The 72,089-nt window shown below is 41.0% G+C and overlaps 1 protein-coding gene across 1 annotated transcript; it reads right to left on the bottom strand.

Annotated features, from left to right (window-relative positions):
• Positions 1-24,005: 24,005 nt before the first annotated feature.
• Tmem38b (transmembrane protein 38B) lies at positions 24,006-69,555 on the bottom strand. The gene is made up of 6 exons (XM_059254366.1): positions 69,352-69,555; positions 47,201-47,357; positions 40,065-40,249; positions 38,823-38,910; positions 35,269-35,386; positions 24,006-25,872 (listed from the first exon to the last, which is right to left on the bottom strand). The coding sequence occupies exons 1-6, from the start codon at positions 69,461-69,463 to the stop codon at positions 25,660-25,662; spliced, it is 873 nt and encodes a 290-aa protein (XP_059110349.1). The 5' UTR covers positions 69,464-69,555; the 3' UTR covers positions 24,006-25,659.
• Positions 69,556-72,089: the final 2,534 nt, after the last annotated feature.

Below are 72,089 nucleotides of genomic sequence, written 5' to 3'. Positions count from 1 at the left end.
CCCTAGACCTTGCCCCTGATTGGTGGTCACGTGGAACAGTCCTATCTAACTAACACTCTTTGTACTTCTCAGTGGATTCTATGAGAAGAAGGTGCTGGCATCTCCCCTCCTGGGACCATTTAGAATTTCAGGGCAACTGGCCTTATGGCTATTAAGTATTTGCTTTTCATTTCAGATAGCAGTTACCACAAGAACTCAATAAATTTCTTTAGCCATTTATTAAATGATTATTAAATTAATTGATCAGTAAATGTGTACGTGAGGCCCTCTGGACACTCCTCACTCTATCCATTGCCATCCTCTTTGTCTTTCACCTAGATATATGTAATGGTGACTTGTCTCCTCACCTTGTCCTTCCCTTCCATCCATCACTCTTTTAACACATAAGTCCTATTTCCCTCCTCTGTCCCGAGCTCTTCAGAGGAATAGCAAAGGCCCCCAAGTGGGTTCGATCTTTCTTCTACATAGTCAGGTCTTTTTCCCTCCTTGAACACACATCTCTGCCTGCACCCTCCACTCACTCCATTTCAGCCACGCTAGCCACACTGACCACTTCACAAACACACCCCAGCTCTAAGTGGGATTCCAAGGCTTTGCCTCAGATCTCTGTGCAGCTTAGCCCCTCAGGGCCTCAGTTCCTCCTCTGTGTCAGCTACTCTCAGAGCTCTCCCCTGGTCACTTATCTGAAACTCACAGTGCTCCCCACCCAGAAAACCTTTAGACCTTTCCTGCTTTTTTTTTTAAGGAAATTTTTTTTATTGATTTTACACACCAACCACAGATCCCCCTCTCATCCCTCCTCCCGCTCCCCCCAGCCTTCCCTCTTCCCTCGACCCACCCCCCCATCCCCTCCTCCAAGAAGGTAAGGCCTCCCATGGGGAGTCAGGAAAGTTTAGTTGAGGCAGGACCAAGCCCCTCTCCCTGCATCAAGGCTGAACAAGGCATCCCACCACAGGTAATGGGCTCCAGAAAGCCAGCCCATGCACTAGGGATGGATCCTGATCCCGTTGCTAGGGGCCCCTCAAACAGACCAAGCTACACAACTGTCTCAGTTATTCCTGCTTAATTTTTTAATAGTGCTTATGACTTCACAATACATGACAATTTACTATTTTACTTCATTTCTTTCCCTTCTAATGTAACCCCAAGGAAGGCTTTGGGTCTACTTTGTTCAGAACTGTACCACCAGTATTCAGTGCTTGCTATTTGTTGAATGAAATCCCTGGCTCCCAAGTAGTTCAAGTCTACATGGTGTCTCAATCAAATAAACCAGCCCAGCAGCCAAAAATTATTTGAACTTTGTACTTTGCTCTTAGAAAAAATACTTTAAAAAAAAAAGGGAGATCACAGACATAACTCAAGTAGTAACTCTTAAATGTTGCTTACCTCTCTAGTCTTCTCAAAGTCCAGTAACTCCTACTTAAAACCAGCTCTCCCAGCTGGAACTCCCCCAGGCTCAGTAGATTCTTTCCTGTCCCTTTCTCAGGGGCTTGTCCTTTCTCTACCTGCCTTAATAGAGTGGCTGGGAGGCACCTGGTTCCCCACGGAGGGAGAGGGAAGAGTCCCCTAAGAATTCAGTTTCTGTCACTCTGTGATTTAAAAATATATATATATTGGCAGAGTACGGAGAGAAATGGGGGATTGTTCATGTGCTACAAATGTAACTACAGTCAGCAAGCATGCCAGGGCCTGACGCCTTCTCCAAGGAGCCTGTCTGTGCACTACCTAGGTAAAGACCGTCAACTGTTGAGTATTGTTAACTCATTTGTGACCAGGTGTGTCGAGATCAGAAACTTCTTTCTTCCAAACTCTAGTTTGAGAACCTTGATTTTTCAGGGGAATTTGGTGGCAGGGGGTGTAGAGTGTTCTGAGTCACTGAAGAGAAAAACTCAGACAAACTCTGGCATATATAATATAAGGGAAGAAATTTTATTAACAGTGTGTGTGTGTGTGTGTGTGTGTGTGTGTGTGTGTGTGTGTGTGTGTGTGTTTGTGTGTGTGTGTGTGTGTGTAGACCAAAGGCCAACAATAAGTATCTTCTCTACTCATTCTCCAACTTATTTTTTAAACAAATTCTCTCTCTCTCTCTCTCTCTCTCTCTCTCTCTCTCTCTCTCTCTCTCGTTCACTTGCTCATTTGCTCAGTTATTGGCCTTGAAGCTCACTGTAGGCATTCATCTGGAGGAAAGCCCATAGGTGGAGAACCTCAGAACTCCTACCCCTTGAACTGGGGAGGTTAGGGGCCATCACTAAGAGGGATAGAGCAGAATTAAAACCAAGGGTAAGGGATCCAGTTGTCACACATCAGAGAAGACTCACAGCATGACAGGGTCAGCTAATGGGTCACAAAGACGTCATTTGTCCATTTAGGCCCAAAGGTTCTGATGTTAATCATATGAGTTATACACAGCTACTGATAAGGGGCTAGGAAGATGGCTCAGTCAGTAAAGTGTTTGTCATGCAAGCCTGAGGACCCGGGTTCAGATCCCCAGTACCCACGTAAAAAGCTGAGAGCACTGTGGCACATGCGTGCAATCCTAGTACTGGAGACAAGAGACAAAGAGATAGGTGGATCCCTGGGACTCACTGGCCAACTCTGGCTTAGCCAAATCAATGAGCTTCAAGTTGAGAGAGAGAGAGAGAGAGAGAGAGAGAGAGAGAGAGAGAGAGAGAGAGAGAGAGAGAGAAAGACTGTCTCAAAAATAAGGTGAAGAATTACTAGAGAAAACATCCACTGTTAGCTTCTGGCCTACACACACACACACAGAGTTGATAAAATTCCTCCCTTGGGGCTAGGGTTGTAACCAAGCATGTTGGATGTCCTAAGTTTGATCCCCAACACCAGAAAGGAAAAACAAAAATCCTTCCTTGGTGAAGATCAGTGTAAGATTTGGAGGAAAATTAAACCTTCAGGTAATTCAATTATTCATTCATTCAGTCTGTCTCTAGCCATAGTCCCTTCCGGGCCATGGTCCAGTGCCTGCTCTCTTCCAGCTCCTCCAAACCTACTCATTCCACACCTGTCTGTGGCCCACTTTGAAGAGAAACTTCAGGGAGTGTGGTCTCCTTGCAGGAGGCATGGGTTTTTAACCCCAGAGAAAGTTAAACAACCAAACCAAAAATCATAGTGTCTTGAAAAATGACGGTGTGTATCTGTGGCCAGTTTTATTATTATTTCCTAGAACTCTTAGCAGCCTACTCAGGATTCCAGGATTCCACAGAGCACAATTTAAAATCCTTTGTCCTCTGACAAGCTGACCTTCCAAAAGAAGAGGTGGGCACACTGTCTATCCTCCAGGCAGTAGTAGCAGTGAGGTACATCAAAGTGAAGTGAACCAGGCTTCATTATAGGTGCTCTGAGCCCGAACCGTGTTTCCCAGAGGATCCATGCAGACTTATAAATAGTTGCAGTAAAGGAGTAAATAATGAATTTGTGCAATTGGAGGGAAAGCAGCAAAGCATTTCTGGTGATGGGGTGACAAGCATTTTAAAGACGGCCTGCGCCTGCGCCTGCGCCTCACCCTGCAGATGTAACGGCTTCATATACATTCATGAGCTCTGGCCTCCCAGCCCTCCATCCTCTTTTTCATCACAATCATAAAAGACAAAAGGAAAGTGAAGAGCAGCAAGAAAGATAAACTTTAAGGGTCCGGATCGCAAACACAACCTGCAGTTTGTAAATTGCTTGGAGACCTTTGCAGGGCGCATCAAGAAAATGAAAAGTAGAACATACAGGAATATTGCCGTTTGGGGAGAAGTCTGTGCTCTGGGCATAAAGCCTTGTGTGGAGAATGGTTGCAAGGCACATCACTGACGAGATGTGAGATTGCTTTGAAGAAAGGACATGGCTGATTCTCCACTCGGCATTCTTTCCGCCTGTCTCCTGTGGCCACCTCCAAGGTCATTTACTCGTGGAAGCTCGGAGATTCTATGGCTTTAGTTATATTAAAAACCAGGGGCCTCAGGAGTCCCAACCATGTTTGCTGGCCTCTGCTGCCCCTAAACCTTCCCACGTAGATCTTCCAGGAGTCCAACCGCAGTAAAGTCAGGGGTCTCTAAGCTCACCCTGGAGTCACACTTCTTTTTAAGTCCCAGCTCAGCCATTTTTTTATATAACCTACATTTTCTTCCAAAAAGGATTTATGATCAGCTGGGAAAAAAAAAAAGGCTTTTGGATTCTCTGCATGTGTGCATGAATTGCTTTGTAATTTAGGTAGAGAGATTTATTGGTTTTAGACACAAACGTAAACACACACATACAGAAAGAGAGAGAGGAAACCGGCTGCCAGTGACATGATGTCAAGTGATCCTTACACGCTGGGGTCCTTGTTCTGAAAGGCAAACGCGTGTTGCTAACTTCAGCCGGAAGGAATGCAGCGGTGCAGCTGCAAAAAGAGACTGAAAGATCACAGGCTGCCTCTCCAGCACCCGGCTGTATGTTTAAACCAAAGGGGATGGAGGGTCAACTAGCCAGCTCAGCCAGGTCAGCAGGCCTTGCTGCCTCTTTCCTGTGAGTGACCCCCGGCCCTAGCAAGCTGTTAGGGAGCTCTGCACTGCCAGAGAAGCCAGCCTTCAGAAGAGATATGAGATGAAGACCGTACCCATTCATGGTTAGCCCTGGCCTTGAGGTGGTCCTGCAAATCCTTGGCTCAGGGCCAGCGTGGATAATTACATTTCACCTGCCCAAACCCTCCTGTGGTTTCCCTCCGAGACCTGTTCCTCTTCCACAGCTGCTGTGATCCAAAACATAAATACTCTCTCACAGGCAGTACTCTATGCCCCAGCAGCTGAGGTTTTGTTCCTTGCAAGGAAAGCCCGTTTGCACACTCGTATTCCTTCGACAAATGTTTATTAAGCACCTACTTAACACGCGCTAAGCACTGTGCTGGACATGCAAAGAAAAATAAGCGAGACAGTCTATTTGGGGCCCTTGAGAAGCTCAGACTAGTAGGAAAGCCATCAGTAAGAGCAGTAAATGCCTTTTAAAATAAGGTACCGGGAGGGTGTGAGGTGATGGCTTAGTTGGTAAAGTACTTGCCAAGCATAGGACATAAGTTCCGTCCTCTGGAACTAACATTAAAATAATAATAATAATAGGAGGCCAGAAACAATGGCACACACTTGTCATCCCAGCACAGGGGAAACAGAGACATGCAGATCCCTGGAGCACCCAGGCGAGACAGCCTAGCCTACTTGGTGAACCCCAGGCCCACGAGAGGCTCTGCCTCAGAAAACAAAAGTGTACGGCACCTGAGGAACAGCAGCTGAGGTTCTCTTCTGGCTTTCCAATACACACACACACACACACACACACACACACACACACACACACACGCCTAGGAAACAATGAGAAATTCTAAGTCTTCCTCATAACAAGCAAGTTTCCCAGGGCTCATGATGTTGCAGCTGAGGTGTAAACAGAACCCCAAGAAACAGAGATGGGGAAGACCATCAAAGCAGAGGGTAGCTACAGAGCAAGGAGACATGAGAGTGGGAGGAAGGAGTGGGGGGCTCGAGGCATGCTCCCTGGAGAGGTTGGAGCTCACCTGGAACACCTTGGGCAGGGATGTGTCTATAGCAGAGCACGGTTTCAGAGATGTTAGTGGAACAACTGCCCCCCCACACACACACACACCGCTTGTCCATCCAATGTTGCTGTGTGGAGAGATCAGACAAATGGGAGAAACAGAGTGCCAACAGATGTAAGCACTGGGGAATGGAACTAGCAAGTTCTCGGTGAGAAAGGAGAAGAATCCAGATGATGAGACTAAAACTAAGATGGCCCAGGAGGAGGCAGAGTGGAGGGAAGGAGGGTGCACATGGAGACTGCAGACAGTCACTGAAGATGCAGGACTGGATCATGAACTTCCATGCATGTTCTGCAGTGATCTCGGACCACAGCGTGTGGCTTTGGGCCACTGGAGGGCCTGTTTCTGGGCCTTCCTGATCCACACCGGCTGTCTATTCAGTGAGTCTAGGTATTTCTAACAAGTTCCCCGATGACAGGATGGAGCTGGAGTCCAATGCCAATGCATCGGCTTCCATTTTCTCCACGTGAGCTGTGAGTTTCCTCATAGCAAATGACTAAAGGGCCAACGCTGGGGGAGATCATCAAAAGCACTCCTCTCCCAACAGATTCCAAGGATTCTGTTCTAATCATTAAGAACAAGTATTTGGCTGGGCAGTGGTAGTGCACGCCTTTAATCCCAGCACCTGGGAGGCAGAGACAGGAGGATCTCTGAATTCAAGGCCAGCCTGGGCTACAGAGTGAGTTCTAGGACAGCCAAGGCTACACAGAGAAACCCTGTCTTGAAAACGCAGATATAATATACATGTGTATCTCATATATATATATATATATATATATATATATATATATATATATATATGTAGGTGCCAGGCATTTTTGCTAAGTACCTTGCCCTTCTTACTTAGTTCCATCACTAATCCTATGGAAGTGGACAATACTATCATCTCCATATTTCATATAAGGAGACTGAAGCACTAAATGGTTAAAATAAGTCAAGGTACAAGCATGGGTGCACATCTCTAATCCCAGCACACAGGAGGCAGAGGCAGGAAGATCTCTGAGTTCCAGGACAGCCTGTTCTACAGAGCGATTTCCAGGGCTACACAGAGAAAAAAAAACCCAACCAGTCAAACAAACAACAACAACAAAACCCAAGTGTCTTAGCCAGGTATGGTGGCAAACTCCTTCAATCACAGCACTTGGGAGGCAGAGGCAGGTGGACCTCTGTGAGTTTGTTGAAGATAGCCTGTTCTACATAGAGTTCTAGGATAGCCAGGGCTATTAGAGAGACTCTGTCTCAAGAAGAAAAAAAAAGTCAATGTCAAGTTGCCTATGAATGGAAGCTTTCCACATAGGCTATACTCAAGTTCTGCAGTAGACTGTTCCTTTAATCATCCCAGGTTTCTCTCTACAAAATAGCCTAGTGTATTCAAAGACTAAAATCTCCCTCATCCTATTATATCGTTAACCTACAATAATTTCCTGAATCTGTTTGCAAAAATCTGCCAGCACATAGCTGGCATCCACAATGGAGCATAATAATCATCTTTCAGCTTCTTAATAACCCTTGTGCATTGAACAATCAGGAGAACGAAAGGGTCAAGTGGAAGGCAACGCCCTGTAGTGCTATGAATGTGTTCGAGGATTTTCTGCGATAATGCCAGGGGGATACATGGGCATTCTTGGCATATGAGCATGTAAGAGCCTCACAACATCTGTTCCAACAGCATCTCCAGATAGTACATGCAGTATCATCCTTAAAAGACAATTTTCAGAAAGCCCTAAACAATTGTTAAGGTTTTTTTTTTTTGCTACCTCCAAAGAGAAAGAAAACAAAGCCTGTAACTTATGATCCAACTCTCTCTACACAACCTACTGGTAGTTACTTAGCCCCTAGTTACATGCCTGAAATGGACTGTATCTTATGAGAGAACACAAGACATTGAAAGTTATGACCTGTGTCCTAATCCCATTTCATGTAAAATCCTATAAGCCGGGAAATGTGGCTAAAGTTGCCTGAGGAAGACCTGGGTACCAAAAGCCCACCTGCCCACTCACCAACCCCACTTCTGCAATTGTAAGCTCTATGAGAGATAGAATGGCATGTCCTCTATGAAAGTTGGAGATTAAAAAAAATTATCAAGAGAAACATCCCCAAACTATCTCTGAGCCATCCTTGGCCCAAATAGCTCTATGCCCAGCAGCAGAAGGGACCTGAAATTAAGTATGACTGTCAAGACACATTCTCACCTATTATACTAATGGCCTTGCTTTTCTAGATTTTTTTTAATTGACTCTTGTGAACAGATGTAGAAGTTGCGTTTTAGCAATTAGAAATGCCAGAAACTAGACAGAACCTCTGTTAGCCCAGTTTTAAAGTATTATATAGGGTGTCCTAAGTCCCATCTGATGAGTGCTCTTTCTCCGAGATTTGTGAGAGGCTTAAGACGGAGGCCCATGAACCAGCTGAAGGCAGTAGAGAAGACAAAAGAGAGTAACACGGAACACACATTCCATGACCATGGCTTATTGCTATGCTGGATGCTTTGTGATGTGAGTTCCTTGATCAGAAATAGTGCTGGAGGGAATACCATGATAGCATAAGGCATTTGGTAAGCCTGAGGAATGCCAGTTGTTAGAAGTACTATGGGCAAGGATGTCAAATCTGTACCCAGAGTAAATGTCTATTCTATTAAGAGCACAATGCTGCCCCTTCTGTAATAGAAGTGGCCTAGTATGAATAACCTAGTGTAACTGGCTGATAACCCTGAGAAATGGAGCAGTATTGTGGACTTAGTACCGGCAGGTCGAGTAGCTGTTAGTGGTGAAAGCAGATCAGGCTCAGTGAGGTATTCATGCGGCTGAACTCATGTATAACCTCCATGGAATTTAAGACTGGTTTTACTATTACAGCAAAAATGAGTTATTGATATTTTGATTAGGATTGCTTGAATCTCTAGATTGCTTTGGGAAGTATGACCATCTTAGCAATATGAGGCCTGCTAATACATGGACAAGGGACATCCTTCTATGCCTTTAAATCTCCCTTTATGTGTGTTAGCACTGTTTTGTTCACAAGTCTTTTACATTCTTGATTAAATTTATTCCTCACAATTCTAGTCTCTTGGATCAGTGAGGGTGGGCAGATCAAAGATGGAAACATACATATGCACAGAGAGATGTTTAAGGAATTGCCTCATACCTTTATGGAGTTGGCATGTCCAAAACATGCAGGGAAGGCTGGAAATGCAGGTAGTGGTTGATATGAAGTCTTGAGGAAAAAGCTTTTCTTCCCTGGATGAACTACTTCAGTTCTTGACCCTTCAAACTGATTAGATAAGGTCTAACCTCCTTGTGACGGGTAATCTCTTTTGTTAAAGCCAACTAGTTGGGCCTAGACTCTGATGGCTGTAGTGAGAGGAGAGCCCAGAAGGCAGTAACATCTTCTATGAGTATCAGTCCCAACACGAAATGTGTGTGTTAATCTCCAGTTCTAAGTTACTATGTACAGAGACTTGTTCTGGATTTACAGTTAAGTAGAACAATGTTCAACATAGAGGAATTTAGATGAGTACTTGGTTCACAATAAGTACATTTAAGAGTTAATTTCTACTTCAAGGTAAGCTGGACCAGGAACTCCCTTCATATGACCCAGGCAAGGAGAAAAGTCAGTAAGAAAAAAATACAGTGTTGCAAGCATGGAAAAAAAGGAAGTTCTTCAGAAATTTACAAAGGTAGTACAATGGTTAGTGTTCATTGTCAACTCAACAAACTCTAGAATCTCCAGTAGATGAGCCTCTAGGCCTATCTGAGGGACATTACCTTGATTATATTAATCAAGGTGGGAAGGCTCACTCACTGTGGGTGACACCAGTCCCTATGCAGGAAAGGGAACCTGAACTAGAAGAATGGAAGCAGTGAGCTGCAGACTCATCTCTCTCTTCCTCTGACTGCAGACATAATGTGACAAGCTGCTTCAAGCTCTCGGTGTTTTGACTTTCCCACCCTGATATGGTCACCTTGGACCATGAGCTAAAATAAACCCTTCCTTTCTTAAGTTGCTTTTTCCCCCAAGGTATTTTATCACAGCAACAAGAAAAGAAACAAAGGAAGGCAATGATAAGATACCTTACCGCTATGGAGACAAAGATGGGCAATGCATGGGAAGGAAACCAAGTTGAAGACAGCTTCAGTTGCACAACTCACCAGAGCAGAGAGAGGAAGCAGAAGACTCTTCCAAATGTGGTACTGTGGACTGAACCTTCCAGAGTAGCTCAATGAGAAGATCCCACTGAAACTGGGAGAGACAGGCAAGCTGATAGATGTGCAAAGCACATCATAGAAAGATGATATGGCAAAGTAACAGGATTCCTCCAAGAAGTCAAACTCTTCACCTACAGGATTCAAAGACTGGAATAGGTAAAATATTGCAAAAAGACCACAAGGTTTACTAAGGAAAATTATCAGTGATCTCACTGAAAACACAAATAAGCAGATGAAATCAATCAAGGACCCAGAGAAGAAAGTCAGCAACACAGAAGAAAATGGCAGCAAAGCAGACAAGAACAGTAGCAATGTGAGTAGGAAAGCAAATAACATAAGGGAAAAATTCAAGACAGTAGTTGAGATTTCTTAAAATTCCAGTTCTTATATCTTAAATTAACCCATTTCTATCAATCTATAAGTTGCCATGTGGCTTGTGGCTTACTGGTACTTTACATCTTACTTCTCATGGTGGCAGTGGCTGGCAGCATCTCCTGACTCAGCCTTCCACCTCCCAACATTCTCCTCTCTCTTTGTCCCACCTATATATCCTGCCTGGTTACTGGCCAATCAGCACTTTATTAACCAATCAGAGCAACCCATTCACTGTATACAGATATCCACAGCAATTATCTCTCTAGCTTCTGAATCTGGTATCATTCTGTTTACTGCTGAAGACAGCCTTTGTAAGAAAACTGTGAAGGATTCTGTTGGGCACTGTATAACTTTTGTGAATGATTCAATTTTCTTTCCTGCTTCCTCAATTCTGTCCCATGCATTCATGGCTGCCATGCAGCATAGAATTAAGGTTTGGTTATCATATAAACATTGTCTTTGTATTTCAGCATGTTAGCCTTCTCCAAGAAGCTGATCCTGGGAAATTTCCACACCTCTAGTTCTAAATTGATTTTCTATTGTCTTAGCCTCATCTCTATACCAAGTGTGCCACTGTAATTGTGCTCCGGGTTCCAGGACAGTGGTTACTAATTCTTTCCAGTCCTGAGGAATAATCCTATTACAAGTTGACCATGAGTTTAACTTCTGCTTCACAAATGGAGAATGCATGCCATAGGATACTATAGCTTCCTTAAATCTCCTCAAATCTAACATTTCGACTGGAGTTCAATTAGCTTGTACACACCCTTGAGCAGGTAGTTCCTGTATGGTTACTGGATAAATTAAGTTTAATTGTTTGAAAACAGGCTGTCTCTCTGTAATTGTATAATTCAATCCTGAAATAATTTCCCCTTTAAATTCTTCTGTCTGGGTCTGAATGTCTCTATAATTCATTTTAACAGGTTTTTCTAAAGCTTTTACCTTAGCATTTAAATTGATAAACTTTTTTAATAGTAAAATAAGGATAATTAAACAAATATGTATAATTGATGCTACATACATCCCATCAACATTAATTATCCTCTCATGTAATTGTTCCATTTTTCAGACTGACTAATGTTTTATCAAACAAAGACCAAGTTCCTTTCATTGTAAAGATATTTCCCATTTTTTAATGTGGGAAAAAAATTTTGTCTTTTAACTAGTTTTTCTCTTTAAGATATCTGATATCTTAATTGACTTACCAAGTCTTCATAGAACAGCAGAAGTCTGCGGGAATTTCAAAGCAGCTACCTAGCATGGTTGCAGTCTGAGATGGGAATCCAGAAGAGAGAGAGAGAGAGAGAGAGAGAGAGAGAGAGAGAGAGAGAGAGAGAGAACTACCTATCAGGAGAAAAAAAAAAGCTAAAAGCTAAAGTCTAGCCATGTGCTCTGGCCTGAGCCATTTCGGGCCTGAGCGAGGGGTCTGTAAACCCACAAGCAGTCTTGCCACTTGTAGCTCCGGCCCCTTTAAGCTCCAGCCATGTGAGTTGGAGATCTGGCCACAAGTAGCTCCAGGTGCGTGTAGCTGGACTGCTTGTAGCTATGGTGGTCGAGTACAGTTCTGGCTGCATGTAGTCCAGATCTCTTGTAGCTCCATCTGGGCCTGGGGGCCTGTAAGCTCTGGCCGAGCTGGGGCCTATAACCCCTGGCCTGAAAGGCCACCAACGGTTTTTAATGAATTCTTGCCATGTGGGTGCCAATTGTAGATGAATTTCTAAACAGTCTTATTAAATAAGAAACACAGCCAAATACAGGGGTGAAAGCCATAGAGATCAGAGCAATAGCCACCAACTAACCTTAGCTCACCACATCGCTGTAGCTTCCCAAAAAATTCTCTTCCTGTCTAACCTGTGCCTTTATTGCCCTGTTGTTCTGCCTTCTCATTGGCTCTAAGCCCAGCCACATCACTTCTTTGTCACTGCCTGTCTGTACAGACCTCCAGGTCTCTACAGTTTGTACTGGGATTAAAGGCGTGTGTCACCACACTTGGCTGTGTCCTTGAACGCACAGAAACTCTGCCTGCCATGTGATCAGATTAAGGGCATGGGCTACCACCACTTGACTTCTATTTATGGCTGGCTATGACCCCTGATCTCCAGGAAAACTTTATTTATTAACAAATAAACAAATAAAATATCACATTTCAGCACAAATAAAATATTACCACAAGAATCCAATCAACCAGAACAACCACTGACAAAGTTTTTAAAAGTAGTAAAGATCTCTCAATAATAACCAAAAGTGTAAATGGCCTCAACTTCACCAATGGAGACATAATTACTAAACTGGATTTAAAAGCTAGATACAACCACCTATGTTCTGAAACACACCTCACTGGTAAACTCGACTCACTGTACGTATTACCTATATCTACAAAATAGCTGCACAGCAACATGTATATTAACATTTGATTAAATAAGTGAATAGTCTAACCAAGTTAACACATAAGATAGGTCATTGTCACAGCTGAGTTGTGTGAATCCTGAGCTTGAGGATCACTGAACATGTAGTTACTATTACTTAATATAGAACTGAAAGTTTTGGGGTTTTCTCCCCCTGGAATGGTAAAACAAAAATCCATAAGAAAACAAGGCACACCCCAAGGCCTAGAACATCTCCCACATGATCTAGATTGTATCAGGTTGGCAATTAACACTAACCATCCACTAACCATCTCAATCCAATTCATGTATATAAGGTTTTAAAATTGACAGCTAAGAAAAGGGCTCATGTTTGAACCTGGAACATAGGAGGAAAGTCTGTGAAATGGCTATTACCTCTCATTGTTAGGGAATTACAAATTAAAACAAGTTATCAATACACACCTGTTGGAATGGCCTTCATCCAAAACCACACGATACCAATTGCTACTGAGGATGAAGAGCATCAAGAACCTTCATGTACTGCTGATGTGTTATTCGAATCTATGAGAGTCTGTCAAAGGATCTCAAGAATTTATTAAGATATAAAATAGGGATAATACATTCACAATACAGAATGAAATAAACACCGCCACTTACCCAGCTGTCGTGGTCCTCTGTTCCGCCCAAGGGCGATGGGGACCAACCGCAAGCTGCTCCACACCGCCTGACCCTGTCCTCACTACCCGAGAGAGAGCGAGGGTGACCCCTCCTCAGTTTTAACCAGTCATGTACCTAGAAAGGGCCATGCCCATTGGGCCAGATAGCCCAAAGGTCATTGGTTGAACAGAATGAATTCCCACAACATTGATGGTTTATAAAAATAGTTAAGGGCACTTTAGAAGACTGCTTGGCAGTTTCCCACAAAGTGAAGCTTAATCTTGCCATATATTACAGCAGTTAGCAGGACTATGTGGAAATGTGCACCCAATATAAAAACCTGCACATAAACATCTATAGCAGTTGTATTTATGATCAACCAAAATGTCTTTCAAAAGGTGAATGGGTATACAAGCTGTGGTAGATCTAAACAGTACAATAGTATTGAGAGATGAAATAAGACATTACAACCACAAAAAGGCACAGATTAATGTGAAACAAGTATTGCCTACATAAAAGAAGCCAGCCAAGAAAAGCTACGTATGACAGTTCCAACCACAGGAAAAGCCAAAATCCTAGCAAGGATATAAGAAGGGCCTAGAGGACGTCAGGAATTCAGGGTCAAAGGGAGTTGAATAAGTGAAGCTCAGAAGTTTGGGAAGGAGGTACGATAGAAAAACTATTTTGTAGGATATTGTAATGGCAGACATACAACATTATGCATTTGTTAAATCTATGCAACCTCACAGCACAGAGAGTGAAAATGTAAGCAAATTGTATAAAGCATAATTGAGGTCAGCAGATCCTGGAGACACTATCATAAAGATAAAACATTTCGGTAGGAGAGATAAGTGAACCTGGAATTACCGTGATTCCTAAAGTTACCCAATGAAAAATGTCACCCAGGAAGTTTATGAAAATACACAGCTCTTCGCTCCTCTAAACACACTGATTTCCTAAAACCGGCAAGTATGGAGAAACAACGCCATAAAACAGTGAGTTCTGCAGTCTCTGATGATGGAGACATCATCACAGTGAATTTTCTGAAGTTTTGCAGAAAATGCGCACACAGGAGAGAGTGCTTCCAGGAGAGACTGGCTGGCCTAGTTCCCAGTGGGCCTCACAGGTGGTGTTAGGATGATTAATTTATCATGGTCCTAAGGATGCCTCTCAGCCTTACAGGCCTATAAATCTGACTGAATCCATTCACAGTCAGCCTCACACAAACCGAGATGCTTGATAAAACCAGTCAGCAAGTTTACCAATTAAAAATTTAAATTATGATGATTACAACTGACGCTATGCAAATGGGCGCGACTAGTTCCCTTTCTTCCTTTAGGCATCTGTATAGAAGGAATAAATTGCTATCCAAAGTTTACTTGGCAAACAATAAATTAAAGAAGATAGCAAGCAAGAAATTAAAGAAGAGTTAACTGGATCACATTTACAAGTTCATTTTGTATAATATTCCTCGGGGCATTCTTACCCGCCATGGATGGTCACTGCCCAGCCAAAAGACATCATTCAAATTAAGGTGAAACAGCTATCATTCACAGCTTACACTCAGATTTTCACTGGAGGTTCTGATCTACTATGCTTCAATGAGTCAAGACAAATATATGAAGCATCTAAAAAGGAAGAGATGAAGCTTTACTTGTAAACAACGTAATTATAAATCAGAACATTCTAAAAGTACATTCCTAACCTTCATCGTGCAGTAAGTCGTAACTCCGTGTATTGAATGCTGAAATATAGGAGCTAGAACTGTGACACTCTTCTTTAGAAAGAGGGATAAGTGAAAGAGCTCATGATTTTGGATTAAAGAAAGTTGTTCAACAAAATACACACAATCTAAGGAAAAATAAACTGAGCCTCACCACAATTTCAAAAACTCTGTTCTACAAGTGATACAAAGGAGAGAGATAATGGGAAGGAAGGGCATTTACATGGGGAGAGGAATGGGAGGGTGAGGCAAGGAAGGGGCTGTGGGGGAGTTAATCAACCCTAGAGGTGTTTGAGACTCATACACATATAGGTGAGTTTAATTGGAATTACACTACACAAGAATTATGCTCATCCCAGAAGATATAAATTGACAATAAAACACCCAGCATGGGATACCTCCCCACCTAGCAGTTGTCCAGAGTTGTGCCAGAGACTCCCCAAAACAATACAGGCTAGTGCCATTGCTCTTGCTTTCCCACCAGACTTTGATGGCAAGACCCTCTTGCTGAAGTCACAACACACTTTGGTCCTGGGACATGAAGAAATCAAGTTGGTAGTGACCAGGGAGCTTCCTTCCTGCTGGCTAGCTTTCATACTACTGCAGTTAAGCCATCCAAGATGACCACCAAGCCATCTCCCTATCCTGGAAAGACTTCTTAAATAAGACCAAAAAATTTTAATCATAAAAGGAATACTGCTACATTAACTACTGTAGGCTGCTGGAGGGAAAAGTTCAACAGTTTAACCAGCTCAGAAGCCTGTGGACTACAGAAACAACCAGTGTGTCTTTGGCAAGATGTGCCCACTGGTACAGTCAGGACTTGATACAAATGTTCTGGGAGTAAAACCAACCACATTCTGATTCCAGCACCTACGTAAAAGGCCAGGAATGGCTACACATGCCTGTCACAGCAGTGCTGTAAGGGGTTGGGGGTGGTGACAGAATGTCACTGGGGCTTGCTGCTTCCTGCCTAGCTTCAGATGCAATGAGTGACTCGTTCTCAAGCTGGAGGGATACGGCAGCCAGGCATCCTCCTTCGGCCTCCATGAATGCTCGCATCATGTATACCTCCCAGCATGAACATAGAAGCGCTCGTACACACACACACACACACACACACACACACACACACACACACACACCTTATCCTTATCTGAAGGCTATGATGATATTTGCAAGAGCTCGTATTCACCAAGCCATCTCCCTATCCTGGAAAGACTTCTTAAATAAGACCAAAAATTTTTAATCATAAAAGGAATACTACTACATTAACTACCTTAAAATGAAGTGTACAAGTTCATAAACACTTGTGCATGGAAACACAAGCCAGTAGACTAGATTATATCTGTGTAACCAAAGTTGCTGACAAATCTACTGAAGCATTCCAGTTCCACTAGTTACCAGGAAAATATAGACAGTATTTTTGTGTGTGTGTGTGTGTGTGTGTGTGTGTGTGTGTGTGTGTGTGTGTGTGCCCCCAGAGGTTTTTATGAGTCCTTGGCATTACAGACATTTTCCAGCCATCTAATGTATGTGCTGAGATCTGAACTTGGGGAGTTATAGGTGTTCTTAATCACTGCGCCATCTCTCCAACCCTAGAAATATAAATTTTAAAACAAGCATTAGTATTTATGTCCTCACAGGAGTTATCAAAAGACACATAGCACCTAGCATTGCTGCTATGTGTGTGGGAACTGGAATTCACACACACAGTCAATGCACACACATACAAGTCCATGCAAACTCTTGCAGAAAAGCTTTTGGAACTGTCTACAAAAGTTAAATATGCTCATACTGCAGGACCCAGCACTCTCATACTCCAAAATACCCTGGGAGAAAAAGTATATGCACATGTGCACCAAAGGATATGAGCAATATTGTTCATAACACTGATATCTGCAATAGCCCCACACTTAATATCAGTTTCTACCAACAAGTGAAACAGATGCACAAAATAAAGCACAGACTCAAGTCACCTTTACAGAGTAACCATTACTTCTCTATCATTCTAGCATCCCATGGATTTGGTCAGAAGGGACACTTGAAGTTGTTTTGATCAAAAGACTCTGGCATTTATCCTTCACTGTGAGTAACACAGTAAGGTCCTTGCATCAGGACAAGGAGACTGAACCAAACCTAAAGATCTTTGAATATTCAAACCATGCATATCAGAAGGGGAGAGAAGGAGGTTTCAAGGTTCTAATAGATTTAATTACCATAAAATTCATGGCAATATATATTGGACAATTACAGGGAAGGATAATGTGAGCTTTTGAGACTTGTAGTCAACTGAGAACATGAAAGATCAAACATGGAATGTGAATGTGATAGTAACACATGTGAGTAAAATGATAGAATTATTGGATGCATGAGTCAGAATACTACTCTACTGATAACCTCTAGTATCAAACCATCACCACAGCATAGAATAATCATAATAAATCATGGAATAGTATAACAAAGAGCACAAACTTCTGAAGTCCCCACCTCACTTGTGAGATTCAAGAGTCTGATGCAAAGGGCACATTATCTGAACTTACATACAACTTGATTTCAACCACTGGCTAGCTTAACCTTTCACTATAAAATTGCGTTTTTAAAATCATACACGTTATTTTCAAAGCATACGATTAAGTACAAAGTGACCTCTCACAACTCAATTCTGTATAACTCCAGGTCCTAAGATGACAGACATTCAACTGTCACCAAAGGTCACCTGAGGCAGTAGCTCCAAGTTCACTGTCTCAGATTAACGAGAATTAAGGGTGTGGATTCTCATTGGGGTATGAAAACTAGAAGCAAGCCTTTTGAGATTTCTAGAAAAAATGAGATCTGGAGGAGAAACGAGGGATTAAGGAAAAGTGGGAGAAACTCCCACAAGTGGGAGGGATTTCTAAGACAGAGCCCTTGAACTCCGGTCTTGTGATCCACAGCACAAACAGGAAAAGCGGCAACTCCCAAGAGGTGCACAGAGGCAACAGTGAGAACCAGGGACTTCCTGAGGAACAGAATCCCTGCCACACATAGCAACATAGAGTGCTTATCGTTACTGTTTCTCTAGAACAGTGATTCTCAATCTTCCCAACGCCGCGAACTTGAATACAGTTCCTTACATTGTGGTGACCCCCAGTCATAAAATTATTTCATTGCTACCTCATAACTGTAATTTTGTTACTGTTATGAATTGTAATGTAAACATCTGATGTGCAGAATAATATGAACCCCACAGGGGTCATGACCCACAGGTTGAGAACCACTGCTCTAGAGACTGTTATTTGGGGTTCCTCAGATTGGCATGTGGCTTCATGAAATGAGTCAGAAAGAGCAATAACAATAAAAAGAAAATGCTAAGAAATTAGTTGTCTTTAAAAATATAAAATCTGGAGCTGGGCACACACCTATAATCCCAGCACACAGGAGGCAGAGGCAGGTGGATCTCTGAGTTTGAGGCCAGCCCGCTCTACAGAGTGAGTTCCAGGACATCCAGAGCTACACAAAGAAACCCTATCAGAAAGAGAGAGGGGAGGGAGGGAGGGAGGGAGAAAGGGAGGGAGGGAGGGAGGGAGAGTGTGGTGATATTTTACTTGTGCTTTAATAAAGCTTGCCTGGAGATCAGAGAAAATAGCCATTTTAAGTAAACAAGAAGTCAGACGGCACAGGCCCTTAATCCTATCACTTAGCAGGCAGGGTCTCTGTGTGTTCAAGGCCACAACAGAGCCAAACATGGTGACACAGGCCTTTAATCCTAGTACCAACCATAGAGACCTGGAGGTCCGTACAGATAGACAGAAAGTGACAGAGCTGTGTAGGAAGAGGAAGTGAGGTAGCTGGGCTAAGATCACCAATGAGAGGGCAGAACAGCAAGGCAGTAAAGGTGTGGGTAGACAGGAAATAATGCGCATTTGGAAACTGCAGAGTTGGTGAGATAAGGTTGGCCAGTGGCTTTCCCTATTTCCCTCATCTAAGGCTTTCACCCCTATATTTGGCTCTGTGTTTTTTATTTAATAAGACCATTTAGAAATTCATCTACAGGAGAGGGAGGGAGGGAGGGAGGGAGGGAGGGAGGGAGGGAGGGAGGGAGAGAGGGAGGGAGAGAAGGAGGGAGGAAGAAAGAGAGGAGAGAGTGAAAGACAGAAAGAAACAAACAAACAAACAAACAAAGATCTGTTCATGAAAATATGTAAATATAAATAGGTTAGGTCACAGACCAAAAAGACAGTATATACAGGATTAACCTGAGATATAGAATGAATTTGTACAAGTTAATAGGAAGAAAGTTCTGATTTATATGGGCAGTAATCTGAGCAGATAACTGGAAGGAAGGCAGTCAGGGGTCAACACACACTAAGTGTCCCACAACATTCATCATCGGGGCAAGGAAAGCCCCAAATCCCAACAAGCATCCACCGGAAATGGATAACATTAAGATGTTGACAACACTGATCCTTGCTAAGGACACAGATCAACTAGAACACCCAGACACTGTTGTGGAGCATTAAATGGTGCAAACACTTTGGAAAAACACACAGCAAGTTGTTTTAATAAAGCCAAACATGACCCACCAAACCTCCTCCTAATTATCTACTCATAGGAAAATAATATTTAACAAGAGTTATGCAAAAATGCTCATAATTATTTAAAACATCCCAAGTTAGAAACAGCCCCAATGTACATCAGTAGGATGACTGTACCACCATACAGTAGAACACTATGAAACAACTAAAAATGAATGAACTACTGAAAGACACAAGGTACAAGTATCTAAAAAACATGTTGTTTCTAAGAAATCTACATGAAAGGGAACCTAGCACATTTTATTCATATTATGTCCAATGGAGGGTGGCATTAACCAGATATTAATTCCCTGAGGCTCTTGTAATATTCATTTTCTGGTTAGGAGTACATAGCCATTGGCATTTGTCTAAACTCAGTTTATGGGGCTAGGGAGATGGCTCAACTGGTACAGTGTTTGCTGTGAGAACACAAGTTTGGATCCCCAACACCTATGTAAAGAGCTGCAATGTCTGTATAGGGATCACTGAAGCCCTGGAGCTTACTGGACAGTGTAGTCCCATCATGAGGCCAGGTTAAGTGAGAGACTCTATCACTAGGGTAGTGGGTCAGCTCGGGGGTAAAGGCACTTACTGCCAAGGCTGAACCTGAGTTAACTCCTGGTCACAGACATGGTAGGAGAGAACAGAGTCCTGGAAGTTGTGCTCTAAGCTCTCTACATATGCCATGGCACTCATACTGAATAAAATGTAGCTTAAAATTAGTAAGGTAGAACACAACTGAGGAAGACACCCAACACTGACCTACCCTCCACATGAACACATGCACAACTCAGGGAGAAACCCTGCCATGTATGAGCACTTACATGATATGGAAATATAGGATATAGATATGATAGGATAAAAAGGTGGATTGTTGAACTTACTTTTAAAGAGCAACTTGTTTAAAATGTTTTAAATTGCTATAGATTTTAATTTATTGATACAAATTTAAAGTTAATTTTGTTATACTGTATGTATACTTCTACTCTTGTTTAAAGTATTTTGTTTGTGCAACTCATTTAAGATTGTAGTGTATAGTTGAGAAATACAGATTAATAGTTAATCATCTATGATAATCAAACTTGTAGTCATGTTAAGTTTTCTAGGTATACATAGATATAATTCAGCTAGGTAGGTAATCTTCAAACACTTCAAAGACCTACAGAATATGACATTTAAAATGTTTTAAAAACTTAGACTTTCTGGACAATGAGACACATCTGCTCCTGGAAGCACTGATTTACTTCCGAAAGATGGGTGTTGAAGACACTCCATATGGAGTTTATCTTTTTCTTGGCAAAAATAGCCATTTGAACAAGAAACTGTTCTTGCTTGGACTACTTGACAAAATGTTATATCAAATGGACATGCAAGACCCATAGGAAGGTGACCACTGAACTTTGAAAGGAGAGATGGTCCTTCAGGTTCCTGCTTCACAGAAGAAACTGCCAGATACTCTACAAGACACAGAGAGAAATGACTGAGAGACTTTAGACTTTTAGGGCTGAATATGGATGCCCCAACATTGCAGAGGAACTTTAGATGACTGTCCAGGCAGACAGCTGTCTCTGTCATTCTAGGTTTTTGGAAGTTGCTTACAATGTTCTTCCTGTTTACTTAGGTAATATATCCTTCTGAGGTCTTCGATGTAGTTGGAGACTAGATAGTTATAATCTTTCTTGGTTATGATAAAAGATAAATTAGATATGAATAGACTCACAAATATAGGATAGATAATAAAATATTTTAATTTTGCCAAATACAAATAAATCGGCTAGATAATGTAACTATAATTCTTGCTTGATAACTGTTTGGTTCTATGTAATTTTACTATGTTAAAGTTAAAACCTTCCTTTTTGATTAGACTGAAAAGGGGAAATGCTGTGGGATAATGCCCTTGTACACTGGTTTAATAAAACGCTGATTGACCAGTAGCCAGGCAGGAAGTATAGGCAGGGTGAGCAGATGAGGAGAATTCTGGGAAGAGGAAGGCTGAGTCAGGAGTCACCAGCAAGACACAGAGGAAGCAAAATGTGAAGGCAAAACTGAAAAAAAGGAACCAAGCCACATGGCTAAACATAAGTAAGAATTATGGGTTAATTTAAGTGAAAGAGCTAGTTGGTAATAAGCTTGATCTAATGGCCATACAGTTCATAAATAATATAAGCCTCTGTGTGTTTATTTGGGTCCAAGTAGCTGTAGGGGCTGGCAGGTGAGAGAGATTCTGCAGGACCGGACAAAACTTATGGCTACACTTACAAATTGTTCATTTTATTGTGTGCAAACTTTGTTTTAAAAATGGACAGTAAGAATAAAGTGTGTTAGCTGAGCACAGTTGCACATGCCTGCAATTGCAGTGTACTAGAGACAAGGATGGGAAGATCTGGAGTTACGGACAGGCTGCACTACATCCCAATTTCCGGGCCAGCCTGGACTAGTAAATACTTACTTAAAAAAAAAAAAGCATCAGTTATTTTAAATGGCACAGTGGAATTGTCTTATTAAGAAAAATAAATTCAGTAAATCAAATTAATGAAGAAACAGTATGACTGCTTGCCTTGCTCTGTGGTACCCTCAGATCTGTTATGAAGCAGTTCTAACAATTTTATTTTTAACAGACACTCTGTCGCTTTCTAAATCCTGCTTAATATCCATTCATTATCTTTTCCACACAGGAACACACGTTTCCTTTCTCTAGGTGTTTTCCTTGTGCTCTGTATCTTCAGAATCTAGGAGTCTTAACCTAAACTGGCAATTCTTATTTGCTGAATAAGCAAACAAACATGCCCAAAATGTGACTTATACCTGGGGCAAACATTATACAGGGCTTTGTGTCGGGGGAAGGAGGGCATTTTTATTTTTTATTGAAAGTAAGTTTTCTCACATAATAAATTCTCATCAGTTTCCCCTCCCTTCCTATATCACCATTCTTCCAACCTGTCTTCTGTCTCTAGAAAACAAATAGGCATAAAACAGGGAAAAAAGAAAAAGCATAAGAAACACACACACACACACACACCCCTTAAAAACACAAAATCAGAAACCATAATAAACAAGCAAAAGACCAGTACGGTAAGAAAATGACCAAACAAGGCAATATGAGACCAATCTCCCCAAATACCATTGAGTTTGTTTGTGTGGGCCATCTTCCCTTGGCCCAGGGCCTGTTCTTAATGTGGTTTCTATATCCAGTGAGACTCCATGGGCAAACACTAAGTTTTCTTTTGTAAGTGGTTGCCAAACGGAGATAGCCTGAGGTAGTGATGGAGTCTTGTGTCCACGTGGCTAGGACTCTGCGTGGCTAGGACTGGGCGTGGCTTATACCCGTGCAGGCCCTCTGCATGCATGCTGCCAGTCTCTGGATTTCTATGTGCTTCTGTCCTGTTCTGTCTGGAAGACACTGTTTCCTTGGTGTCGTCCAACACCTCTGGCTCTTACAATTCTCCCTCCTCTTCCCCAAACATTTTTAAACACATGATTTAGTTTCCAACATTCCTCTCAATTGCAATCAACTCGTGACTTGAAGTGGATTTTTTTCCCTTTATTTTTTCATAAAGTATAATTTAATTTAAAACGTGGCTGTGCTGAAACAGACAAAAACTACACACACAAGTGTCCCTCCGCTTCCTTTCTCTCACCTCTTTCCAGGTTATGCCCACTGGAAAGACACTGGTCAGAGCTCCACTGAAATCCATCTACCCCATGAATCTGGAAACTCTGTCAGCAAGGAAGAATAAAGAATCTGGTGGCTCAGTTTGGAACTATTTAGGCACATTCTGCTAGAGGCTGGATCACAGCAGTGCAACACGAATTTTAAAAGGTCTTATTAAATAAATAAATAAATAAATAAAACCCGGAGGCAGCCATGTTCTTATCTCTACAAAATCCTCAGCCTCCTGAGAGAGACTTCCTGTTTACTCACGCCTTACATACCTTTCTGTGCCCTGCCATCTTACTTCCTTCCTAGTGCTGGGAATAAAGGTGCGTGCCACCATGCCTGAGTAAGAATGTGGCTAGCTTGTTCTGTTTCTCTGATCTTTCATCTTTCACCCCAATACCTGGCCTGGGTGTTTTGTTTTGTTTTGTTTTGGGTTTTTTTTTTTTTTTAAATTAATAAGACCTTTTAAAATTCGTGTTACACAGCAGTCTAGAGCCCATGTTCTTGAACTTTCCTATCTCCTCTCTACTTTTTATTTTTTAAGGCCTACCAGGTCCTGCCATCATTCGGGGTCACCTCTGACGGGGCTGTGTGATGTGGGCCTATGAACCACAGCCATGCTTCTTGGTAGTTAAGGAGTAAGGAGCTGGTCTCCAATAGTCACCTGAGCAGATTCCAGGAGGGAAGTTTCAAGCCTAATCCACATTCTCCAGTTCAGCTAAGAATTGAGGGATCTAGCATATTTGCATAGCCTGATGAAGTTGGCAGGAAGGTCCCCTTCAGACCGTGGTCACTAAGTGTATCATAGAGTCAAAACAACACAGGACTCTGAACTCCTTCCTCAAAACAATACAAAAGAAAAACAAGGAATACTCCTCTAGTGCGAAAGTACTTATTTTAATGAATTTGTTTTTAACACAAATGTAAAACAAGATTCTTACTGTTTTAACTACAGCTAAATTCAAACTTCAGAACCGACCAATAATAACATGTTCATTTTGCAAAGTTCCTGACTACAGATTATCAAATATATAATACAGAATTCAATTCCGTGCTTTCTGTCACAATATTAAAAATAAACATTTTTTAATACCAAGGTTATCAAAAGTGCCCCACCCAAAATCTTTTTCTTAAGCAAGTAAAAGTATAGAGCCTGCTAGTGTGCATATTTGTTAAAAATTAAAAAGGAAAACTTTACATCTTGAATGTCATTTAAGTGTTTCTTAGCCAACCAGAAATATCGAATATAGGTGGCAGATTCCTATTCTTGGTATAAAAAGTCAGACCACAGAACTGTAATGTTATAACAGGACTTTAACACCAAATAAAGCAAATAAATCTATCATGTAATACATTTTCTTGTTTTCTTTTTATCTTATCGATGAGAAACCAGATTTCATGTTGTATTACTTCATTCAAGTAGTCTAGCATGTGAGGTTAGGTTCTGTGGTTGAGACAGGCAGTTCTCATGGGAGCTGAGCATGTTCACATGAAAGTGGTTTTCACTGAAGATAAAACTAGCAATACGTGTCCATGTCAATTCAACAAAAACACCATGTGCAAACCCACAACAGACAGTCAAGTAAACACCCGAAGCAGTGGTCACAGAAGAGAGGGGCAGAAGGAGACATTGTCAGCCATGACAATACTTTTTGTTGAAGTCACTGAGACATGCATATTCAGACCAACTGAGTCAGGAGGAACATATGACATGTGACACCCTGGCCTGGCATGGTGGCCTGTGCCCATAATCCCAGCACTTGGGAGGCCGAGGTAGGAGGAGATTGAGGCCAGTCTAGGCTACAGAGTGGGACTGTTGTTGCAAAAAGAAAAAGATACACACAAATTGTAACCCTGCTTTCCTGAGGAGAAAGTAGTTCTTAAAACAAGAGCATGAAAAAAACTTCAAACTGAGACTCAAATTAATAGTGTGGTCTCGCTGAAAAAATAATACTTTAAAATAAATTAAATTTCAGGTATATTTAATGTGAGTAAGATATACAAAAACAAATGTATACACCAAATATACACTATCAGTTTATTTTCAGTTAAAAATTAGTTAGGAAAAGTTTTCCATGTTCAAATTTAAATAGGAACTGTCTTCTATATACAGGAATTGTACTGGAAATATAAAGTAAAAGTTTAATTCTACAGAATTAAAACACAATTAGAATCATTCAAAAAGTGAAAAAAAAAATACTGAATTTTATAAGTGTGAAAGCCTTAGAATTTTGTAGTAACAAGTGAACAAAAGTTTTCTACCATTTAAAAAAGTATCCTTTTATCTATATAAAACTATTCAAATAATTATGAGAATCTCTTACACCAGAAAAATAAATTCACATGATACACTCGTGACCCCAAGAGTTACTATCAACAGAGTGGTGTCCCTGAAGCAAAGCATCTCTTCCTTCCTGACTCCTCTATCCTTACAGATAAGCCTACATCACGTCATTTACGTAGAAACACGACCACACTCTAACTCAGATAAGTAACTCTTCCCCTTTTGCCTCCTAAGCGCAGGCAAAACCTTCAGTCTTCTTTCTTGGCAAGCCTCTTAGCATCACCCAGATCCTCTGTGGTGGGCTTGGATGCTGACGAGGTAGTACCATTGGAAGACGGTTTTGATTCCGTTTGCTTTTCACTCAATGAGAACTGCTGTTGCCAGCCAAACAGCATCCGGCTCAAGGTATCCTCAAAGGGAGCAAGAGTCACAGTGGAATCCTTTGTCACCATCATCGTTACCTAGGGAAAAAATTTTGAATTTCAGTACAAACACTTTCTGTTTCTCAAAACTGAGACAGAAAAATTAATAATGGGCAAAGGGAGTCATATGTGTTTTTTGTCTAATCAACAGGAGAAAAAAATAAGCTTAATTATGGAAAAATCTCTGACCCCTATGAATATAAAGAGTATTATTCATCAAAAGTAATATCAGGTACATTTTGATGTACCTTGTACATCAAATGAAGTATGGCATTGCTATAACAAGAAAGAAAGGGAGGAGGGAGGGAGGGAGGGAGGGAGATAGGCAAGTAGGTAGGTAGGTGAATGGGTAGATAGAAAGACAGACAGAGAGAAAAAGAAGTCAAAAGAAATGAGATATAATATACAGTCTGTATCAGCAGCCAATACAGCTGTCATTACATCTGGCTTGGGTCAGAACTGTGGTAAATACTTTATACTCATCTCCACTTTGAGTTTAATGCAACAATTACTGCTGCCTTCACCACAGAGAGGAGCAGAGTCACGCACAGCTCTGACAGGTAGTTAACTTGTCCCAAACTAAAAGGATAGTTAAGTGGTAAACAGGGTGCAATACAGATTTTGGGTTCAGTCACTACTTAACCACACACTATTGTCCATGGTTGCAGACTATTTCCCTAAGAGAAACTGCAGATGGCTTCTCCCCACCCACCTTTTCTGTTTGAATTAATTGTATGCAGAATGAAGACATCAGAATGTGGACCAAAGAGTGCTTTCAATCCTTTACCTAGCAAATCACACGGCCCAGAAATGCCCAGATGTGACTGAGAAATTAGACTGGCCCCAAAATGTATCTACTGGGAGAACTCTGGTATCTAAAATAGTTTCAAAGCCCTAAGACTAACAGTCAGTTCTTCCAGATCACAGAAAGGAATCAAACTAGAAACTTCTAGAATTACATTCCTAAAATAGTCCCCTACACAATCCACTTTCTTGGGATAACTGATACAAAGAATAAAGTCCCACATGTGACATAATCTAGGGGCTGGGAAGTTACAAAAAGAGTATATGAGCATCTCAAGAACAGACAGGTGAGGAGTCCTCCCCGCTCAGGTGCAGGCCCCACCAATGAGAAGAACAGGGGAGTGGTCTGCCTGCCAGCTGAACTGCCCCACCCCTAGATTCTGTTCCCCAAGACCCATTCCACAGCCCTTGCCCCGCCACCTCATCATCCCCAGTGCTGCTGGGCCCTGCTCCCACCCCTTCAGACTCCTGCTGCTCAAGTGCAGACCACCCAGTCAGAACAACAGGTGTGAGTGACCTGCCTACCCCCTTAACTGCCCCACTCCCTAGATTCTGATCCCCAAAACTCATTCCACTATCTGTCCCTCCCACCTCACTGCCATTGCCAAGGCCAGGCCTTGCCCCAAACCCCAGGTGACTCCTGCTGCTCAGGTGTAGGCCACACCTGTCAGAAGAACAGAGACCCCCTGCTGCACCAAAGGCCAAGCTAACCTCCAGAAGGCCAACTCCCAACTTGGACAGAGACTCCCTACTAGATCAGAGGTCACACAGGCCACCAGATCCAGGCCACAATGACTAGAAGACCAAAGAGGAAACAGAAACCAAGAAACAAAATACCCACCCAACAAAAACAAATTCAGAAATCAGGACCTATACCTAATCATCCGAAACCCAGAAGCCTAAAGTCCAGTGTAAGAATAGAATCAGCAACAGCCAGGGCAATACGGCACCACCGGAGCCCAGCTAACCTACAACAGCAAGACCTGAATATTCCAATGCAGCACAAGCACAAGAAACATCCTTAAAAACAACTTTATGAAGATGATAGCAGTCCTGAGGAAATGAAAAAGTCCCTTAAAGAAATCAAGGAAAAGAAAACTAAAAAATTGAAGGAAATCAATAAATCCCTTAAAGAATGCCAAGAAAGCCAAGAAAAAAACAAACATGTGAAGGAAACTATCCAAGACCTGAAAACAGAAATAGAAGCAATAAAGAAAACACAAACTGGGGAAATTCTGGAAAAGGAAAATCTGGGTAAGGGAATAGGAACTACAGACGCAAGCATCACCAACAGAACACAAAATATGGAAGAGAATCTAAGAAACTCCTCACACAAAACATCCAGAAAATCTGGGACACTATGAAAAGATCAAACCCAAGAATAACAGGAATAGAAGAAGAAGAATCCCAGCTTAAAAACACATAAAATATATTCAACAAAATCATAGAAGAAAATTTCCATAACTTAAAGAAGGACATGCCTATAAAGATACAAGAAGCTTACAGAACACCAAACACATTGTCTCAGAAAAGCAAATCCCCACATCACATAATAATCAAAACTAAACATACAGAACAAAGAAAGAATATTAAAGGCTGCAAAGGAAAAAGGCCAAGTATCATATAAAGGCAAACCTATTAAAATTATACCCAACTTCTTAACTCAGACTCTAAAAGCTGGAAGAACCTGGATAGATGTCTTACAGACTCTAAGAGACCATGGATGCCAGCCCAGACTACTGTACTACTATACCGATAAACTTCAATCACATTAGATGGAGAAAACAAGGTATTTCATGACAAAGTCAACTTTAAAAATATTTATCCACAAATCCAGTCCTACAGAAGGTACTAGAAGGAAAACGCCAACCCAAGGAAGTTAACTACACCTATAAAAACACAGGCAATAGATAATCTCATACCAGCAAAATCCCAAGAAGGGAAACACACACACACAACCACCACCACCACAACAAAATAAAAGAATTAACAATCACTGGTCATTAATATCTCTCAATATCAAGGGACTCAATTCATCAATAAAAAGACACAGGCTAACAGAATGGATGTGAAAACAGGATCCATCCTTCTTCTGCATACTAGAAACACACCTCAACATCAAAAACAGACATAGCCTGAGAGTAAAGGGTAGAAAAAAGATTTTTCCAATCAAATGGACCTAAGAAGCATGCTGGTATAGCTATCCTAATATCTAACAAAACAGACTTCAAACAAAAATTAATCAAAAGAGATGGGAAGGACATTTCAAACTCATTGGAGGAAAAATCCACCAAGAAGATATCTCAATTCTGAACATCTATGCCTCATATGCAAGGGCATTTGTAAAAGAAACACCACTACAGATTAAATCACATATCAAACTCTAGACATTAATAGTGGGAGACTTCAACACCCCACTCTCACCAATGGACAGGTCACCCAGACACAAACTTAACAGAGAAATAAGGGAACTAACAGATATTATGAATCAAGTGGACCTAACAGACGTCTACAGAACATTTCACCTAAACACAACAGAATATATTTTCTTCTTAGCACCTCATGGAACCTTCTCCAAAACTCACAATATACTTGGTCACAAAACAAGTCTTAACAGACACAAGAGAATTGGAATAACCCCCTGTATCCTATCAGACCACCATGGATTAACGTTAGATTTCAACAACAACAGAAACAACAGAAAGCCTACAAACTCATGGAAACTGAACAACTGTCTACTGAGTTGCCACTGGGTCAAGGAAGAAATAAAGAAATTAAAGACTTCCAGGAATTCAATGAAAATGAATGCACAACAAACTCAAACTTATGGGACACTATGAAAATGGTGTTAAAGGAATGTTCAGAGCACTCGGTGCCTTAAAAAAAATTTGGAGAGATCTCATGCTAGGGACTTTACAGTACAACTGAAAACTCTAGAAAAATAGAAGCAAACTCACCTAGGAGGAATAGAAGGAAGGAAATAAACTCAGGGCTGAAATCAATAAAATAGAAACACAGAGAACATTACAAAGCATCAATGAGACAAACAGTAGGTTCTTTCAGGAAATCAGCAAGTAGACAAACCTTTATCCAAACTAACTAAAAGGCAGAGAGAGAATATCCAAATTAACAAAATCAGAAACAAAAAGGGGGACATAACAACAGACACTAAGAAAATCCAAAGACTCATTAGGTAATACTTCAAAAACTTGTACTTCACAAAATTGGAAAATGTAAAAGAAATGGACAATTTTCTCAATAGATACCACTTACCATAGCTAAATCAAGATCAAATAAACAATTTAAATAGACCTATAACTCCCAAGGAAATAGAAGCAGTCATTAAAAGTCTCCCAACCAAAAAAGCCCAGGGCCACATGGTTTTAGCACAGAATTCTACCAGACTTTGAAAGAAGAGCTAACACCAATACTCCCCAAATTATTCCACAAAATAGAAATAGAAGGAACATTGTCAAATTCATTTTATGAGGCCACAGTCACCCTGATACCTAAAACCACACAAAGACTCAACAAAGAAAGAGAATTACAGACCAATTTCTCTCGTGAACATTGACAGAAGAAAAAAAAACTTGCAAACTGAATCCAAGAACACATCAAAAATATCATCCACCATAACCAAGTAAGTGGGCTTCATCCCAGAGATGTAGGGATGGTTCAACATACAAAAATCTGTCAATGTAATCCATAATATAAAGAAACTAACAGAAAGAAAAAAAAACACATGATCATCTCATTAGATGCTAAAAAAGCTTTTGACAAAATCCAACACCCTTCATGATAAAAGTATTGGAGAGATCAGGAATACAAGGGACATAGTTAACATAATAAAGGCAATTTACAGCAAACCAATGGCCATCATCAAATTAAATGTAGAGAAACCTAAAGTGATTCCACTAAAATCAGGGACAAGACAAGGCTGTCCACTCTCTCTTTATCTATTCAATATAGTGCTCAAAGTTCTAGCTAGGGCAATAAGACAACTGAAGAGGATCAAAAGAATACAAATTGGAAAGGAAGAAGTCAAAATATCTTTACCTGAAGATGATATGATAGTATACATAAATGACGCCAAAAATTCTGCCAGGGAACTCCTACAGCTGAAAAACACCTTCAGCAAAGTGGCTGGATATAAAATTAACTCAAAAAGCATCAGTAGCCCTCCTATATACAAACAATAAATGAGCTGAGAAAGAAATCACAGAAACAACATCCTTCACAAAAGCTGCAGATAATATAAAATACTTTGGTGTAACTCTAACCAAGCAAATGAAATACCTATATGACAAGAACTTCAAGTATTTAAAGAAAGAAATTGGAGAAGATATCAGAAGATGGAATGATCTCCCATGCTCATGGACAGATAGGACTGACATAGTAAAAATGGCAGTCTTACTAAAAGCAATCTACAGATTCATTGCAAATACTCAACTTCATATGGAAAAAAAAAACAGCATAGAAAAACAATCCTGTACAATAAAAAAAATTCCAGAGATATCACTATCCTTGATTTCAAGCACTACTACAGGGCTATAGTAATAAAAGCCACATGGTATTAGCATAAACACAGACAAGTGGATCAATGGAATCGAACTGAAGACCCAGAAGTAAGTCCACACAATAATGGACACTTGATTTTTGATAAAGAAGCCAAAATTATACAATGGAAAAAAGAAAGCAGCTTCAACAAATGGTGCCAGCATAACTGGATGTCAACATATAGAAGACTGCAAATAGATCCAAGTCTATCACCCTGCACAAAACACAAGTCCAAGTAGATCAAAGACCTCAACATAAAACCAGATACACTGAACCTGACAGAAGAGAAAGTGGGGAATAGCTTTGAACAACTTCCTGAACAGATCACCAATAATGCAGGCACTAAGATCAACAATTAATAAGTGGGACCTCCTGAAACAGAAAAGCTTCTGTAAGGCAAAGGACCCTGTCAATAAGACAAAACAGCAGCCTACAAAATGGGAAAAGATCTTCACCAACCCTACATCTGACAGAAGACTGATATCCAAAATATATAAAGAACTCAAGAAAATAGACATCAATAAACCAAATAATCCAATTAAAAAATGGGGTACAGATCTAAACAGAAAATTCTCAATAGAGGAATCATAAATGGCTGAGAATCACTTAAATAAATGTTCAACATTGTTAGCCATCAAAGAAATGCAAATCAAAATGACTCTGAGATTTCATCTTACACCTTTCAAAATGGCTAAGAGCAAAAACACAAGTGACAGCCTATGTTGGAGAGGATGTGGAGCAAGGGGAACACCTTCCATTGCTGGTGGGAGTGCAAACTTGTACAGCCACTTTGGAAATCATTATGGCAGTTTCTCAGAAAAATGGGAATTGATCTATTTCAAGACCCAGCTATATCACTCTTGGGCACATACTCAAGGAATGCTCAATCATACCACAAGGACACTTGCTCAACTATGTTCATAGCAGCTTTATTCATAATAGCAAGAACGTGGAAACAACCTAGATGTCCCTCAACTGAAAAATGGATAGAGAAAATGTGATACTTTTATAAAATGGAGTATTACACAGCTGTTAAAAAAATGACATCAGGAAATTTGCAGGCAAATGGATGGAACTAGAAAAGATCATCCTGAGTAAAGTAACCAAGACTCAGAAAGACAAACATGGTATGTACTCACTTATAGGTGGATACTAGCTGTAAAGTAAAGTAAAAGATAACCATGCTATGGTCCACCCAGAGAAGCTAGGTAACAAGGAGAGCTCAAGTGGAGAAGACTCTTGAACATCACTGTGAAGAGGAAATAGAATAGATATCACAGGCAGACACGGAGAGAGGTCTGGATGGGGGTGGGGTATGGGGATGGGAACAGGAAGGATCGGGTCAGGGGAGGATGGAGGGAGGGAGTACTGGGAAAGACAACTGGAATCGGGGGCATCTCTGGGAAGAACTAGAAACCTAGTACAACAGAAGCTCCCAGGAATCTATGAGGGTGACCCTAGCTAAGACTCCTACAATGAGAGATATGGAGCCTGAACCTGGCTGTCTCCTGTAACCAGGCAAGACTTCTAGTGGAATGACTGGAACACCAGCCCAGCCCCAAAATTTTCGACCTACAATCTGTCCTGACTACAAGATATGCTGGGGTAAAGGTGGCACAGAAATTGTGGGAGTATCAAACCACTGACTAGTCCAGTTTGAGGCCCATACCATGAGAGGGAGCTCATCCCTGACACTGCCTGGAGGGCCAGAACCCAGAGGTGGAATAGCCCAGAGACCTAGGAAAGAGCCAAACACAACTGGCAAAAAAAGAAAAAAAGTCAGTGAAATGATTCCTAATGGTATTCTGCTATACTCATAAATTGATGCCTAGTCCAATCACCATTAGAGAAGTTTCACCCAGCAGCTGATGGAAACAGATGTAGAGGCCCACAGTCAAACATTAGGAAGAGTTCAGGGAATTCTGCAGGAGAAGGGGAGAAAGGAATGTAGAAGCCAGAGGGGTCAAGGACACCACAAGAAAACCCACAGAATCAACTAACCTGGGCTCACAGGAGCTCATAGAGACTGAACCGACAACCTGATGCCCCACTGCCCCGTGAGGATTTATATGAAGGTAATGGGTACTGGAGAGGGAGAGCCATGTACTCCAGTGGTGCAGCCACTGGTAAGGCACCCAAAACCTTTTTTAAAAATTGAATGTATTTATTTTAGTTTATTTGCATGTGCAAGTGTTCTGTCTGCATGCATGTCTGTGCACCATGTGTGTGCTTGGTGCCTGCGGAGGCTAACAGAGGGCACGGTCACCTGGGACTGGGACTGCAGACCACTGGCAGCGGTACTCCCTGGACTGAATAGACCTCATTACACATAAATTATACTACTATAAAGGTGATTTCTAAAAAATCTAGAAGTACTCATTCCTAAGTATTTTTAAATACATATTAATCAGTCCTTTGTTACATGGTCTTTTAAGTGACCTGGATAAAGCTGGTGTCTGCACACTTGGAACATGGCTGCTGGTCGTACCTACAGTGGAGTTAACTGGCCACAGGACAGCTGGGTCTGCAAGGGTCTGCTGTTACCAAACTGTTCCCCCAGGATGCTCCTGTTTACACACCCCCAAGTTCCTTTAAAACCTTTATATTCCTCATCTTCACTTCCTTTTATTTATCTCAATTAATAAAAATCATTTTATAGTTCTACCAATCTTTGAAACTGCTCTTACCAAGGTCATCACACATGGCTTAATTTAAAAACTCAGAGCTTCTCTATAGTTTTAATCATTATTGGTCAGTTCTTTGCTCTATTTCACAGCGACTATTTCACTGTAGCTTCTTCTAGAAAGCAGCCAAGAAGTAATACGTTTCTCAAAGTTCTTTCAAGTATTCTCTGATGGAGCGGGGATACAAATTTGACATGGCTCAAAACAGACAAAAGTCTTATCTTAACAACTTTCTTATGTCAGAGGGCTGGAGAGATGGCTCAGAAGTTAAGAGCACTGGCTCCTCTCCTAGAGGACCTGGGTTTAATTCCCAGCACCACATGGCAGCTCACAAATGACTAACACCCTTTTACGGTCTCATCAGACACCAGACACATGCATGGTGCACAAATATATATATGCAGGCAAAACACCCATACACATAAACAATAATAAAAAATGTAAGCCTATGTGAATTTTAACCAATGATATACTCCCATTTAACATGTTTAAAATTAATTACCATTGAGATCAATTAATGGTAGAAAATACATCACACTTATAATATGACTTTATATAGACAATGCCGGAAGCCACGTATCCCTTGGGACATGTGTAAGCTTAGTTCAAGAAACACAGACTTGTTCAAAATTGCAGAGCCTCCATTTCAACATAAGTCTATGCATCTAAAATGCTCAAGAGCTTTCTCCTCTGATGATAATCTTTACCATTTATTTTGTTTCTCTATGGCTTGGATTTTATCAATCATAAAGTATTTGAGAGAATTATAAAAGTATGTGATTTCTCCTTTAATGAAACTGGCTGAGCATGAATGAATGTTCGGCTTGCCTGAGTTCTGGGCAAAAAGAAGAAAAGGAAATTGCAGAGGAGAGATGAAGGAAGGAAAGGAGGAAAAGGAAGATATTTCACAGATTTCTCTCAAGAAAGAAGAGAACCATAGGTAGAGGTGGGAAAAAATTAGCTCTTCTATATTTAACCAGAATGAGCAAGCATATCTGTAATTACACCTCCAAACTTAAGAACATACTGACTTTTCACAGAAACAAAAAGTGGTATCAACTTAAACTGTACAATTTTGCAAACAAGGCAGGCCTGTCTGTACAGCCCCTGATTTCCTCCCTCCCTCCACTCCTCTCTGGCTTCCAGCAAAGCACCTGCCTATTCTGTCCATCCGTAAATATCTCCAAACATCAAATGAAGAACCACAGAAGAGCTCCCGAAAATTCTGATGCATGCAGCAAACTCTCCCAAATTCATCTTTTTATATTCAATAATTAAAAAAAAAAAAAGCAAGTGTTGTTGGTACTAGCTTATCTGAAGGACCCCATCCAAGGGGAAGGCTTACATCAAATTTGTAATGCTGAATGGTGGACACCTGGAGCCCTCTTACCTTTATGGTCACAAGAAAGAAGGTGTAAAGGAACATGAGATCATGCTTTGACACTGCCAGATGCTTGGTCTGCTGGAAAGTGAAGATGATTGACCCCAGCAGCGTCACCTTGGAGGGGCTGAAAGGAAATAACATTTTAAGTCAGTGACAAATGTACTCTGTCTACAATTTTTTCAGAGTGCTCTGTAAACATTAACTTAAGGAATGGACTATTAACAGATTAACACAAAATGAGCTGTGTGAATACATTTTTAAAGTCTCAGAAATGCTGAGTTATATAAACTTTAAAACCTTCTCTCATAACACAAATAATTAAGAGGTTATTTTTACCGACTCTGTGTGTGTGTGTGTGTGTGTGTGTGTGTGTGTGTGTGTGCATTGTGCTGGCTAGCTCTATGTCAACAACACAAGCTAGAGCTATCTGAAAGGAGGGAAACTCAGCTGAGAAAATGCCTCCTTGAGATCCAGCTAGAGGGCATTTTCTCAATTAGTAATTGATGGGGGAGGGCCCAGCCCATTGTGGGTGGTGCCATTCAGGGGCTGATGGTCCTGGGTTCTGTAAGAAAGCAAGCCAAACAAGCCAGGAAGAAGCAAGCCAGTAAGCAGCTCACCTCCATGGCCTCTGCATCAGCTTCTGCCTTCACATTCCTGTCCTATTTGAGTCCCTGTTCTGACTTCCTTTGGTGATGTACAGTATTGTGGAAGTGTAAGCCAAATAAACTCTTTCCTCCCCAAGTTTCTTTGGTCATGGTGTTTGATCAGCAATAAGACAAGTACTAAGAGTTCTTGACCACTGAGCTAACCCTTCAGGCCCAAGCCTTTTCAGAATGTCCATTATGTTTCCATAGTGCAGTATTTCAGAAACATATTTGTCCATCTAACATCTTTTTAAAGGACTTGAAGGTTTCATGCCCCACCGTGCACATCTAGAATTAGTCCTGAAAAACCATTCATGATAAACAAGCCCCCAAGACAGATGAGAGAAGTGGGAAAGAAAGCCTTTCCTGTTCCATGACATAAATGCCACCACTGGACAATTTGAAGCTGCTGTAGAGAATGGTGAGTAAGATGTACACAGTCGTTCTCGGAAAGCAGTATGAGCTAGGCATGGTGGCACACCTTTAATCCCAGTTCTTGGGAGGCAAAGGCAGGTGGATATCTGTGAGTTCAAGGCAGGCCTAGGCTACATAGTGAGACCCTGTGAGCCAGCTCTAGTTTATCACCTTGAGCACAGCAGGTCAGTCTTTGCTAATATCTTAAGTAGTATTAATGCCAAAATTATGAAACTGCTATACTGCTACCCTACCAAATCAACAGCAGTATTTTTATCTTACACACTTATCATGTACTTAGGTATCTCAGTAAAGACCTCAGATAAACTATAAACTATGAGAATGCTACACTGCAACCATGAAAAAATATTTTTATAAGCCAGTTTACTATTTAAAGGTTACTAAAGTATTATAAACTAAGGACTGGGTTCTAAACAGTATAAGATCCAGACTTCACATAATAATATGAATAGCAATCATGTCTTAGAATAGTGATTCCTGAACTTTTATTGTATATTCCTACAGTTTTTAGTATTTTAAGACAATTACTAATATGAATGGACTTGTTAGTTTATATATGTATAACTGTTATACAATGTACACAAGATTGAACATTTAAAAGTATAAAAGGCAAATGAGGGCTGTGGAGATGGCAGCGGGTAAGAAGACCCTTGCTGTACAATGTGAAGGTCACACTGGATCCCTAGAACCCACAAAGGCCACCAGCAATCCCAGTGCACAGGAGGCAGATAGGGAAATCCCTGGAGCAGCCTGGCTAGCCAGGATGCCTGAAACAGTGAGCTCCATGTTCATGAAAGACCTCACTTCAACACACAAGGTGAAGACATATCACTAAAAACATCTGAATTCCACATGCACAAACATGCACTAGTATGCATATGCACCCACACATGTGAACACATGTGGTGATATTTTATTTGTGCTGAAATGTGGTGGTATTTGTATGTTAATAAAGTTTGTCCGGAGATTCCATAAACAAAAGTCAGGCAGTGATAGCACATGCCATTAATCTGATCACATGGCAGGCAGAGTCTCTGTGTGTTCAAGGACACAGCCAAGCATGGTGACACATGCCTTTAATCCCAGTACTAACCATAGAGACCTGGAGGTCTGTACAGACAGGCAGTGATGAGGAAGTGAGATAGCTGGGCTAAGAGCCAATGAGAAGGCAGAACAGCAAGGCAATAAAGGCATGGGTAGATAGGAAGTAGCTCTCTTGGGAAGCTATGGCAGCGTGGTGAGCTAAGGTTAGCTGGTGGCTCTCACTATTTCTCTGATCTCTAAGGCTTTCACCCCTGTATTTGGCTCTGTTTTTATTATTTAATAAGACTGTTTAAAAATTTGCACACACACACACACACACACACACACACACACGAGGCCCACCCCCCCTCCCCCCCCCCCCCTCCCCACCCCATCCCCGTGGAATCCGATTTATCTTGTTCTTTTGGTGTTCTAACCCCTTGGATCCTACACTAAAGCAGCTCACTAAGAAAAAGGCTTTGACATACACACTGACTGACCATTTTGGATTACGTTTTCTTAAAGAGTGACTCTAAAAAATAAGTAGTTTGTAGATAATTGGGAAAGGACACTGGAGAGGATTTAAAGAAGATTTAAATCAAAGTAGTAGATTTGTTATGAAGATTGAGACGCCCTGGAAAATTCTATCATGTCTCCTTCCAAAGCACAGTGGTGGAACAGAGGCTGGCTACAGTCACAGATACTCCCCTTCCAAAGGGAAAGGAGAGATCCCTGGCACCAAGACATCTCAAACATCCAGCAGATGGAGTTCCACTGGATTCCAGGGCTACAGCTGCAGGTTCCATGCTTTAATTTTACACAGCATGGCTCTGGCCTCTGGACTTGAACTGTAGCCTGTGAGACCGGCCTATCAAGCTCCCCACTCCTTCCTCAAAACTACTTGGTCCTCTTCCTTGTTTCAGGACTTAGTCTCATACCTACATCATACATACAGAAAGCTAGGATCTGCATATGAGGAGAACAAGTTCATGTTGCACATTAAGTAGGTTTTGTTATTGTTGCTATGTATATGGGTGCTTTGCATGCATGTATATACTGTATACCAGGTGTGTGCCTGGTGCCCACAGGGGCCAGAAGAAGCCATCAGATCCACTGGAACTGAGTCACAAAAAGTTTGAGACATCACCTGGGTGCCAGGAGCTGAACCTGGGTCCTCTGTAAGAGCAGCAAGTGATCTTAACCACTGAGCCAGCTCTCCAGCCTCCCAGCTGTTTTATAAAGGAGAGGAATCCACAGAAAACTGATGTTGACTTTAGCAGTTCACCTGGGAAAGTAAACTCTTAGAATGAATCTGCTGGTTTTCTTCCCATTTCGATTGCCATTTATTTCTCGGGTACATTTCAGCCACCTACACAGTTCCAAAACTGTTCTTTTCCAAGAAGCTGGGTAGTAGCTACGACTGTAGGCCCAGCGCTCAGTATGATATATACCACTTACAAAGACATCTTCAGCCACTCATCACCTTTTGGTTTCCAATCTCCTTTTAGCAACTGTTCACAAGATGTGACAATAACACCCCCTGCACCTAAAAAGGAGAAGAAGAGAAAGAAAAAAATATTTAACCAGTTTTCTTAAGAAAACACATGGCAGGGGAAGTCAGACTTTCCCCTCCTGCTTTAAATCCAAGATTACCAAAATAGAATTCTTGAGAGGAAGAAAAAGTAGTCTTCTGTGTATTGAAATCTGAGACAACTGCATTCTCTCTCCCAGCATGACAACCGCCTGTCTTACTGTGATCTACAGTTAAAGCTGAGATCTCAAGCAGAGAGATGCATATATAGAATTGTTTTGTGAAAAGTAAGATCCTCTCTTAATATTTCTTTCCTTGACATGGTTAGTTTTCGGTGCAGCATACTGTAACAGAGGTTCCAGAAGTATGTTCGATGCTTACATAGACAACACCAGGGTTAGTGACATAGCCCAGTTGGTAGAAACACTTGCCTAGCATGTATCAATCCCCAGCAATGCATGAACCAGGCATGGCAGCACTTTCCTGTGATCCCAGCACTCAGGAGGTAGAGGCAGTATGGTCACAAGTTCAAGGTCATCCTCAACTACATAGTCTACCTAGTCTCAAAAAGAAAGAATATAAAATAATTATATTAGCAATTAGAACAATGAGAATATGAATATTTGCTACTTCTAACAACTCACAAGAAAGGAATATAAAGCAATTTGTTTTCATTTTTAGACAGGGTCTTTCTATGTAGCCTAGGGTGGCCTAGAAATCACTGTGTAGCTCAACCTGGTTTCAAACTTGTGACCTCCTGCCTCAGCCTCCCAAGTACTCAGATTACAGGTGTGCACCACCATGCTCAGCATCAGCAATGCTAGTTAATGTACATGACCTACAAAAGTTCTCATAAACTGTTTCATTTATGGCAAAATAATTAATTATGATTGCATATGGTTCAAGAAAACCTAGAGCAATTATTCATAAGGAACTTTACAAGGCCATCAGGCTCAAAATTATGGGTGAACACTAATTCTCATGTAAGTAACTTTTAAATTAACTTTAGTAGCTAAAAAAGACAAGGTTTTCACTTTCCAATAAGAGTTATTAAAGTATGTGATCCCCACTCCTGAAAACAGAGAAGTATTCAGAGTTACAGTACATCAATAACAGAATATGTATTATTAATATTATTAATATTATTATACACATACTATTAATATTACCTCGGGCCCATCCAATAGCTATCATGACTATCCAGCCATTTTTGTAATAGCTATTAGCATGTGTGACTCCACCTACTATTTTCCAAGTTCTGGTCACTTCCTTCATTCCCGCAGCCAGGAGCTGAATAGGTAGATATGAATAGCCCTGGGAAACTAGGTCACGTGGGCAAAAAAATACAATATACCTGAAATTAAAATTTAAATATTTTAATATGTAAATAATATCAGAAGACTAGAAGTGAAAATCTAAATCATCATCACTAGCAACATGGCATAACACAAAGAGTGTGATTATCCATAAAGCTTGGAACATTATTTCAAAAAAAGGAGACTGGACATCAGGTTGTTTTTTAACTCACACAAAACATATATAATCTGTCTGTGTCATGATGAGGGAAAGGAGTCACACTTTGCAATACTCCATAGAGTTTTTAACTTATTCATACAGTTTTAGAACAAACAGGAACATAATTTATTACCAAAAGGAAGCAAGTGCACCATCAGTTCCAGCACGTACAGGCCCCGGTCACTTAGTGTCTTTGTTCTTAGGGAAAAGGAATCAAACAAAGGAGCCTTTTGGTAAATGAACAGAGGTTGCATTTCAACTCCTGTTAACATCTTGACCTGTGTCCCTTAGCTTAGGGCATTAAGTTAAAATCTGTGCAAAGATAGAGACAGCTCACAAGGAAATGGGTCTATGTTATGGAAAATGTATTTCCATGCAGCTGAAAGAATATGAAGCTCAGTCTTTAATTTGGTGAATATGCTTAGTTTTAGCCAATGAAGTTGTTGCTAGTTTAAGAATAACTCACCCATTCTCTGGAGAATCGCAGTTTTAAACTTCATTTGTTCTCCAGCATCCCCTCAAATACTATCAGTGGTATTTACTAGAAACTACACTGTTTCTTCCCTCCATTCCTAAGAGACAGTTCGGTGCATAAAGCACAACAGATCTTCTTCTAATGGGGTGATGCAGAACACTCGGCAGGGAAACGTGTTGGGGTTCTTTTGAAAGCAAGAGTTAATTTTATTCCAATTCATGAGTCATAAACTCACAAACCTCCAGTGTATTCACGGAATATGAAATATTTGCCAACACACTGCTCCAGAAACCTAACATGGGAAGCAACGGTTTGGTCAGCCTCCACATCCCTTCTTCGTCTTACTCGCTAATTATTCCTCCTCCTCCTCCTCCTTCTTCTTCAAAGTCCCACTCCAACACCACTATACCCATGGCCCTGGAAGGTCTGTTCCGTTTCATCTCAGTTCAGACAAGCAGCAGCTCTAGGCAACTGTAGCAGCTGGCTGTCATGCCTAAAAATGCTCTTTAGACATTGTTCTCTACAATATAAAATAAAGGCTAGAGTGCTCCTAAGTAGATTACACTGGTCGCTGGATGACAGGAATCCTGCAACTTATCAGCTGTCCTCTAACCAAAAACTCAGCACAATGAAAAATAGCTCTGAATCATTCATTAGCATTCAATCTAGGGGGAAAACACAAAACATAGCAAAGAATCACTGGAAAATTACAAAATCTGGGAGAAAGAAATGAAGTATCTAGAGACGATTTTATGTCATCTGAGATAAGATTTTATAGTTTAAAATTTTTACATGGACATAGGATCTTTTCAAAGTCTTTATATGTATAAGTGATTTACAGGAAGTTAGACAATGGACAGAAAAAGCATATACACTTAAGTAATAAATTGTATATATATATATATATTCTTAATAAGAGTAAACAATCTTTTGGTATCTATTAGAGATTCGATTAAGAACAGACACTGTGGTTTTGCTTCAGCAGTAATTCATGCTAGGAAGAACATACTCAAAAGAAGACGAAAAACCGTATCACAATGACTCTATCTGCATTCCCTAACTCTATCTTTAACATGTGTGAAAACCTATTACTACATCAGCAATTCTGGACTTTACATCCAACTATGTGACACTATAACATATAGTCTATAATTTATAATTATTGCTACTTCTGAGTCCTAAGTTTTATTCTATTTTTCTAATGTACAGCTACAATGATCTCACATGTTAACGAAACCCTGTGCCCACGTGAGCTGCCACGGAGTAAAGGAACAGCTCTTGGTCATGCTCAAGACTTACAAATAAGCACGTCCGACAAATGACTCCACTTGCTCTGTGACACAAGCTAGCTATGTGACGTTTCTCTGATGAATTAGTGGACCAACAGTCATTAATTAAACAGCAGGTCTCCTCTGTAAAGAGGATAATTCCACCTTAAGTTTCCAACATCTAAAATACCTTTACCTTGGAAGCACTAAAAAAAAAAAAAAAAAAATACAGCGGAGAGAAAAGAAGATAACAATGGAGTTCTCACGTGACACAGAGTAGAAGTTAGTCTAAAACAGGATACAACCAACAAATGCAAGCTAAACCAGTTTAGCCAGGTTTTAAGATGGGAGCATAACTTAGGTTACAGCCAGAGGCTGGGCAGAGAGGAGGGCTAATCATTAAGAACATTGCTTCATTTACTATCAGTTCTCCTTTTCTGTCAAAGGCAGCATCACTTAACTGAGCCAAACAACACACTGCAGCCATGTTGGTCTTATGCAACAGCTCTGCTCTGCTCTGCAGTGAGGACTTTTGTTGATATGTCTTGAAAATACCTATAAAACGATGGCTCATATATCCCCTCATCTAAAGGTAATCTCACTACAGTATGCTTGGGAGTTTAAGGAAAACATTCTGAGACATAAAATCAATGCATGGAAAAATTATAAAATATGTACTGTCCCCATAAATAGATTTTTAAAAAGAAAACTTGAATGAAACACTATGTTGTGTTGGGTGTTGGGACAGTAGCTAGCTATACACTGACAGAACCAAGGTCTTGTTTGTCTTTACCAGTAGATGGCGCTAACCTCCAGACATGTGCGATGTGTGCACTGAGAAGCTATGGTTAAAGCTGACCTTGCTATATGACTTCCCAAATCAATTGACTCTTAAGTCGGAAGAAGCACAGTCAAAAAACTTTATTCTAAATGTTAAAACTTCTAATATTAAAATAGCAAAATATACTGCCTGAAAGCCAGCATCATTTTTCATATTTAAGAGACTGTAAGGCCAACATTCCTATTTCCAGAATTCAAAGCAATTCACTGCTTATGCACCAACTAGATTAAATAGCCAAGGTTTAAACCAGAGCTCCAGCTACCTAATATCTCTGATACCTTGTATAAGTCATTAACCTCAATAATCTGTTAAGGATAAAACAGTACTCACCTCACAGGACTTTCCAGAGCTTCAAAGAGCCAAAATAAGAGACAGGGATAAAAACTGGTGATGTGCACCAAGTATATACTGAGCAAAACCTAAGACTGAATGAAAACTAAGTAGGGAAGACTGGCGTACTAGCCATGAAACTCCAACAGTGTAAAACACACCCTTGTTTTAAAGATGGATATGACTAAATGTACATGAGCAAAGAACAGAATAAAATTCATTAGCAATGTCAGAATATTCTAATTTTGTTATATCCTTTGCCCAATAAAAAACAGAATTCTTTGTATGTCAGTAAACTAAGTATTACATATGTAACAGAGATAAGATAAATAAAAACTCCACAGTATTTTGAATTTGAATTAGAAATACACATCAATATGAACTTGAGTCATTTTCTTTTTCTTTGCCTGAACTCAGCTCAGTGGATGCCCTAGCAACACCTTTAATGCTCTAAGTGAGGCTTAGAAAACTATTTCTCACTTTAAAAAAAAACTCTAAAACTAAAACTAATTCCAGAAGAAGTGTAAGAGTCTTACAGTACCAGAGGCAAGGATGCTAATCCCAGGGCTGGGGGTTCCTCTGAAAAGTCTCCCACTGGCCAAAGATGGGACAATTAGCTTCAAATCATGACAAAAATTGAAATCTATAGAATCTCACAAAACATCCTTTTAAAAAATTAATCATCTTTGCAGGAGATCAGTAAGTAAAAGAACCAATCAACCATGCTGCTTTTCTATGAGCCGTACACCGGGCTTACCAAAGACCAGGAAGTCAGAAGAGTCTATTACCCCTGTATGTGTGTGCTGAAAAATATGCTCTTTCCACTTATAACATACCTTTTAAATGTAAAGGCATACATTCATAGGCATGAAATTGTATTTCATTTGCTGGATCAACTAATCAAGATCTGTAGTTGCTTGCTACTCAAATCCAGAAATCACAGAACACAGCAATCCACTCTTTTGAAGGTATATCTACTGATCTGAACAGTTCTTGGTGGCACAGTTAACAAAGTGAGTTTCTGCTCTGATATAATGTTTTCTAGAAGTAAGACAAACCAGCATTTTTAAAAAGCCAACTGGTAACATCTGCGATGTTAATGAATCTGAGAAGGAAACAGAGGAGGAGGATATGACAGTCACAGAAGGTCTGTGACGGAAGGTAACATTAGCAGTCTGGGGTTGGAGGAGACAGAGAAGTGAAGGAAGAACAAAGTCCCGAGGCAGGACACCTTATGCGTTCAAGCAGCAAGTTCAGTGTGCTAGAATGAAGTAGGGGACAGACCGGTTACACATAACAGCAAAGAGAACAGAGGGAGACTTTGTAGGGATGTACAGGCCATGGTCAAACTCAGGATTTGTTCCTAATTACTGCACACACGAGTGACATACTATAACATATTTTAAGATAATCACTTTATCATTATGTGAAGAAGAGATTTAGGGGGGTAATGAAAGAAGCAACTAGCCCATGTAGGAAATTACTAAAAGTCCAGGCCAGACATGGGAGGCTCAGTATTTAAGACTAGAAACAGGAGAGGCAGAAGTACAGAATCTGGCTGTCTTAGTTCTTACATAGTTTCAGCATTTAAACAACATTTAAAAACTCAAAATGTTAGTATCCTTCTAAAATAATATAGAAATGGAAGTCCTTTAGAAGTGCTCTGGAAGACGATACTGTGATATGATTAAGCAAGTCTATGAGCTACTGTAGCTGTCACGCATGGAGGCTCTAAGGTCACACTTGTTCTGATTCTAGCCCTGCCACCTACTAGATATGACAGTTACAGCAGCTGTCCCATGTCTCGGTGTCCTTGCTGTCAAATGGCAGTTACAACGGCTACCTCGGCTAGGACAGTGGGCAGAACACATTTGATACAAAAATGGAAGGCGGAATACTGGGGTCTGAAGGATAATGAAGAGGACCAGGGAGGTCAGGAAGGATGTGGGAATCAGCCAAAACTGAATACTGGGGTCTGAAGGATAATGGAGGAGAGCCAGGGAGGTCAGGAAGGATCGGGAGAATCAGCCAAACCTGAGCACGAACGAGAATACCACAAGGAAATTTGATACATGTAAGCTAGTTTTTTTTAATTTTTAAGGGGCTGAAGAGACATCTCAGGAGTTTAGAACAGTAGCTGCTCTTACAGAGGACCTGGATTCAATTCTCAGCACCCACATGGTGGCTTACAACTCTGTTATTTCAGTTCCAGGGTATCCAACGCCCTTTTGTGGACTCTCAAGGCACCAGGCATACACATGGTGCAATACATACATTCAAACAAAACACCCATCCACATAAAATAAAAATAAATCTTTTTAAAAAACTAATTACAATAGCTCATCGTTAAGTATGAAAATAAATAATTTACCTAATATATAATATTAATTCAATAGATACTAGCTAGCAAATGAATAACTCCACGCCACCTACTTTCCACAGCTGAAAAATATAAACTATTAAAGAGAGAAAGTGGTGCTCTTAATGAAAGCAAGCAGCAGTACTTACAGTAGAATCACTGTAAGACTTTCCTGTCTGAGTTTAAAGTAGTATATTCTCTTCTCTCTCATTTGATAGCTTGAGTCATGATCTTAGATACCATCTACTTGAGAGTGAAACCTGTCTGTAATCACTGTTAGTAAAAAAAAATCCTAATTCCACAAACTACATTGCATTTAAAAAAAAAACCAAAAACTCAGTAAGACCTGGAATCCTGTTCATATGGAGGAGGGTCATCGTGCAGAATAGTTCAATGCACTCAGTCATTCCATATCTAATTAGATAGCTTACGTGTTTATTAGATGTTTCAAATAGTTATAGAATAATTCATAATTTAGCCATAGATTAGAGAGATGTAACATAGTGTTTCATAGTATTTAAGTCATTTTTTTCCTCTTAATGTCACCAACAAAAGATTTTGTCAGAAAAAAAAATTACAATAGCTACTTCATAGGACTAATGATTTAGCTAATATATAATATTAATTCAATAATTACTACTTTCCACAGCCACAGGTTCCCACTACTACTTTACCACTACTAGTATTATTTATAATATCCCTGTTTATAAGTACTTAAGAATAATTAAATTATTATAATAAAAATGAATTTTTAAATATATTTATTATTGTTTGCACGTGCATGATGGGGGTGCTGCATGCCACAATGGACAAGTGGAAGTCAAGAGGGCTACTTTGTGTGGCTGATTCTCTCCTTCAGCCTTGATGTGAGTGCTGGGGCTACAATTCAGGTGGCCAGGCTTGTGCCCCAAGCTCCTTTACCTACTGAGCCATCTCACCAGGCCCAGTAAAAATGAATTCTAAACTGGGCGGTGGTGGCACACACCTTTAATCCCAGCACTCGGGAGGCAGAGGCAGGCAGATCTCTTGAGTTTCAGGACAGCCAGGGCTACACAATGAGACATTGAATCAATCTATCTATCTCTCTATCAACAAACAAACAAATTAAATAAATAAATAAATAAAATCCAACAAAGAGGAAGACAAGAAAACTATAAATAAGCCATAATCACTTGGACTTTCTGTTTAGTTGTTCATATTTAAGCTTTTATCATGTCATAATTCTATGTGTTAGAGTTTGTTTCACAAAATAAAATATTTGGACCAATACTTCATGTTCTCTCACATTAAAAAGTTCCCTCAAAAACCTGTGAGAACAATTGTCACTGGGAGAAGACAGGGGAGAAAGGGCAAGAGGTAAATTTGCACTTAAAACCTTGGGCACTGTTGTGTTCATTCACTGCACATGCATGAACTTAAGGACTTAAATAAAAACCTTAAAGGAAAAGGAGCTGTGTTACCACCATCTACACAAGAATTCTTAAAATCCCTCACAGTGCAACATAAGGGCAACTTACCAGATTGAAGAAGCCAGTAAAATATTAGTGTGGTTTGTAAGGAACTTCAATGGAGGCTCTGCAAGCAGTACACAGGACAAAATTCCTCCACCAAAGCAGTGGAGCATAGCACTCAACCAGCTGGACACGGGATTGCTCCACGCCACTGCCGCTGCTCCTGAAATGACGGAGTACAAACGTGCTCTGAGATAGTTGTCCATTCACAACAAAGCTTCAAGGACCCATCACACCAGAAAAACAAACCAAATCTGTAATTTCCCATGAATTATATTCATGAGTGTGCTAATCACGATCATCTAAACCAGTATTCTTTTTAAGTCAGTATCTTTATTGTGTGGGGTGTGGTGGGGTGGCTGAATGTGGGTGCGTGTATATGTGGGTATGTTGCGGGGCTATTCTGCAGTGCAGGCATATGGAGGTCTGACGTTGATGTCAGACCAGCTTTCTTCAATCATGTCTCGGTGTTATTTTTGAAACAGGGACTCTCCAGAACCTGAAGCCTGCTTTTCATTTAGACTGACTGGCCAAAATGAGCCCCTGGATCTGCCTTCTCCAACCCCTGGTGCTGGGGTTAGTCACGTGCTGCTTTGCTTGGCTTTTATTTTGGTATGGAGATCCAGAGTGAGCTCTCCATGCTTGTGCACTTTACCTGCTGAGTCATCTAACCCCAAAACAACCCATTTTCCTTTTTAGAAAAGGTGGGTGGGGAGAAAAGTGAGAGACAGCACACTGTCTATGTGCACGGCTGACAGTGCACTTGCTTACGCATGCACACGTAGAAGCTGGGGTTGACTCGGGGTTTCTTCCCATATTGCTCTCTGTCTTTTAGGGGTTTTTTTTAGGCAGAGCACTCTGTAATCTTGGCTGGCCTGGAACTCTCTATGTACATGAGGTTAGTGTCTAGAGATCCACCTGCCTCATCCTCCTGAATGCTGGAATTAAAGGCATACACCACTATGCCTGGGTCCCTCTTATTTTAGAGACAGGGCCACTCAGTGAATCTGGAGCTGTTTTACTATATTGGCCAGTAAGCAAACTCCTAGGACCTACCTGCCTCCGTCCTCCCAGCACTTGGGTTACAGGCATGCACAGCCCCATACCCGGCTTTAATATGGGGGCTGGGGATATAAACTCAGGTCCTCATGCTTGCCCAGCAAATACTTTACCCACTAAAGCCATCTCCCATCCCCAGAAGTATTTTTAATGACTGATTTTGACATCCTTAAAATACCATCCAAGTTCTTCTTGCCAGTTTCCTAGTAACAGATGGTTAATTTTAAAAGGTTCCCACTTAGCATTTCCCTTCATCCCAAATCTTACTGTAAGCGCTCCTAGACAATGTGGCAAAGGAATATAGTATGAAAGGTCGGAGGCCAGTGAGATGGCTCAGCAGGTAAAAGCACTTGTTACCAGTCTGACAAACTAAGTCTGATCCCCAGGACAGACATGGTGGAAGGAGAGAACCAAATCCCACACACTGTCCTCTGACCACCACACAGGCGCATGTGCACACACATACACACATATATACACATACACACACACACACACAAATGTAGTCGGAGGTTTCTCCGGTCCTGCCCGGCCCTGTGGTCGGTACAAATCTCCCCCTCCTGGGTCCTGCAGTAAACACACAGAGGCTTATATTACTTGCAAACTGTCTGGCCTATGGGTCAGGCTTCTTGCTAGATAGCTCTTATATTTTAAATTAACCCATTTCTATTAATCTATGTTTTGCCATGTATTCTGTGGCTTTACCGGTCTGTGGGCATCTTGCTTCTCCTTTGGTGGAGGCTGGCATCTGTCCGGTCTCTGCCTTTTTTCTTCCTGTCTCTCTCCTTAGATTTTCTACCTGCCTCTAAGCTGCCTTCCCATAAACCAAAGTAGCTTTATTTATCAACCAATCAGAGCAACACATATTAACAGCATACTGAAAGACATCCCACAGCACACAATAAAGAGTGTAATTAATTTTATTTAAAAGAAAAGTTGGGCCAGTCCAATGGCTCAGTGGGTAGAGGAGCTTGTACAAGGCTGACAGCCTGAGTTCAATCCCCAGAACCCATGTAAAGGTGGAAGGAAAGAATCAGTCCCACAAGCTGTTCTCTGACCTCCACACATGTGCTGCAGTACCCTACCATCACCAATAACAAACTCCTTTTGGTTTTTTGAAGAAAGGTTTATAACCTTAAGTACTTTAGAAAACGTAAGAGGCTACAGTAAACAAACTAAGCTTTCAACATCTCAGGCTGGAAACAGGAACAAACTCCAAGGTCAGATAACGGGGGAGGGCTAGAGAGCTCGCTCAGTGGCTAAAAGCACACATTGCTCCTAATGGCTCATCTTGGTTGTCACCCTGACTACAGTTGGAACCAACTAAAACCCAAGCAGCTGGGCCTACCTGTGAGGATTTTCTTGTTTGGATCATTTGAAGTGGGTTGATCCACTCTAAATCTGGGCCACACCTGCTGGTGGCAGCCTACATCTAAGGACAGAGAAGAAGGAAGCTTTTGCTTTTTGCCTGCTTGCCTTCAGTCTCGCTGGCAAGTTCATCTACCCTGGTGCTTAGGCATTCCTCCACTGGTATCAGAATCTTTGGGATTCCAAAGTAAACTGAAGACAGCAACTCCACAGAATCCTCTGGGACTCCAGCACCAGACTGGGACTGCTAAGACATCCAGTTCATGAACTGAACAGCTAGATCCTTGGCCTTTCCACTAGGAGACAGTCATTATTGGACTACCTAGACCACAGCCTGTAAGCCACTCTAATGAATTCATACATATATGAATATATTAGAGAACACTGATTGATACACTGCTTTTGCATGGTTCCCAGCACCTACATCAAGCAGCTCAGAACAGCCTATAACTCTAGGTCCAGGGCATCTGGCATCCTCTTGTGACCTCCGTAGGGACAGCACTCAAGTGCACAAATACATACATACATACATACACACATATACACACACACACACACACACACACACACACTTTAAAAAGAAAATCTTAAAAATGACATTTTTAAATTAATGAGAAATATGTATTTTACCATCTAAAAATTAGTCCTAACAAATGACTTATGATTTATAGAAGAAAATAACTGGAGGGAGAAACCCAATAGAAACTACTCTGAACATCAAGTGATTCTAGACCTGAAGTTCTGAGAACACACTACCATTTCTGTGGGATTTCTTTCAAAATATATAACCAGAATTAATCTAATCTAATCTGCAAAACCCAAGTAGAAGGCTACTCTGAAGAAGAAAAACCTGGCCTTTACCTTTAAAATATCTAGATCAAGGAACAAGCACAGTATGCATACACAAGCACATTTGAGCATGCGCGCGCGCGCACACACACACACACACACACACACACACACACACACACACTGGCCAATTTGTTTCAAGGTTAATTTCTTACAGTGACAACTATTGGATATACGAGAACTGATGAAATTTACAGACTGAGGCAGAAAAAATGTATTTTTATCACAGTTAAACTTTCTGATTTTTATAACTGTATTGTGGTCCAATATACTATCTTAAATAATTAGAAGTGACTAGACAAAATGCCTCTAATTTATACTTACACAGCCCTAAAAATAATATGCACAAGTAGGAAATTTCAGAGTGGAAAAATAAGAATAACAAAAAGTAAACACTTGGTAAATATTAAGTAAGTACTATGTAGGAGGTCCTTAACCAATTATTCTGGAACTTGATTTATAACTCTAAAATTATCAAAAGAAAAATTAATTAAAACATAAAAACAGTCCAAACTAGAAAAACAGAAGCAATTTCAAGAAGTACAAAGTGACTACATGAACAACAAAAATTATAGCATGAAACCTTTTGTGAAGGAATACTAAACACTGTGTATGTTGTTAAGATATATAAATAGAGTGCACAGAAACCAGTGTGCACTAACAAACTATTAACTGTTAGTATGAGAATCCTGGCCTTTATGGAAGATGATCAGGAAAATTTGAGGTTTAGTTTTTACTTATGTATTTATTAAGACAGTCTCATACATTCCACACTGGCTTCAAACTCATTATCGAGATGAGGATGACTCCTCACACACAGGTATACCCTGGCTAGCACTAGGGGTGAGTTCTCCAAATGGAAACTCCATCTAAATGAGATTCAAAGTGTGACACTTTGCCATCACTATGAAGATATTCCTCAAGTAACTGATTATTTCTGCTACATTCACATTTAGAAAACACTGGCTCAGTGTTATTCTAACAAATGATTAACCTTTACCCTATACTGAGCATTCACTGGCTAATAAGCGGACCTATATACATCCAGACTTCCCTTTACCCATCAAAACAATACAAATCAAATGTATCAAATGCTTATTCGTTTCTGATTATGCCTAACAAATACCATTTCCCACAACTTCAATTTACTCATTGCACTTAAGACATTCCCATATTCTTGAACTTGTGCACAAGTTATAGCTGCATTTTAAGATTTAATCTTTGAGATTTTAAAAGAGACCTCAGTAAGGAATGGGCACTCTAAAAATGTTCATATGACAGAAAAACATATGTGAAATATTTCAAACCATTTAAGCATTAAAATTATGCTACCATGAGTTTCCCTTACCTAGCATTGTCACAATTTAAACAAGGAGTTAGGAGTACCAGTTGTAGCTAGAGTTTTCCTGCCTGGCCCACAGTCAGAGCAAATCTCTTTCACCTGCCAGTCCCACAGCCTCTCAGACCCGACCAAGCAAACACAGAGACTTATGTTGCTTTCAAACTGTATGGCCGTGGCAGGCTTCTTGCTAACTGTTCTTATGTCTTAAATTAATCCATTTCCTTTAATCTATACCTTGCCACATGGCTCGTGGCTTACCGGCATCTTCACAAGCTGCTTCTCATCGTGGTGGCTGGCAGTGTCTCTCTGACTCAGCCTTCCACTTCCCAGCTTTATTCTCCTCCTTGTCCCGCCTACACTTCCTGCCTAGCCAATGGCCAATCAGTGTTTTATTTATCGACTAATTAGCAACACATTTGCCATACAGAACTTCCCACAGCAACCAGTAGCTCTCTAACTTCTGGACAGGGCTTCAATCTCTTTTGCATTAAATTTCATCATTCATAATATGAAAATATTATATACTCTATAAGGATTTAAAATAAGACAACATACTTTTATGTTGAGTACATGGTAGACACTGCTGGCTGATTTACTTGCTGAATGGATCAATCTGGGAGCAGAGATAAACAGGCTAAAGGAAAGCCTAGGGCTGCTGCTCATTCAATTCTCTATGCCAAAAATGTAATTCCTTTGTTTCTTACTGAAAGGCCGGGGTGGGAATGATGTGCCATGCCAGTGAAAGCAAATCAACAGTCCTTAAATCAATGAACTAGGGTGTATTAGACAGAAAAGACTCAGGAAGAGAACAGCTCAGGAGAGGGGAGTACCTCCCTCAGATTGGTCCTTTTTGACCCCATTTTCAAAATTACATCAGCAAGAAAACCTTCTCTAGTTCAGACTGCAGAGCCATAGATGTATGTGTGGTATGTGTGTGTATTTGCATATGTGTGGGAGCACAGGGGTGTGTGTGTGTGTGTGTGTGTGTGTGTGTGTGTGTGTGTGAGAGAGAGAGAGAGAGAGAGAGAGAGAGAGAGAGAGAGAATATGGAGGCTCACAGTTGATCCTGGGTATCTTTCCTAATTTCTACTCATTTACTTATTGAAGCAGGGTCTCTCTCTGAAGCCAGGACTTACTGATTCCAGATAGTCTTTGCTAGTCAGGTTGCCCCTGGGATTCCCTGACTCTGCCCAAGTACTGGACTTACAGGTGGCCACCACACCCATCTGGCTTTTACATGGGTTCTGGGAATCCAAATCCTTTCTTTATGCTTGTATAGCAAGTGCATTATGCACTGAGCTATCTCCCTAGCTCCAAGTTACTTGATTTCTAATATACATTTAGGAGAGAGAAAATTCTCTATCCTACCTTAAGATATTTTAAATATGCTACCAACAGAATTATTTTCCAAAAAATTCTTTGCAAAAGCAGTCACACTGCAGACTAAACTGAATTTCAAGTTCAAGATGGCTGAAGTACAAATAATCTCATATGAACTTTAGTATCAGATACCTCAAGTGAGCCGTGATGGACAGCTGGAGGAAGACAGACAGGCAACAGCTAAACGAGGCCTGCTACCCGCACAGCCTCCTGGGACTGGAAAGGCACAAGGAAGTGGCTGTGCTGGAAAGAGCAGTGGTCAGCGACATGACGGGTAGCCCCAGTTATATGCCCTGTGGCTACAGTAAGCCCTCTGTGGATCACAGGAAAGCTTGCATTTCCACTCTAACCAGCAAAACCAGGAGCTGCCAAACTTTATATTGATTAGACGTAAGTATTTTAGACACCATGGGGCTATACAGTGTCTGTTCAATTATCCAACTCCAATTTGGCAAAAAGTAGTCATAGGGGATATGTAATTGAGTGAATATGCTACATTCCAATGAGACTTACTTTTACTAAGAATGAAAGTTAAACATAAAATCCTAATTCACAGCCGGGTGGTGGTGGCGCATGCCTTTAATCCCAGCACTTGGGAGGCAGAGCCAGACAGATCTCCGTGAGTTCGAGGCCAGCCTGGGCTACAGAGTGCGATCCAGGACAGGCACTAAAACTACACAGAGAAACCTTGTCTCGAAAAACCAACCAAACAAACAACAACAACAACAAATCATAATTCACTTCCATGAACTCACTTCAAATCACACCTACAAAATCCCAAATGAATCTTTAGACCAGCCTAAAATGGCTTTGCTAACTTGGTCATCACAAAGCCTGAACCGACTCTTTAGTGTAGGTGAACATGACCTTTCTATCTTGTACTCAATCTAAACTTAGGTCAGTGGTACGTACCTATTTTTAAGAACCACTGCACTCTAGTTTTCTTTTGTATTTTTAATTTTTTCCAGCATGTATATATTGTATATTGAGCATATTTCCCTCCGTTGTCTTCCTCTCCTCCTCCTGGTAGAACCACTGCACTGCTGATATTTTCACAACAATCAACATCCAGCTGGCAGGTGGTTGCTATGACACCCAGAAAGGAGCATGCAAATGAATGACCGGCTTTCTTAAAGCTTCCACTTGAGGTGTTAAGTATCCTGTGAATACTGTTTTTATTTTGGTCTTTCCCCTACAGGTCCCCTTTTTTAAAATGAGGGTGTTGGGGAGATGGCTCAGTCAGCATAGTGCTTGCTATGCAAGGATGAGAACCTGAGTTTGATCCCCAGAATTCACTTAAAAGGGAAAAAAAAAAAAAAAAAAAAAAAAAAAAGCGCTGGGTAATAGTGACCTGTGTTGGAGACAGGCAGATCCCTGGCCAGCCAGTCTTTCCGATCAGTGAGTTCCTAAGCAAAAATGAGACTGTCTCAAAAAAGAGGAAACATCTTGAGAAACCACACCTGATGCTTACTATTGGCTTATACTTACACACACACACACACACACACACACACACACACACACACACACAGAGAGGGCTGGGGGGTGAAAAAAAAGGAAGCTAGAGGAAATAAATGGCTTAGTTTTCGAAATACCTGCCTTGCAAGTATCAGCAGCTGAGTTTCATCCCTAGAGAACCATGTTAAAAAATAAAATAAAATAGAAATAGAAATAAAAAAGCCAAGGGTAGTGGTATATAATCCCATCACTGGTGAGATGAAGACAGGTAGATCCATGGGACTCAATGGCTGGACAGCCTATCACACTTGGTGAGACTCAGTCTCAAAAAAACGGGGTGGGTGGAATGGATGGAAGGTGTTCCTGAAGAACAAACAGCCAAGGTCATCCCGTGGCCTCCACATGCACAAACACATGTACAACACTGTGGTGGTCTGAACGAGAAGTCCCACAATACTTGATTCTCAGTTGGTGATACTATGTGGAAAGGCTGCTGTAGGAAGAACATCACTGAGGCAGACTGGTTTTAAGGCCTCATCCATCCATCGCTCACTCTCTCCCTCCCTCCCTGCCTCCCTCCCTCCCTCCCTCTCTCTCCTGCTTCTTTTGTGTGGATAAAATGTGACCAGACAGCTTCCTGCCCCTGTCATCATGGCTTCCCACCATGAGGACTCTCCTCTCTCTTGCTTCGTCAGGGTAACAGGAGAGTAACTGACAGTCGCACACACAAGCACATACACACATAAACCTCGTCTGCCTGACGTAGTGCCATGAACGAGAATCTCCCCACAGCTTCTAGAGTTTCAACAGTTCCTCACCAGTTGTGCTGCTGTTGGGAGGCTGCAGGTGTGGCCTTGATGGAGGGAGGATGGCAGCAGAAGCCGACTTTGAGAGCTAAACTCCTGCCACCTCTAGTTCCCTCGCTCTGTTCTGTGCTTGTATTTGAGGATGTGAGCTCCTAGCTTCCTGCTCCTGCCACCAAGTCGGCCATACTGTGCTGGCCATTTGGACTGGAACTGAAGCCACAATAAATGCCTTCTTCTGTAAGTTACCTTGGTCATGATGTTTTATCACAGCAACAGAGAATAAGTAATACAAGTCACATATGGTTTGTCATCAAAATTATTTTTTTTTAATTTATCAATGTAAGCAACTAAAGCCCACTGAATTTGTGTCTGACACAATTCAAGGAGTTTTCAATCAATTTTTAATTACAGTAGGAAAAGTAGATACACAGAACCACTATGTGGTTATTTCCCCAGTTCCTTAATGTGTAACTAGAATAAATATACTTGGCAACTGGCACAATCCCCATATTGATCCATAAATCATTATGGTAGGAAGGATCAAGAACCCATAGAGATTCCTCTCCTCACCAGTACAGTAGTATGTATCTACACACACACACACACACCAAAAAAAAAAAAATTGGTACCATCTTGAAAAACAAAAAGATGGTAACCACATGGCTTGATTGTTTATAGTCTTTTTATAAAACAGATGGCTCTTGGTGAAGAGATATGAGTTATCAGAATCTAGAGAGGTAGCAGCTCTAACAGCAGCTATCACCTATGATGCAGTATTTACTGGATCAAAGTAATGCAACTTGCAATCTAGAAGTCAAATGCTTTTTTTCTCTATACTAACTTGGCAGAAGCAGTTTCACTTTGTTAAACTACCCCAGTCTTCAGGTCTATGGTAACTTTCCTACATTTCAATATGTTCCACAGAGACAATATCATACTGGGCATCTACACAACATCACACCAGCTTCCTCTACAGATATTATACTGACTGGATCTGATGATTAAGAAATAGCAGTGTATGTCTTAACAAGATACATGCAAGGCATGGGTAGTGATGCAAACCTTTTATCCAAGTTTGTGGAATATTAGTTGAAGATATGTTACATTTGTTTATGCTATGGAACATTTGTTTAATGATACAAAGATGTCCCTGTCTCAAAAAAAACAAAAAAACAAAACAAAACAAAAAAAACAAAGATGTGTTGCATTCTTTTATGTTGCATTTGTTTAACTCTGTGAAGCTGTGTTCCTTCGTATATCTAAAAGACCTGATTGGTCTAATAAGGCGCTGAACAGTTAATAGCTAGGCAGGAGAGGGATAGGCAGGGTTGCCAGGCAGAGAGAATAAATAGAAGGAGAAAAAAAGATCAGAGGAGCAAGAAAAGAAGGTGCCAGCCACAGGGCGAGACACAATAGAAGAAGGAAAGAAAAGATATACAGAAATAGAGAAAGGTAAAAGTCCAGAGGAAAAAAAATGGAGTAATTTAAGAGAAACTGGATAGAAACAAGCCAAGCTAAGGCCAGGCATTCATAAGAAAGAATAAGCCTCCATATGATTATTGAGGAGCTGGGTGGCAGGTCAACCAAAGAGTAAAAGAGTTAGAAAGAAAGAAAGAAAGAAAGAAAGAAAGAAAGAAAGAAAGAAAGAAAGAAAGAAAGAAAGAAAGAAAGAAAGAGAGGAAGGAAGGGAGGGAGGAAGGAAGGAAGGAAAGAAAACCCTACATCTCAGCACTGAAGAGAAAGAGGCAAGCCTGGTGTACATAGGGAGTTCCAGGACAATCAGGGTTTCATAAAGACAGTTGTTTTCATTTTTCTTTTCTTTTCATGTTTCTTTTTCTTTTTTTTTTTTTTTTTTTTTTTTTTTGGTTTTTCAAGACAGAGTTTCTCTATGTAGTTTTGGTGCCTGTCCTGGAGCTCGCTCTGTAGACCAGGCTAGCCTCGAAACCACAGAGATCCGCCTGCCTCTGCCTCCCAAGTGCTGGGATTAAAGGCGTGCGCCACCACCACCCGGCTGTTTTCATTTTTGAAAAAAAATGCTATGGGTGTAGCAGAAATACGAAGTAGGAATTCAGCTGATTATGACAAAGCTAATACCTGGAAGAATCAAGGAACTCTTCCAGAGGATTGAGCTAAATCTCAGGGAGTATTTGGTGTTATTCAGCTTTTAATATACCAGCTGTTTCCTGCTATGAACTTCTTGTGCACTCATACATTCCCCCAAAAACTTATAACGGTGTCGATGGATCATTTCTTGGGCATACACATTAGATATCTGAATAAATTCACGTAGACAAGGTTTACTGCCTTCAGGCCCTCAGCTCCTTCCTTAACACTTGAATTAGATGTCTGCCTTCTGCAACTCTCCCTTAGCAAGCATCCATGGACAAGCAAAAATAGCTGGTCAGACCACCCAGAAGGTGCCTGAGGCCCCTGAATTAAGGTAAACACCCTTATGGAGACACCGCCTGGCCCAAGGAGAAGTTAGGTGCATAGCTTTGCTTCTTGTGCAAATCAAGCTCAGATCTCCCCTCCTCACACAGCCCTAGAGCAACTTACTTAGAAAAAGGGTTTTCTGGATACCTGGTGGAATGAGATTTCTGGATACCAGGTGGATTAGGCAGGTTTCCTTGCTCCAAGCAGAGATTTTGCAGATTGTAGGTGGATTGCGTTGGGTCAAGAGACTGGGAAAGGAAGGGATGAGCATGGACGGAGGAACAGAGAATGAAGATGAGGTTGAGAGCTTAGTTAGGACTAGGACAATGAGAGGACAGGAAGAGAAGGAACAGAATGGAGCTGAGTGTGAGAACAGAACTAAAGCTGTGTAGATAGAATTTTGTCTTAGAGGAATAAAGTAGACAGACAAAAGAGCATGGTGTACATAGATTCGTTTCATATCGTCTAAGATAAGATTATCAGCTGGTTGTAGATTCTTCCACAGACCCTGGTAGAGGGTTATCAAGGGGCTGGACCCCAATAGTCCCCATCAAAAAACCAACAAACAAACAAACACTGCTAGGTGTAATGGAGCATGCCTTCAATACCAGCACTCAGGAGGCAGAGGCAGGCAGATCTCTGAGTTCGAGGTCAGCCTGACCTACATAGTGAGTTCCAGGACAGCAGGCTACACAGAGAAATCTTGACTTGGAAAAAAAGAAAAATCAAAACCAAAACAAAAAACAAAAAACAAAAAAAAAAAACGCAAGACACTTACAAGCCAGAATGTAAAGTTAAACTCTACTTCTGGGTTCTTTTATCAGTTAAGCCTCTTGTCAGATGACTGAAAACAGAGTCACTTTAACAGAGAGAATTTAATATAAAGAACTAAATTCATATAGAAGTTCAACTAGACAGTTGAAAAGCGAAAGTAAATACAATATAACAGAAAGCAGTTACTATTCTGGGGGAACAAAGGATAAGCTGAAATTATGAAAACTTAGAAGCATAGAGAAAAGCTCCATAGAGCCAAAACTAGGACCCCTGAGGAGGAGCCACTCTAGCTGGTGTTCAGTCCAGCCCACTCATTATACAAACAGAATGCTGAGTTTAAAGTTCTCACCCCATGCTACCTGACCCATTATTGGTAGAGTTCAGACACTGCTCTACTGTCTTCATGAGCATGCTCTCTACCATATCACTAACTGGTATCTTATGTCTGGTCAAAGATTCTTCCTGTTCACCTGAAAATAAATAAATAGAGAAAGAAAGAAAGAAAGAAAGAAAGAAAGAAAGAAAGAAAGAAAGAAAGAAAGAAAGAAAGAAAGAAGGAAGGAAGGAAGGAAGGAAGGAAGGAAGGAAGGAAGGAAGGAAGGAAGGAAGGAAGGAAGGAAGGAAAAAGAAGAGGAGGAGAAGAAAATATATTCAAGCAATAACTCTAACTCTCTAAACTCAGGAGTAAACTAGAGGGGTGTGTGTGTGTGTGTGTGTGTGTGTGTGTGTGTGTGTGTGTGTGTGTGGATATATAGCTATATAGATGTATGCACATGTGGAGGCAGAGGTAGAAGCTGGGTATCCCCCTCAAGCTTACTTTTTGAGACAGGTCTCTTACTGACCCTAAAACTCACCAATTCAGCTAGACTGGGATTACCTGTGAGTGTCACAGCACAGAGCTTCTGAACACGGCTTACGAGGGATGGAACGCAGATCCTCATGCTTGTGTGGCAAGCACATTACAGACTAAGGCCCAGCCCCAGTCCTTGAACTGTCATTTCTAATACATCCTTTCTTACTCCACACTAGACAGAGCCTATTCTAGCTTTTAAAATCATACAACAAAAGGTGCTTCTGAAAATCATGGATGCTGTCTTCTTATCTAGATATTAATTACATGGAGAGATACATTTTGAACATTCATAGGCTGTATATTTATGACTATTGTCCCTCTCACATGAATATATGGGCATCCATAAAAACTGCAAGATATGCTGCTGTCACTTTCCACCTGTCTATAACACCAAGATTAACAAATTCTTAATATATTAACCCTTTCATCTCCCACAAACCAGAGGCAGGAACAATGGCAACCTTTATTTCTGTATGTAATTATAAAAACAATGAAGAAATTGCTTTGTGGTGTGGAAATGACAAAAATCGTGGAGAAAAAAAAATAACAAATGACAACATATTGAGACTTATAAATATTGAGAAACCAAGAACATTAATAAGGCTGCAAAGGGAAAGTGAACAGTGAACAGTTAAGAAACTGGAACTAGCAAGATCTAGAGTCAAGAACAAGCTCTATAATTTACTACCCATGTGCCTTAGGAAGGATACTTACTCGCCCCAACTCCACATCTGTCAAATGAGTGCACTACTACAGGAGTGCAGAGGGATTATAATTATCCAGCTGAAATAGTCTTCACAGAGCTGAACTGAGTAACTATTATTACTGTGTGAGAAGGATGGTGCTGCCTTATGAGACACTACTGAAAAAGAAAAAAGCTGAGCTTATTTAGGGCTGTAACAGTATCTTTTGTTTGGGGATCCTCAATATCTAATATAGTGCCTGAAAGAGCACGCTGTTCAGTAACAATTTGGTTTAATGAACGACACATGATTGGAAAGCTAGCAAAACTGTTGTAGACTTCAGACTGAAATAATAGATGTCATGGATAGAAGAAATCATTGTAGATTAAATTTCCAGAAGGCGGGGACGTAGCTCAGTTGGTGAAGTGATTGCTTAGCATGCAGCATGGCAAAACAATTGAGCAGGGTGCTGCATGCCTGTGACACCAGCACTCGGGAGGCGGAGGCAAGCGGACCTCAATTCCAGGGCTATCTTCTAGTTCAAAGCTAGCCTGGGCTACATGAAACCGTGGGTGGGGACTCTTAGAGAAAAGAACCTGGATGTGAACATAGATTTAAATAAATATGTTTGAGGTGTTTGTTTGTTTATTTGTTTATTTGTTTGGTGGGGATGCCGATCATGGGGGGTGCTGATCGGTTATTTTTTGTTTTTTGAGAGAGGGTCTCATTATGCAGCCTAGGTTGGCCTGGAACTCATGAACATCCCTTGTCAACCTCCTGAGTACTGGGACTTCAAACTTTCACCATAGCTCGTGCCACTACAGCCAAATTATTTTAATTTAATTAATGTATTAAGATTTAGGGAAAAAAACAGTGGCACACACCCTAATCCCGGCATTCAGGGGGAGCCCTAAGGCAGTGGTTCTCGGCCTTCCTAATGCTGCGACCCTTTAATACAGCTCCTCATGTTGTGGTGACCCCCCCATCATAACATTATTTCATTGTGACTTCATAACTGTAATTTTGCTGTTATGAATCGTAATGTAAAGATTTATGGAGACAGAGGTTTGCCAAAGGGGTTGTGACCCACAAGTTGAAAACCACAACTCTAAGCTGAGTTCAAAGCTACCCTGAGTCACATAAATCTCTTTCTCAAAACAAAACAAAAACTTAAAAACAGAAACAAAAAAGGTCTAAAGGAGATAAGATTTTAAGTATAAAATAAGAAAATAAGATTAAAATTGATGATATAGCCAAAAATGGTGGCACATGCCTTTAATCCCAGCACTCAGGAGGCAAGAGGTAGGCGGATCTCTGAGTTCTAGACCAGCCTGGTTTACAGAATGAGTTCCAGGACAGCCAGGGCTACACAGAGAAACCCTATCTAGAAAAAAAAAAAAATTGTACACTACTAACCCAAGCCAAAAACTACAGAAATTAGATGCCAAGACTTAGGAGGAACTAGATCTATTTATGAGACAAATGGAAGTAATTGGGAAAAGATCCAATTCACATAAACAAGCTGATGCTTTTGTGTCTTTGGTTATGAAGCAAAAGTAATATAGAAAGAGAAGGATGCTACTCTCTTTCCTTGGGTTTAAATAACTACAACTAAGGAGCCGAAGAAATGGCTCAGTGGTTAAGAACACAGTGTTCTTGCAGAGGACCCAAGTTCAATTCCCAGCACCCATGCTGGGTGTCTCACAGTCCAGTTCTAGGGAATCTGGAGTTCCCCCTCAGACCTCTGGCTTCCCATGGAACCTGCACTCATGCACACATACCCCTACAGACAGACACTCATACACATAATTTAAAACATGGTAAAAATATATCTAAAGAAAAAAAAAAAACCTAAAACCCCAGCCAGACAAATATGAGAGGTAGTTCTCCAAACTGTTAGAGAAGAATATTCTTATTGCCACACAAAGAAACAATACAAAAATAACCCAGCAAGGCAATTTCTTTTTAGGAGGCAAGCGAGCACACCAAGCAGGGAATCTGATACATTTTTTTTTAAAGATTTATTTATTTATTTTGTATACAGCATGTATGACTGCAGGCCAGAAGAGGGCACCAGATCTCACTATAGATGGTTGTGAGCCACCATGTGGTTGCTGGGAATTGAACTCAGGACCTCTGGAAGAGCAGTCAGTGCTCTTAACCTCTGAGACATCTCTCCAGCCCCGGGAATCTGATACATTTTTATCCTCACCCTGGAGTGTAAGACCTCTCCACACTGGCGGGCCACATCCTCAGTCTTTTCCAGTTGGCTGGCTGTAAAACAACTTATGCCAAGGTAAGAGGAAAGGGATCTGCCAGCCTGGGCCGTCACATTCTGGGAGTGCACGGGCCTCCCTTTATCAGGTGAAAGAGATTACAGATTTGCATAGACGTTTTACAGTGCAGGGCCAGTAAAAGATTCAGATTCCTTGACAGACAGTTTAACAAGCTGGGGAAGGCGTAAGTGATGTTGACAGAAAAGCAGTTTCTCACAAAACCTTTGATTCTCCAACCTACACTGGCATTTCATAAAACCTACCCAGAGGTTTTACAAATGATAGGATACAAATTCCGAGCAGTGATGTGTTGGCAGAGATGAAAAATAAAACCAGGCTCTTAAGGAAATACAGGTTTGAAAGGGGAGAAAAGAAGAACCTGCTAGGGACAGATCTCAGCTGGTTGAGTGTTGGTTCCGCATGCATCGTGAATCCCTGGATTTGATAAATAAAACTAGGTGTGCGGACACAAACCTGTAATCCCAGCACTCACTCAGGAGGTGGAGGCAGGAGAACTAGAAATTTAAGGTCATCCTCAGCTCCATAGCAAGTTCAAAGCTAGCCTGGAGTACACAAGACCCTGTCTCAAGAGAAGTGAGCTGGGGGATGGAGCAAAGAAGTCTCACTGTGTCTACTCTGTGAGCAACCCTAGGTCCTACAGGAACCCACGCTGGCCAGATCCTACAGGAACCCACGCTGGCCAGATCCAGCAAACCTTCAGCCTGGAGAGAGTCTGTTGGCTGGTCAGCTTTTGCTTGTTTTTCTATGTTGGCAGCTGAACCCAAGCAGTAGTGAATGCTAGCCAAGTACTCCACTACCAAGCCACATCCCCAGCCCCAGGTTTGTTATTTTAATCACCAGCTAGAAAATCTTCCTATTAGTGTCACTGACTCCAGAAACTCTTCTATATTATCCTGAACCAATGGTCTTTTAGTGACTGCTATAATTTAGTTGGCTCACTGTTGTTATTAAAATACTAGCCTAAACTCTGCCTCCCTTAACATCACACTTACTAGCTGTTGTGCGTGAGGAGCATGAAGCTTTCTTTGCTTCTCTCCTGAAAATCTTTCCTTATGACCAATTCCCAAACCCCTCTGTTCACAGACATATGTAATGGCTGCCCCAGAGCCATCTCTGAGCAGGCTGGAGGTCTGCCTGCGGTGTGGGCTGCACACAGCCGTCGCTGTGAGTGTGAAATGGAACTTAACATCTGCCAGCCACACACCAACAGGAGCCTGTCACATCCTCCTCTGGTGGGAGATGGCCAAGCTAGTAAGATCTATGGTAACAGAATTAAAACCACCCACGCTCCCTGCATCACAAAGTCAGTGGTGTTTTCTCCTGCATTTGCTGCCAATGTCCAAATGCAGAGCTTGTTTTTATAGCACATTGTTAAGGTGGATTGTGTGTGTGTGTGTGTGTGTGTGTGTGTGTGTGTGTGAGTGTGTGTGTGTGCATGTGCACTCACTCTGCTGAATGTATTCTAATGATGGTAAGTGTCATTTAAAAATTGCCTGAATTATTTTAATGGGTGGAGAAAAAAATTACATTGGATAGAAAGTCAATGGCTACCCAATAATCTGGTAATGTTACACTGATAAGCTGTTTCAGAGTTTGGGGGTGAGGGGTGAGACAGGACCTCTTGTTGCCCAGGCTCGCTTTGAACTCATTGTATAGTTCCGGCTAGCCTTAAATTCTTAGGGCCCTGTTGTGGATAGGGGAAGAACTCTGCTATCTGCACATACATGAATTACAGACTTTACTGTACTATGGGTTCTAGAGCTCTGGAGAACTGTTCACTGAGGGCTTGAAAGTGTATATAGAGTTTGAAACCACCCAGAAAAGACGACCAGATTCAATTCAGATTATAATTGGCCAAATTTACTGAAACTGCTAGCAAGGCCTCAGTCTCTAACCCAAATCAGAGAGATGTGCCACCCAGAAGGAGGTGAAGTCTAAAGGTGAAAACCACAGCACTTCACTCCCCTTGCACACAGTAGTAAGTGATGTTACAGAAGTCAGAGCAAGCAGCTAATCATTTCACAACAGTTACACAATTCTAGGGAGGGGCAAAGAGTCAAGGCTGCTGGGAACTTATCCTTCAGGAATTTAGGTCGGAGACAAATGGCTAGTAACATGGGTGCCTAGCACAAAATGGAGTTTTCTGCAGCCATCACGACAGCACCTTCAACTCGTAAAGCCTGGATCTACTAAGTGATAATGGAGCTGAACTTCGGATGAGAAGCGCACACATCAGGCCTTCAGTTCTAGATTAAGAAAAAGAAATGCTGACCACAGGCAGAGTACACAAGCTAATCACTGTATCTACAGACGAAAGTCTGGACAAATGTATTTTAACAAAATGAAAAGAGAAAAGATACATGAGAACTTATGAAAGTACCATAAGGCATAAGATACACAAAATTCAAAGAAACGCTTAAGAGTAAACTACAGGGTGGGGTGGGCAGAGGGTTCCATTGGTAAAGTGCTTGTCATGTAAACATGAAGACCTGGGTTCAGATTCCCTAATGCCCACATAAAGCTGGGAGCAGCAATGCACACATCCATAACCTAGCACTTGGTGAGCAGAGAAAGCTCTGCGTTCCAGACAACCAGTGAGCTCCAGGTTCAGTGAAAAAACCTGTCTCCACTAGGATGAACAGGGGAGATACCCATCATCGACTTTCGCCTCCTCATGCATTGGCACCTATATGCATGAACACATACGTACTTTATACACCAAAAATAAAGGCTAAACTAGTAAAGGATCTAAAGACATACAGATCTACTCTGAGAGACTTAAAAACCTAAAGGAAACAGGTGACTCCTGAGAAAAATGTAAATTACGAAGCAACTTACTTAAAAAATCATCTTGATCTAAACCTATTTTATAAAAACAGCAGAACCTCGGAGTAGTGGTGGGACACACCTTTGATCCCAGCACTCTGGAGGCAGAGGCAGGCAGATCTCTGTAAGTTCAAGGCCAGCCCAGTTCACAGAGCTAGTGCCAGGACAGCCAGGGCTACAGAAAAAAATTTTGTCTCAAAAAAATAAATAAATAAATAAAATAAAATCTAATAAGCAAACACCCATAATAAACATGAATGTCAAAGTTTAGATCACGTATTAACAATTCAACTCACAATACACTAAAATAATACATAAAGCAAGTTAAGTTTATTCCAAGAATATAATGATTCATAATTTTTCAAATTACATTCTTGTGCAGCTGGGCGGTGGTGGTGCACACCTTTAATCCCAGCACTTGGGAGGCAGAGGCAGGTGGATTTCTGTGAGTTCAAGGCCAGCCTGGACTACAGAGTGGGTTCCAGGAAAGGCGCAAAGCTACACAGAGAAACCCTGTCTCGAAAAACCAAAAAAAAAAATTACATTCATGTAATCGACATTACATTTCCACATGAAAAACAATATATATATATATATATATATATATATATATATATATATATATATAATTATTTACCTCAATAGATTTCTTTGGGGTGTTTTGTTTTGTTTTGTTTTGTTTTGTTTTGAGACAAGGTCTTGGTATGTAGCCCAAGCTCACCTTCAGTCCAGTCCTCCTGTCTGTACCTCCCAAGTACTAGGATTACAGACATTTACCAATCCTGAATCAATAGATTTTTAATTAAAAAAAAAAAACTTGATAAAATTTGTCACCTTCTCTGTTTGGGTGGTAAAGAGGAGCAACCTAGAGACTTAACAAATACAATAAAACTGTCTTACAAGACACCTCCAAAAAGCCTACGAAAAACATCACATTTCATTAAACATTAGGAGCATCCTCACTAAAATCAGGAGTAAGGCCAGGCGGTGGTGGCGCACGCCTTTAATCCCAGCACTCGGGAGGCAGAGCCAGGCGGATCTCTGTGAGTTCGAGGCCAGCCTGGGCTACCAAGTGAGCTCCAGGAAAGGCGCAAAGCTACACAGAGAAACCCTGTCTCGAAAAACCAAAAAAATAAAAAAATAAAAAAATAAAAAAAATAAAATAAAATCAGGAGTAAGGTGGGAACTACAATCAGCATTACTGCTGGTCACTCTGTACCAGAACTGATGTTTCTCATAAGGAGGCTAGAAAAAGAAATGTAGGTTCTTGGCTACAAGCAATATGGCAAGCTTAAGCTAAAGAGAATTTACTGGAAGAATTTCAGTAACTGCCAAAAGAAATGCAAGGCTGAAGAAAGCAAGTAAATACTAGGGACCTGCAAAGGGCCATGCAGAATGGTCTCTGGAAGAGGGCAAGCCCTTCAGTTAGTCACTCTGCCTAGATCACTGAGTTCCAAGGGCCCTTTGGAATAATTCATCACTGAGATTCAAAGACTTTCGAAGAAATACCCATCTACCACCAAACGGTTGCAGAGCAATTAAGAAGTGTGTGTGGGAGGGTGCAATAGAGCATAGTATTCATGGGAAGCAGAGGACATCATCAGTGTCCTACTCTATCACTTTCCATCTTATTCCTTCCCGACGTGGTCTCTCTCTGTACCTGAAGCTAAGCTCCATCAACCCTCCTGCCTCTCCCAACCCCCACAGAGCTGAGTTTACAAGCACATGTAGCTATGCACAGCTTTTCACATAGGGACAGGGGATTCGATCTCAAGTCCTCAGGCCTGTGCAGCAAGCGTTCTTACCCACTAAGTCCCAAATGCTTCCTTTGTAACTAAAAGGCTGGAAATATGGTTCAATGGTTAAGAGCACTTACTACTCTTACAGAGGACCTGATTCAGTTTCTAGCACCCTCAATGGATGGCTCAGAAATACCTGTAAAGCTAGCATAACTCCAGCTCCAGGGAACTCTGACCCAGTGGCCTCTGCGGGCACCTGTACTCATGTGCACATACACACACACAAAATTAAAAATAAAAATAAATGTATTTTTAAGAGAGCATAAATCAGCACTTCTATAATCCTCAGCATGAGACCAACCTTCCTGAAACAATATATAAAGCCTAAAAGTCATAAAGGAGATCTGTCTATAAAAGTACGTCTGTCTATAAAAAAGAAAATAGATTTAACCATGAAATTTTTAAAACTTCTGCACTAAAAGCTAAAATTTAACGAGAAAAAAAAATAAAACAAAAAGCTTTAGCACTTCCAATAGAATGTCCATGATGCATGATGCATGAAGAGAATCAACAAAGTAAAACAAGCTACATCCCGACAGAACAGGGAAAAGATATTAGGCATTTACAGGAATTAAACACAAATGACCAATAAAACCAAAGCAGCACACACATTAATAACCAGGAAAAATGCAAATGAAAACTATTTTCTGACTACGAAAATAACAAGAGGTTGAGGACTGACAATAATCACTACTGTTAACATTAAAGGGCACTCTAACACACTCCCTGCTTACATAGGCATTCTCCTGTGAACGCAATCGTTTACTAGTATTGGGAAAGAGCATGTTTCCCTCCATGTCTATTGGCATTCAATTATCCGAGTGATTCTCAAAATCTGGATTCTCAAATTTTGGATTTCTATACACCCTGAAATTTAGAGAAGGCATGCACGGGGTGCCAGGGTTTGGAGGAAGGGACTACCAAGGGGCAAAGGGGATTTGGAGAAGATGAGAAAAATACATTATATTTTAATCATGACCATGGTTAATCATGTAACTTTGTGATTAAAAAAATAGTGAATATACTTATGTAAATAATATCCTTAAAAAAAATGACATTAGAAATGGCTCAGCCTGGAGCTACACTGAGTGGGAGGGCATTACCCTAACATTACCTCCAGTAACAACAACAAAAGGCCTAGAGTGTTAGTTTACATTTAGCATTTAGAAATGTCAACATTTTTTAAAGTTTTTACATACTAATTTTAAAATAACGCATTAAATGTTAAAATAATGTGTTATTTGCTAAAATAACTATTTCCCAAAGCCAAAACTATTTCGTGAGAAAAGGCACACTGTCGTGTATTTGGGCAATCTCCTTAACGTCTAGCTTCAAACAGGCACAGCTGGCTGACCCCACCATTTGTTTCCATTTCTTACAACACTGTAAGCCACAGAGCCCCTGGGAAACTTCACTGTACAGTCCTAAAGGCAAGGAAGACGTGAAGAACTTCGGACTATCATGAAAACAATGAATTTTTACACCGTGTGACAGGAAAGCACGTGGAAAGTGAACCACACTTCGAGAACATCTGATTTAGTCAATACAAGATACTATCAGATTTCGGATGTGGAGTAGTATAAAAAAAATGTAGTTCTTTTTTAATCGGAGAAGCATTAGCCCTTGCAGATGCTCTGTTCTTCAAACAATGAGTGGGACTTAGAAATTCTCAAAAAACGTAAAGGAGTCAAGGATTTAGAAGTCAGTAGTCCATAAGAGGTAAGACAGTCATCCTCAAGCCTTCACACTTCACCTGCTGGACAAGGCAAGGCAGCAGACAGCAGGAAGGCGGTGAAATGCCTGACCCGCAAAGACAGAGACTCAGAAAAATAATGGAAACGTGGGGTAACTTTAAAAGGAAAGCCAGTGAGAGACAGGAAACATTGCCCTCTGGTCACATGGTTCATGAAACTCAAGGTTGTGAAAACCACATCACATCCCCACACGGTTCACACAGATGCTAAACTATGCCAAGTGACTGTTAACCCGTACCACGTCTCTAGTGACTGAGAAAACGCAAAGCCACCCACTCGGGGGTTTAACACGCGAGCACGGTGCTAGGTGCCCCCTGAGGCGTTCTGTTCAGGGCTCTGCATCATTTCCCTAAGACGAGGTCAGAGTCAGGTGGTCCGTACCGGGAGGTGGGCCGCCCGGGATTCAGGAGTCCCTGTCTGGGCCATCCCGGCACTGACTACGCGGAACCGGAGCGCAGCGGGCCCCTTCAACTCACCTGGCCGCTGCTTCAGCGCCATCACCGACACCAGGTAGTGGGCGACGTCAAAAAAGGGGAACATGGACGTGCGGGAGAAGGCCAGGGTCAGATCATCCCACGGGTATTCCATGACGGCGACCGACCCTGTCGGCCCCTGCAGCCACGGCTGCCGGTTCCCCTCCCGCGGCGGGGTTGGGGGAGGGGACGGCCGCGCCAGCTCCAGCCCTGCGCGTGCGCTCTGGCGCCCAGGGGGGCGGCGAGGGGCGTGGCCCTGTGTGGGGGCGTGGCCGGAGCCGGAACGAGAGGCGGGGCCAGCGAATTACGGGCTTAGGTGGGGCTTGGCCCTGGTTCTCCTAATAAAGATTTGGCGTCTTCTCTGTGTGAATCTGTGCCAACTGACCCAAGGGGCCACTCTCAGAGTCAAATTTCTTTACGTAAACGATGCCATTCGCCTTTCATTAAACAACTACGATGTAACTCACTTTGTTGCCTACTAAAGATATGAAAAAGAAAACAAAGTTTTATCCATAGCCTCATGAAACTTGCGCTTTCCCAAGGGGGCCTTTTCTTTCTTTTTTTTTTTTTTTTTTTTTAAGGATGCACAGAATTTCACAAAGCGTAAAAAGTATGGATGCCATGCCAAGGCAGCTGGTTAGGGAAGACCATTGCAGGGGAATGCATAACGTATTAAGAGCTGGTCTGCAAATACTAGGAGGTATTTTGGCTAGACTACAGACTGAGAATGAAGTTAGAAAAGAAGTTAAAAAAGAAAAGAAGTAAAAGCCTTTCACAACAAAACCAAGGTGTTTTAAACTCTTGATCAATCGCTACATTGCATTCAATCTTGTTTACCAAAACCCATACCATTGTGCTAAATTGGGTTATTCTGGTAAAGAAGATGGGCAAGGCGCTGATGTTGCAATCCAGCTCCAAAGATTAGTGGAAAGAGGTGAGGGAAATCAGAGTATACTCACAGGTCTAAGACAAAAGTTAATAGATGTGGGTCTTAAGGGCAGAGACCCAGATAGAAAAAGACTGTCCAAGATGAATGCAAACTCCACTTGTAAAGGCAGCAAACAGAGGCAAGTTTGAAGAAACAGGGAAAAGAGCAATCTGGGGAAATTATTTATAAAAAGAACTAGAAATAAAGGAAAAGAAGTAAGTCTGGGTAAGAAAAAAGAGTGAGTTTGGCACTTTTTTATTTGACAAGCCAACAGTCGGTGCTGTTACCTGGAATACGTAAACACAGGAGCTATTATTGAAGGTAGAAGTAGGTGACTGCTCTAAGTATTACTGCTAAGGGCATTTCACCTTTTTCCTCCTGAATTTAACCTTTGTTATTAACTCAATTAGCAAATGTTACCTACACACATGCTTTGTACCAAACACTAGATACTAGAGGCAGTGTCCTTAACACTAGGTGCTTAAAATGTAAAAAAATAAAAGAAAAAAAAAGAAAGAAAAAAGGTAATAACTGCGTTTCATAACCTACTATGAAACAATAGCCTTACTAAAATACTTTTCTGCTTTCTTTTCAAAGCAAACACCTTCTAAACAAAAACATTTTTTTTAACCTCTGCCACACTTTTGGGGTTTTTTTTTTGTTTTTTGTTTGTTTGTTTGTTTGTTTGTTTGTTTGTTGTTTGGTTTTTCGAGACAGGGTTTCTCTGTGTAGCTTTGCGCCTCTCCTGACACTCACTCTGTAGCCCAGGCTGGTCTTGAACTCACAGAGATCCACCTGCCTCTGCCTCCCAAATGCTGGGATTAAAGGCGTGCACCACCACCGCCCGCACATTTTGTTATAAAAATAAAATAAGGAACACTCAAGTTTTTATTAATTCTTTTCATATGTTTTAGAGGTTCCCTGACATTTGTTTCACCACACAAGTGTAAAAGTAAACTTAGCCACATCTGCCTAGTACCTGAAGACAGTGTTAAGACCTAAAGGAAATGAACTAGTAATATCACACACAGAAAAGTTCTATCCAGATTTTGTCTGTGCCTATTGTATTGGCATCTGGTCACTACATAGATTATTCAGTCTAATGGAATGCTGCATAATTGAGGGAAACAGGGAATGAAAGAGGGAAGACTTGGAATAGAATAGAAGAAAGGCAAGATATAGAAAGTTTGTCACCGGCGGTGGTGGCACACGCCTTTAATCCCAGCACTCAGGAGGCAGAGGCAGGCAGATCTCTGTGAGTTCAAGGCCAGCCTGGTCTACAGAGTGAGTTCCAGGAAAGGCACCAAAACTACATGGAGAAACCCTGTCTCAAAAAAAAAAAAAAAAAAAAAAAAGAAAAAAGAAAAGAAAAAGAAAGAAAGAAAGAAAGAAAGAAAGAAAGAAAGAGAAAGATCATCTGGGAGCATCCAGACCTTTTCTGACAATCTGAAAGTGATTCACAAAAGTTGCTGATAAAATAAATCCAAACAAGTATACACCTTAGAAAACAAAGCTGGTCTAATCAGACTAGGATCTAAGGGATTTTGACTGAAGCTCTTCAAAGCATTTTTTAGTTCAGAAATATGTGGAACTAGTATTTCCTAAACCAGGTTTCTCAACAGTAGCACCATTGGCATTTGAACTGAGAATTCTTTTTTCATTTGGGACTGCCCTAGGCATTATAGGATATTTAGTAGTATCTCTGGTTCAAGCACGAACATACACACACACACACACACACACACACACACACACACACACACACACACACACACACACACATACACACACCAGTTGTGATGAGCAAAAATAT

This window comes from Peromyscus eremicus, chromosome 2, assembly GCF_949786415.1.
Source record: "Peromyscus eremicus chromosome 2, PerEre_H2_v1, whole genome shotgun sequence".
In the NCBI taxonomy this organism is placed as follows: domain Eukaryota; kingdom Metazoa; phylum Chordata; class Mammalia; order Rodentia; family Cricetidae; genus Peromyscus; species Peromyscus eremicus.
Note: the sequence above shows the minus strand (reverse complement) of the source record. Positions and strands in the feature narration are given on the sequence as shown.

What these genes read in the sequence shown, in the direction of transcription:
- Tmem38b (XM_059254366.1), bottom strand. Translation starts at nt 69,463, where the DNA reads ATGGAATACCCGTGGGATGATCTGACCCTGGCCTTCTCCCGCACGTCC. An exon ending in TTACTGGCTTCTTCAATCTG is followed by an intron (nt 40,250 to 47,200) that starts GTAAGTTGCCCT and finishes TTTTAATTTCAG; the next exon opens with GTATATTGTATTTTTTTGCC. An exon ending in TCTTTCTTGTGACCATAAAG is followed by an intron (nt 25,873 to 35,268) that starts GTAAGAGGGCTC and finishes TTTTTTCCCTAG; the next exon opens with GTAACGATGATGGTGACAAA.